The sequence below is a fragment of the Neopelma chrysocephalum genome, unplaced genomic scaffold (genome assembly GCF_003984885.1).
Source record: "Neopelma chrysocephalum unplaced genomic scaffold, ASM398488v2 Primary Assembly neopelma1_121, whole genome shotgun sequence".
Taxonomy (NCBI): domain Eukaryota; kingdom Metazoa; phylum Chordata; class Aves; order Passeriformes; family Pipridae; genus Neopelma; species Neopelma chrysocephalum.
In genome coordinates, this window is record NW_020897783.1 from 1,212,947 (window position 1) to 1,285,035 (window position 72,089).

A 72,089-nucleotide genomic window follows, 5' to 3' on the forward strand; every position below is an offset into this window, starting at 1 on the left:
AGTTACAAAATCTTCCCTGGGCAGTGAAAGGACAAAACAAGATTTCTGGCAATGAGTAGTTCTGCTGGTTTCTGAAGCTGGGGCTTTAAAATCTTTCTTAGTCTGATGGTCGAGTGTCTGAATCAGAATAAGCAAGTTTCAGATGTTTCTCCCTGCCTGTCCACTGATAGCTCAGGGTGAAAGAGTGAAAAACACTTCGCTTTAATCCACAGAACAACTTGCCTGACTCCAAACATTTCAGTCACGAGGGCTCTAACTGTAGAAATAGGTCTGTAGGTCTACAAATACCTAAGATTTCAAGATCAATCTAATTGTTTGTATGTTAATTTACACCAAGTTGCTTATATGTGAGTGTTGTCAGAGTTTGCTCCCTCTCCTTGGAGAAAGGAGCAGTACTAAAGTTTCCTCCCCGTGACGCTGACAGTGATGTGATCCTCCCCTCCATGTGGCTGCTTAATAACTCTCTTGCTACGTTGTGTGTTGGATGCTAACAGCAGGAAGCATTATTTTAGAAGATTTAAATTAGCAGATTTTATTTACCACACCAGTATTCTCACGAGGCATCTCACTTCTATCTAAAAGGGTTTTAAATTATCAGCTTTTATTTATCACAATGGTATGCTCCTGATTTATCACACTTTCCTGTGTCTTATTTACTCAGACCAATATGGCATAAAAATAGCTGTGTACTATGGAGAACTCAGAAACACTTGTGAATTTTCTGAAAGCAGGGGAAAATTGAAAACAGTTGAAAATATCAAAGAAACATTAACTGATACAACTTTTGAGTCTACTTTTGACTGTATATGCTATTGACAGCAATCAGGACAAGAGGACTAATTTAACATCTTTGGCAGTGCTGAGGAAAGCAGGGTTTGAATAAAAGTCTAAAATTTAAGGCACTTCAGCTGTAGTTAAGGCTCTATATTAAAGCTATACCAGTTGCAAGACAAACTGGTGGGAGCCTTTGGGCTTTGTGCCATTCAGTGGGCTGCTGTCTGGTTTCAGATGTCATTTCAGTTAAATCCCTGCGTAAAAAACCTTTAAGAGTATCTCATTTTACTTTTTTCATCTCTGTAACTGCTTCACTTTTTTTCTACTTATGGAAACATCAAAAGGAATTCAGGCTCCCTTGGTCATAGTCTGGACATCACGTTTTTATAGGAACAAAGAAAGACGTGGTGTGCCCTTCACACATGCTCATATTAAAAATTTATTAGGGAAGTCTCAACATCTTTCAATTATTAGGCAGATTTTAAGGCTCTGTAAGTAGTACAGTAGTAGTAAATGCCAGCTGATATTTTACAGAAATATTCTAAATAAAAATACTCTTTGATTGCAAGGGGGAGCAGAACCTCCAGGAACATATCTTCATTTTTGGTAGTTTAGTCCACAGTAACAAAAACCACATTGTACCAATCAGATATTTAATGAGCCTCTAACTCCATTTCTACCTTATCCCAAAGGTATAGCAAATAGTGCTGCTTTTTTAAAATATCAAGAAAACATCATTTGCTCTAAAATGTCCCTAAAAGCAGGTCTAAATTGCCAATAAAGGCTAGGTAATTGTATCAGCATGGATCAGAAAGCATTTCTCAGAACTGATGAAATAGTTTGCGGTATTGCAGAACCTGAATGATGCTCTCTGTACATTACACTGGAAATATCAGAGACTGGTCTCAGTTTAATTTGCTCACTACTGTGTATTTTGGATTCTCAGGAAATATTTCTCGCTAATGTCATTCTGTTTTTCTTTAAATGTAATTTGTTTGGGGAAAGTCAGACGATTTCTGCAATCATGGGTTCACTTGGAAGAACTTTTTGTTTGTTTTTTTTGATTACAGAATACTATTTTTCCAAGAAAATTGCATGTTTGAAAGTTCTGAAGTCCTGTATTCCTTATTGTGTTCAAGATTTTAAACATTTCAAATTTGAAGAATAATGATTTGCAAGATTGTTGCCCAGCTTATCAGCTCTGTCTCAGTAGTTATACAATCATTTGACAACCAAACACACATACAGTATAAATATTTAAGAAAAAGTAAATTCCATTAAGCTGCAGTGTGATAGATGCAGTAGTAGGTACTTATCTTTGAAATATTAAACTCTAGACATTTATATCCGTACAAAAAAGAGTTTCCTGCCATTTGATGAGAATTATGTGCCTGGCACTAATAAAATATTAAACTCCAATTTAAAAGATAAGTATCTTACCCACTTTTTTCATAATAAAACATTTTACAGTGCATATGAGAGCTAATATGCATCAGAATTTCCATACAATACTGTATTTACAAACTTTCATAAAAGTTTTGTGTCTGCATTTATTAGTTGCTGGCTCTATTTAAGCACTTATTATTTCATATAATGACATTGTGTGTTTCAATAATGCATGATAGAAGGTGTACAAACAGGCTTTGTTTTTTGTAGTGGAGTTTTCTTTTGTTACAGGCGACTGCTGCTAGTTAATTAAATGTAGATAGCCCCTGAAAATTGCATTATCCTTTTCTGTCCCTATTATATAAATTAATGTCAAACTGATGCAATGTTTCATGCTTAAAATAATAGATACATGTGTTAAAAATTATAGCCTGCAGTTTTCTTGTTTGACAATGTATTATTTTCTACTGGAAATGTCAGTTTCTAACCTTCTGTCAAGAATATTTTGCAAAGGGCAGTAAGCATTAAGTGTTAGTTATCAAATATAGTGTCTTTTGAAACTTGAACAATACTATCTGTGGAGGAAAAGTCATAATATAGAGTGTTTCTATTTTGAAAATAATTTCATAAAATGAAATGATCAACAGATGGTTACCACTAAAAAGAGAAGTTCTTTTATATGAAGAAAAGTCACCTTTTCCTGAATTTCAGTGTCACCTGCTCTGTTTTCAGCAAGTGGCTCATTTTACCTTTTCTTTTCCAACTCTTTATATAAAAGGGTGTGTTAAATTCAATTTTATTTTTTTTACTGTCAGATGTCATCCCATGAAGTCACCTGAAAGCTGCAAAAGCATTAATATGTTCTTCAGTGTCCTATCAAACTCCACGATCTCCCAGCTTTGCTTCACTACCTTAATTGAGCGATATCATATCGATGTCATTAAAAGAAGCTGTACAGTTAGGTTGCTTTTTCCTGTTCTCATAATTATCCTCTTTTACAATTTACAAAAATATTTCATTAGAGTCTTTGTACTACAGCTTTTTGTATTGTGATCAATGTCAGTAGACAACTGCCTTTTTTTAATTACTGAACTGGGTGATTAGAATTAATAAGCTATGAGATGTAAATACTGCCATTTCAAATAAACAAGAAAGCACTTAGAAACCAAAACAAAGCCTTTCACTGAACTCAGGCACAACATACTCTGAGAGATATGTGGTACAAGTGGTTCAGTATATTACTTGCTGTAAAGAAGGATGCACCTTGTTATTTTAAACAGCAAGATCCAGCAGCAGGTTTTCAGGCTTTGAGATATTCTTTTAAAAGGTGCAGCTTAAAAACTACCATATTTTCAGATCACAAAGGTCTTGTATATAAATTTTCTACTTTCCAACTGAAGAGACAGTTTTGTTCTCATAGAAATACTTTATAAACGACAGCTTTTTTTTCACTTTTCTTCTGTAAAGGACACTCTCCTACTCTCAAAGGCAGCAGGTTTCCACAGGGCCATCAACTGTTGCTGTTATAAAGCAGGGTTTTTTACCTTTCTTTGTATATGCAGCCTATAACATTCAAGATATGCAATAGAAATTCGGGGTTTGGGTTAAGAACTAAAAAATACTGGGTTTTTAAGAGCAGCAGGTACATGTAGGTATAACAAGGAAATTTCCTTCCACCTCATGGATCCTTATCTTTTTTCCTGCAAATTCTGCTCGTACAGATGGCAAGGTGCATATACACGTGCACTTGTGCATCACTAATAACTTCACTGGCTTGTTTTTAAATAGGTTATAAATATTATTTTGAGTAAGATCTACTTGTAAGAAGGATGCATTTTTGTAGTTTCACATGAACTTTTCAATAATTTCCTTACATGCCTATTTTTACTCTTTTCAGAAGATATCTATTAGCATTGCAGTGTTTTGTAAACTCTTTAATAATAAAAAAACCTGTTACGATCACAAAGCTGGGGAAATGGTGCCTAATTGCGGACAGGATAAACTGCACTTAATATCTGTTGTCAACAAAGCAATTTGCCAGATGATATCTTTAAATCCTCTCCTTAAATTGTTTCTAGTACAAATTACTGTAAATTGTTATATTCAAGAGTCTATTCCAAAGAGCTGCCTTTAAAAAAAAAACAAACGTAAAAGATTACAAAAACCCGCAGCAATTAGCTAAATCTGTGTTAGCAGGATCAGGATTTATTTAGCTTTCTTTCGTGGAGGTCTCTGTGATCCCTTTCAGAGCAGTCTCCAGCAGCTCAGTGTTTTGAGAGCAGCGTGTGCTGTCTCCGTGATTCCATTAGCGCGGCTGCCCAGCGCTCTTACGAGGTTACATGTCTGTTGCCCCCAGGCACTGCTCACACCCAGTGCAGTGGGACCAGGACCTTCTCCTTCCCCACGGCCTCCCGATGGGATGTGGGGGACCCCTGGAGCTGGGACCACCCTCCCTCTGCCCCCTGTGCTGTGGCAGTGCTGCCCCAGGTGGTCACTCGGGTCCCTCCGTGGTCTGTGGCTCCAGATCTCAAGGCTCTTCACCTTCACTCTTGCAACTGGGGATTTTTCATTTCTCCCCTTCTTAAATCTTTTTGCAGTGAGAGGTTTCAAGTCAAATGTGTTTCTGCACACTTTTCCTGAGAAGGCAGATTTACATATGCATTAGGTTCACTTTATCGGAATGCACACACAGCAATGACACATCTCATTGACAATGTGCTGTCTGATGGATAACTCCATACAAAACACATATTTGAAAGGAAAATAGGAGGAGGAATAGGATTAAGAGTCTGTACATAAGTGACATCATGTTTTGTGAAGATGAACTGCAGGAATGTCTTGCCCTACTTCATATTTTTGGATTATTCAAAGATCCAACAAGTGTTTTGCAAGGGTAAGAAGCTCATTGCTGTACACTATCATCAGACAGAAATTGCTAGGACCGAGTTTGTCTGTACATGAAATCATTATATGCTTATTTGATAATGAAAATACTTTAAAAAAAAAAAGCAGCTTGGATTTTGCCTGCTCCTGCAAACTTTGATTTTCACTGCCACACCACCACGTAAGACTAATTCCATGTCCAGGCAGTGCAGCACTGTGTTTTTGTCTTTCAAAGGTGAGCAGCAGGGGTTAAATATTGTGGGTTAATTGTGTTCTGAGACATGGGTAACAGAAGCATTGCATTTCCATCCGGGTGGCTGCTGTGGTCTGTCTGCAGGTCTCTCCTGCCAGGCTGGTGTCGGGCACTTTGCTTGGCTGGAAGGAAGTGGGATGAGAGCCGGCAGAGTGACCACTTGTCAGCTTTATAGGATGTCAGTGATTAAGAGGTCTGGAGGATTTTAGATGCCAAAGTGTATATTCCAACATTCCTGCAAGGGGAATGTCCATGCACTGCCAGCCATCCTTCTTACTGCACTGTACAGGCTTCTTCTTGCTTCTTTTCTCCCTTTCTGTTTCTTGATTTCAAGCGGTTTTAATAATTTAAAATATATACAGCTCTGACCCAAGTTAGTTCCTTCTCTAGGTGCATGGAAAAAAAAATAATATTTGGTTGAACAGGAAAAGTATAAATATAATTCAGTGGTGTTTCTAGGGGCAGATGAATTGCTTCTGGGGTTTACTACCATCACCAAGGATGGATGGGGCAGCAACACCTCCAAAGCACAGAGCTGCAACCCTGAAAAGTTGTGGCATTGAGCTCAGTAACCTTTGCAGGTTTTTCTCTCTGTTTTACCAGGGTGACTGGTCACTCAGGACGGTCTCTTGTTTATTTTTCCACTGAAGGGAGATGCTACCCATCCTTGCCAAGTCTACAGAATAAAAATTTCTGATTAATTTCATGTAGACCCCCCCTTCGTGATAACAGTGTTTTCTGTGGGGATAATATTGGTCACACTCAGGTCTCTGAGCTACACCTTTGTTCCTCATTCCTGCTGGCCATCAGGGAAAGCTTGCACAGAAGTGCACTCCAGTGCAATTTTACCTTGGGAGTGAAAAATGCTTGGATTCTGCCTTGGCTTGTTCATTTAGTGTCTCGGTGAGATAGTACATATCTTTGAATTCCTACCTCAGATTTCCCCTCTATAAAATGGGACAATAATACTGTCTCTGTGCCTTTCAAGGAGAGTCTTCTAAGGGTCTGTTAATAAATGTCAGTGATGTACTTTAGAGATCCTCTAAGGAGTATCCTGTGGAAGTATACAATGAATTATTGACTCTCTCTTTCTGACCCACTCTCTAACACACATTCACACCCTGAAATCCCTTAGAAATAAGGTGCACTACAGTTTTAAATTACACTGGTTTCTGAAAATATAAGCATTTAGGCACCCAGCTACTTTTATATATATATATACAGGTGTTACTTTTAATCTCTCTCTATATATATATATTTATATGGGGTAACCTGTCTTAATGGGAAAGTTGACTATTTGTATACTAAGCAGGCAGATTTTGTCAATTATAAACCCAACTTTTACAAAAATAGGAATCTTCATTCCCACCCCCCCTAAAAAAAATAACTTCTAAAATGAGGCAGGAGTGTTGGCTGTGATTTAAAATATATCTAATTCTTGGGTGAATCACAAAGCCCCTTTAGTCCACTAGGGATCTGAGGGACTTCCAGGACTAGGAAGGATCATGGGAGAAAAATGCTCCAACTTCTTCATCCCCTGGGGAATGAGGGAGAGTAAATAGAGATGACAGATGTTGTTCATGTCAACCAGCACATCCTGGTACGGCTACAGCCCAATGGCTACGAGCACCTAAGAAACTACATAGCTTTGATTAGGGCTTACTATTTCTGGTTTGGGGGGCTGGCCATTCACATAGCAGACACCTCAGAGACTGGCTTCAGGATGGGGCTCAGCATTGTCTTAAACCCATCTCCAAAGATGAGCTCTGATTTCATATTTGTCATCAATGATTGAGAGTGTTTAGAACATCTGCAGATCAGCTGTGTAAGTGCCTATGTGTTGGTTTACATGAAGAAGAGAGCAAAAGTTTTCATTTGAATACTTTTTAAAATGTTTGTGCGTGAAAAAAGAGGATCAGCAATGCTAAAATATTGTTAAATTCTTCTTGGCTGAACTAGATTGTTCACACAGAGGAAGAAAGGTAACAAAAACATCCACAAAATTTCTTACTGTTTCACCCCCATATTTTCCAACAATGTCATTTCACTGTCTTCGTTTAGTGTTTCATCCAGACATTTTCAAAACAGATAATGTTGTTTTATTTCACTTGACTTTATTCTGTATTTTCTTTCTATTTTTGTTGGTTATTTATTTTTTTCATTTACTTTTAATCTAAATGAAAAAATGATTTGAAATAAATACAATGTCTTTATCCTCTAAGGATTTTTTTTTTCTATTCTTGCAGTTTACCAACAGGTTTGGGGAAAAAAAGATTGTCTTCACTCAACTGAAGTTTATTTTGTTGTTCTAGGCCTGTCATGGAGTAAAAAAATCTCATTTACAAGCATGGTTCTGTATAGACCTGACCTGTGACATCAAGGCTTCTCAGCCATATATGCAAAACTAAATGTTGCTGGGTAAGGATGCCAGCTCAGGGCAAAACCTGGGCCAAAACAGTCCCTTGGAATGGAGGGAATTGGGAAGGAGAGATCCTTAAGGAAGGAGGTCAGCAGTATGGGCTACCCTCCCAGCATTTGGGGATGGAAAAGGAAAGGCCGATGGTGGGACCATAAAACCTGAGGTGCTGTAACCAGCAGCAGCCTTCATTGACACCTGTACTTTTGTTCTAAAATTGGGATGGGAAAAAGAAATGATCGCTGTGTCTCTTGTAAGATACAGCCTTGATTTATAAGTGGTGTTATTATCCATCTTCATTTGGTACACATTTTTAAGAGCCTATGTATGACTTCACCTTGGTCTCTCAGCAGCTTGTGGGCAGTACTCTGGGGAGAGCTTCCTCCTCCTTATTGTGTGAGTTGATTCTGGAAAACAGAAATGGTTCATAGGAGAAATCACAATCTCATGAGCTATAGGAGGGTTTAAGGGTAGATATTTAATTTTTGCTTGTTTGAGATACTTGCACGTGACAGGTTGGCCTTGCTGGCCTGGCTTACATGGGAAATCAGTGAGGCATTTATGGATGCTCTTGCCTTGGAGAAGATGTCAAAATGATTGTAGACCATTAAAGACAGTCTAATATACCTTGAGGTTAACTTACACACTGGTGATGAGTATCAGGATTTCCATAATTGTTTGGCAAGTATCCTCTCTATTTATGTAGCCAACCATTGATATTCATAGCATAAAAACTGGTTATTCAGCTAAAACCCCTGTGCAATCAATCAGTGATACAGTCTATCAAATGTCTCAGTCAGCCTGTATTCATTACTATGTTGGCTTTTTTTTCATTTGGAGACGTTTGGGATGACTCAATTTCTCTAATCTTCTAGCATTCCCTCTGTCTTTAGAGGGGAATTTGTAATTGTTGAATTATTCTTGGCCATCCTTCATTCGGAATTTATGTTGTAATTTCAGCAAAAGCCAGACCTTGTACGGCAGTTTTCATCTTTTTCAAGGCTGCTTCTATTTCTTGAAATGCTGGAGGGTTTCCAATTATTCCTTCTGGTCGCTTTGGATGTGAATTGTAACAGATCATCCCAGAGTCGTGGTTCAACATTGTTAAGCTTATCAATATAAATATAATGTTAAACCCTTTTTAGATAATTGGGGGCTAGGTGTGAAAATGTGACCAATTTATGCATAAATTGGTCCTACACTTCTCTTTTTTCCCTTATCAGAAAAAATATCATCATGAACAGGTTTCAGCCTGTTCCTTGTCAGGGCTTCTTCTATACCTGTTAACGGTTGATTAGGTTGTTATATCACATTTCAATACCTGCTTAACCTGATGCCAGTCAACTATGCAAACAAAATTCATTAAGGCAAACAGAAGACTCTGAGCTGGAATTGTAAGGCAAAAAAGAGGAAAAAAAAAAGGGTTGACACATCAGCTCCTACTGTACGAAACAATGAAACCTTATAAATCTGTATATTGGAAGAGCACTGGATCATAAGTAAAACTGAAAATGAGGAATGAGGTAACAAGCAGAGGAGCCTCTATACCCAGCCTTTCATACCTGCCGGTGTGTGTCTCTCTGCCAGGCACATGGGGGGCAGTTTCAGGGGGGCAGCTGAATATGTGACCTCACTGGTTTGTGCCCCGGTTCCAGTTGGTGTTTGCCATTGCATTTCTCAGAGTAGTTTGTCTTTTTCACCGTGCTTATTATGTTCATAGGAGGCTCGTTTGTAGCCTATCATTATGATGAAGTGAAGTTTAAAATTACATTGGGAGCCTGCTTAAGGACCATCACGTAGGTCCAGGGAGAGGGCTTATCCAGCCTGCTCAGCCCCAGCTCAGCCCTGGCGGTCCATTATTCATGCTGACCAAAGCAGGAGAGCTTGGATGGGCAAGGGAAGGACTGCAGTGCCCACTGTGGGCAGCAAGGCTTTGGGCAGGGACACAAAATGCACCAGAGGGAATGTTCATTGGTCAATTATTCTTTCAGAAATATCAAGAATAAGAGGGTTGAAGCAGGACAAGTTTTGCATTCAAACACATTATTTCTGGAATTCTTTGGAGAATTCTAGAGCAAGGCAAGAGCTTTGGAAAACTTTTCATACTTATCCAGTGCCAGCTTTGGATTTGTGGCTTGAGGTGTGTGAATGCCTGCAAAAGAAAAAGTGTGGTTTATTTTGGTAGTGTCTAGTCTTTTAATTTAATATATAAAAAGAATGCCATCTTAGTACTAAATATAACAAATAGAAACTGGATTGTGAAAGAGAGGCTGTCCCTACTTACTAAATATGCAAATTCACATGAAAAGACTAAAATACCTCTTACAACAGAATCATGACAGTAATTTGTCCCTTGTTGGAATACATCAATTTTACCCCCTCCCTTTCTACCTTTGGAGAAGAGGGAGCTGGAATTAAATTTGTCTTGATTCTAAAACATCTATAGAAAAATATGAAATAGGCCATATCCTCAAACAGTTCCTGTTCTTTCAGAATTTTTCTGTTAAGAGCTTAGAGTGTTTTAATGAATTGTGCTGAAGGGCATCATTACCTTCTCCCTAATACTAGTTCTTTTGGGTCAAGAAGGGGAATTGTTTGGAAGAATGATTTCTACCAAGTATGTTTTGGTGGTTAAGGTAAAATTCAAGAACACTAAGTTTGTTTGCATAGCTTTATTTATATAAATGATCCCACACCTAAGCAATTTCAGCATCACCATTGTGCATGTTCCACACACACCTGAGCCCAGGGGCACAGTTTCAGCATCAGAATTTCATACTGAGTTGGATATTTGGCCCACATAGTTTAAGAAAACAGAAAATCTGGTGATATGCATTTAATAGCAATATAAAAATAAAACCCAATAAAAATAATGAGAATTATATATCTATTGGGAGAACATTAAAGTCATAATGGTGCAAATGGGCTTTGGATAATTGATAATACCGATGGAGAAAATTGTTTTCAGTTCCCCCTCCTTTGCAGTAAAATACAGCTGCATTTAAAGAGAAGGAAAAAGAACTTTATTCTTTTTTTTCTGTTGGCAAACAATAACAGGGCTTTGACCAGCATCTCTTAGTAAACCTCAAAGCCACATTGAAAATGAGTGTGAAAGTGAGTTTGCTTCGTTGGCATCTAGAGCAGCAGCAGGTTCCACCTTGGGAACTGTGGAATGGTGGAAGGATGTCGCCTCTTGGCTACAACCTTGCTGATCACTGCAAACCCGAGTAAAGGTTAATCATTCTTAATCTGTGGTTTTACTGAACCAGTGTCTTCCTGCTGCTGCTGCAGTTCTGTTGCAGCTGTGGAGCAGGAGGCAGCTCCCTCAGCTGATTTGCATCGAGCCTTAATGCAGTTACCTTCCTTTGGCAACTGGAGATGGGGGCAAGAGAAGAAGGAGGCTGTCCTGTTTCTCTCCTGCCACCACCACAGGTAATGGGGTTTTGTCTGTATAGTGCTGGGGCAACTTGTAAAGGCTCTGTGGGAGGGCGGAGTAAAGGATGCTCTGGTCCTCTGTGTTATTTGAAGTCACTGGTCTTACTCCATCACTTGCTGAGTTTATTAACCCACCTACATCCAGTCACACCCCAAATTAATGAGGAATTGCTATCTTGAGGTATCTTCATTGAAAATGCAAAAAGCCTCTATTTGGGCTCATGGATGGTGAGGTAGATGTCCATGATTTTGTCCCAGTTAGGTTTACATGAGACCCATCCTGTTACAAAGCTTCCCTGTGATCTGTTTTCATCTTAAAGCACAAAAATGCAAAAAACCGAATTTGACTAGTGAAAGAAGGTTTTGAGGTTTATTTTTTGAGAAAAGACTATTTTAGCATTCTCAGGGTAAGTGTAGACTGAAGTGGGCAAGCTCTTACGCAGCCATGGAGTAATGGAAAACAGGAGCAGGTGGCAGAAGTGCCAAAGCGAAATATATTCTATAAACAAAATGATCAAGAAAGAAATTCCATCCAGGCCAGCTGGACTGGCCAGCTAGTCAGTCTGTAAGGGACAATGCTCTTCTGTTCAAGAGCTTGCCAGGCTATATTTAATGCAGTGGATTTTTAGATGAAGTCTCTAAATATTCTGTTTTCTCCTGCAAAGCAAAGGGAAGCAATAAGTCAGCATAGCTGAAATTTAAAACATAGATTTTGACTCGCAAAAAAAAAAATGTTTCTTTCTAGTATTGGAACAGAAATCTTGTAATTTCTTTTAATATTTGTTTAGTCTTTCTGTGCTTTGGATTCTTCAACTTATAAAAAGGATACCTCTATTTAGTTGCCTGGATTGTTGCATGAATGATTGTTGCACTGAAACTTAGATAATATAATATTTATGAAGTATTTTCAGATCATTGAGTAGTAGACAATTTGGAAAACTTCTATTGTACAGAATCTTAACTAAATCTCTATTTTCTGTCAAAGTATGTCTCTTCAGATTTTGAACAAGAAAGTGTTTGTGGCTTTGTGCTTATGAATTAGTCTGTATTAGGTTGGTTTTACAATTGAACAAGTTAAGAAAAGATTGGAAATATGTTACTGAGGCCCAGCCAGCAGCCAATAAAATAGGATAACCAACGGTGTCCCTGAAGTCTCACTGTCATGGAGACTAGAGACACTTTTCTGGGGCTTTGTTGATGATTTTGACAGTGTAGATGGGTGTAGATTAAGTTCTATCTACTTCTTTTACCTATAATGTGCCCGTTGTGCTAATCACTTCACCCGTGCTTTGACAACTAATTGCCATGGTAGTTAAAAAGTTGCAAGAAGAGTGGCCAAGCATTCCAGGATGCCAGCTCGTCAGTGCTGGGGCCCACCCATGGAATTTAGTAGGTATTTGTAAAGGAATACCATCAGATAAGCAAAGGTGACTTTAGTTTTAAGATGTATATCCTTTTTAGAGCAAGCTTCCTATTGGTCATACTGTGGTAAGATGAGTTTTTTTGCAATGTCTACTGCTATCCCCTCTGTTATTGCTGCAAATACACCTTTCATGGCTGAAACTGAAAAACATACAGCACAAAAAGAACTGTACATACATGGCAGCTCTTCATCCTGGAGTGCATTTAGGGTGATGGTTCAAACAAGTAATAAAGGATAAAAGGAAAATAGATGTCTCATGCAAATATGCTCCCATTTACTTGTAATGGAAGGCAGGATCTGACTTTGCCTTACAGCTTCTGGGTAATCCAGTGCTGCTGGAAATGCCATTAGTACCCACCCATGAAATGTGACCTGAGCTGTTCAGGGCAGGGACACTCTGGAGGGTGAGTCCTGTGATATCCCACCAGGTCCCTGCTGTGTTCAGAGCCACTGCTGCAGGCTCTGGTGCCACGTTATGGACTCACAAGTGATGGCAAGTGTGGGCCGACAGAGAAAACACAGAATTTAGCACGAGGAGAAATCTATGCTTGAATCTTATTGCAGCATGTTATCTGACTCCTCTGACTGCAGCATGTGACTGAATTAAAGTGAATGATGAAATTAGGTACAGTCGTTTTCATAAGCAGAAGTCAGTTACAAAGTGCTTCCAGATGTATGTTTAATGTATTTCTGTTTTATTATGGTGTCTATTTGATGTACGTGGTACTGACTAAATGGTTAAAAACACTGCAATGTGTACAGAAGTATATTGTACTCAATTCTTTCCAAAAGTGTCAGTGTTGATAACTAAAAACTGAAATACTGCAATCTAATCAACAGTGCTTTTATGGGCCTATGAGCATAGGCTTTTAACATTTGGGTAACTCTACTGTTTGTAGACATAAAAAAAAATGGCCCTAAAATTATTTTAGGATTGTAGGTTTAATATAGGGAACTAGATAAAGCTACAAAAAATAAATCAGAGTCGAATTATTTCTGGCATCACATCTGCCAGGCCCATCAAGAAACAGATATTTTACATGCCTGCTTCATGGGATTCAGGAAACCAGCACTCTGCTCAGCTGGATTGATCAGGTGGACTCACAAAATTTATCTCCTTGGCTCTCTATTTTCTGATATCTTATTTTATGGCCTACAGCCATACCATTCTGGTTTCAGATCCTATCAGGTGTCACAAACCACACTGTATCCAGAACAATGCTTACACCCGTCAAGTCCAAGTGTAGGAAATATTGCTGGAGAATAGGTGGGTATCACTTCTTTTAGAGTTTGTAATGGGCAGATGCTCCATCACACTCTTATCAGACGCTGTATGTTGCAGGCACTTGGTTACAGCTAATACGTAAAACTGGCATTTTGACTTGTAAAGATACATGACCAGTCTTATAAAAGAAGATGGTTAATCTAAAAATCTTACCTTTTTCTTTTGTTGTTGTTGTTGTGTTTTTGGAGGTTTTAGTTGTTTGTTTGCCACCTAAAATTCTACATTTAGTGCAGTTACATGTGGTGCACTTTCTGTGTTCAACGCTGTGACAGAGGGTCATGCTGAAAGTTACTTGGCTCTATGTCACAGTCTTCTGGAGTTGACAGAGTGGATTCTGTGATTGTCAGGAGAGGCAAATTTGTCATGTCCAGAGAGCCAGATCCTGATAACTGTGGCTGACCGTGGTCCAGGCAATACACTCAACCCACAGCAGTACTGCCCAAAGCATATGGGACTAAACTTCTGATCATCAGCACAACGTATCCCTGGAGCATGTGATCATTACACCTCTTATCACTCTGTGGGACAATATTGCTTTTTTGTTTTCTTCTTTAACCATATCTTTTTCTTGTTCCTTTTTTTCAGTCTTTTTCCCTTCTACATTTCCCTCGGGGAGCAAAATTCTGATTTCTCTCAGGAGAGCCAACTTTTCAGTTCTCCTTATCTGCTAAGATTATTAGCAATTAAGTAGGTAATGTTAACATGTACCGAGTGATAATTGACCCTAATTAGATGAAAGGGGCTACACACAAGGGTGAAAAATTCAGTTTCTCACAGGTGGTATTATAAGTATTTGGTTTTTCAGACAGAAAAGCCCAACAAATACTCATCTATAGCAAGATGATGTATAGAGGTTTCTCTGCCACATGGGTGAGGACTTTGACATTTTAAAACGAGAATTCAATTTCTATAGAGTCTGAAATGTGAATATATTGGATGGGCTTAATTTGATACAATGCCATAATGGTTTAGGTTGCTGCCATGTACAGATTAGGGTGTATTTAAAAAACATCTGTTTTAAATTACACATTTAAATTTCTGAGTTCAGGGGTGGTCACCATGAAAAGGACAAATGGGCTATTTACTGTGATGTAATAACTCTTGGAGTGATTGAGGCCTAATTCTTCAGTTTGTAAGATCCCAAAGTTTGCAATGCTGGACAAAGCTGTAGGTAGGGGTGTGTTTGAGAAGCACATACAATGCTGTGCAAATAATCCTGTTTCTCAGAGTCATGAATAAACCCCATGATTCTCATAATTATTTTTTTTCCTTAGAGGAGATCACAAGTTCAGTGAATTTGCTTGAGAAATTTAATTCATTTTCACCAGGACACTATTTTTGGTAAGTTTTTTTCCCCTCTACTGTGCAGTTTACCAGATGTATTCCATGCCATTTTTTTTTTCTATGACTTTTGAGGATGGGAAGAAGGGGAAGCTGGAAGCAATAATCCCCTTGGATAACTCACAGCCTGAGACGGGACACCAGAGCAATGTACCAAACCCTAGAGCTGGGATGGAGAATCTGCTTTCTCAGAGCCATGTTTGGTCCTTAAAACCCCCAAAGCTGATGGCTTGAGAGTGAGGTGGAAAACTCTGTTGCAGGGCAGAGCAGTTGGGTCTGGTTTGTTGTCCCTTCATGGTGCAGAAAGGCTGCAGGAGCAGTTGGGGGAATAGGATCAGGACAACTGAGGAGCTCAGCCTGTGAGATTTGTGCTCCCAAAACCCCTCTGCCTTTCCAGAGGCTTTTCTCCTTTGCTTGAGAGGGTCAAAGCTTACCCCCCTTGAATTCAGTGGACTACCAGGATGAGCAGAGGGAATCAATACACAGTGCAGTATGAATTTAATATATGTAAGCTGCACAGCATTTTTAATCAGCTATATATTTATTGTAGTGAAGAGTAACAAATTACAGTACCACTAGCACACAAAAGCTTATGGCATTCCATTATTCTTAATTAATAGGTAAGTGCAAGCCTTTTTTATTTATACTGGAGGAGATCTTGTGACTAATTTGGTTGCAAATGTATCTGTAAGAAGGGAAAAAATGTATATCTATTTATTTTGCTAGTTTAATAATAGAGCACTCATTCTTCCCTTTTAGCTTTTTGATTGTTACTTGGTTTGCCATCAAATATTAGCATTTGGTTTTGCATATATTTCAAAGACATCCACTCTTATAAGGAAAACAAACTTGTTTGTAACAAACAAACTAATAAAATGCATCTGGAATCTAAAGTGAACTCTGGAAGCAACACTTGAGTCCTTTTACCTGAAATCTCGTCCAAAAATGTGCCACTGGAATGATCAGAAGATCATTAAAAGAAGAGCCTAAGAGCAGGTGACATATTTTGTTGATCCATTCAGTGGTCTCCCTTTCCTTCCATGTAGGAAAGCAGATGGACACAGGTCTCAACAAAACCTATGAGTCTTCTTTTGGAGCTTCATTGTTAATTCTGGGGAGGTGAAATCAACTGTGTCAAGTAATTTTTATCCTTTAACAGAATTTAACTATTCCATAATTAGTAATTAGAGTCTTTGCATACTTTCCATATTAAGATCAAAAAGCTCTTGGGGAAATTTAAATGGAGTCTTAAAAAACAGAAATTTATATTTAATGTCTTCAGTTTTGGTTTAGCTTCCTAAACAGAAAGAGCCATTCCTATGTGGTATCAGTTGGAATTGGGGAAGCTGACTTCTGAATATTAACCTGCTTTACTGTATGTGATATGATTTGGAAGATGGTCTTTAAGATGCTATTGAAAAAAAAAAAGAAAGAAATATGAAAGGTTTAAGCTATTTAAATAAATAAGAAATTAATAGAAATCTCTTAATATTCAATTTTACTTTTATTTGTTGCAGGTATTTTTACAGATTTTGATCAGTACCATGAGAATGTGTTCTTAATATAAACGTGATGGAGTTCTGATGTTTTAACAGAACAGCAGGAGATATGGGACCTTCTCAAGGTAAGCAGTGGAATTTTTTCAGTTCTCAGAGCAACAAAATAAGAAGTTTTCTTTGGAGGGAAGTTGTGTGTACACAGTTTTTCTGAATATCTTTTGAAATGAGTATTCAAGTCTGGAAGTGGGTGACTAACTTAGGTTACTATTATGTGAAAATTTGGTCGAGAATCTGTGCTTGTTATATGTCTTGGAAAATGTTTTTTAATATTACTCACCACAACTTAGATCTAGATCTTGAAATTCTTATAGTCTCCAAGTTTGAAACATTTGAATTTTTATGCACTGAGCTATAATGATTCTCCACAGGGTGCTGTTGTTGGTGGCCTGGGTTGTGGTAGATACCTGAAATTGCCCATTTCCTTCTAATCATTCTCAAAACCCGATGTGGTTTTTTTTCAGAGTATCTTTCTGGGCTGCTTTGTTTAGTACAGAAGTTCATTTGCTTGAGAGGAAGAATGTGCTGCCAGAGATGGTCAGAGAAGGTAATTTTTTTAATGAAGTGTGGTGCAATTACTAATTTCAGAAGTAATCCTTACATATGCTAATGTGTCTTGCCTCCTCTGTGAGGAATAGATGGATTGCAGTCCCAGCAGGGCAGAGCATCACTGTTTGGTGAGCAAAGGCCTGTCAAGCCATTTTTGTCTGCGTGGTGATGGTGAAACTTTGCTTAAAGTAACATCACATACAGCAAAAAATATAAGCAGCCCACTCCTGCTGAGCTTTCCAGGACTTACTGCTGGGAGTAAATGTTCAAAAACAATGCAGAACTTGATCAAGAACTGATAATTGAAAAGATGACACGACCTAATTTGAGAAGGGTTATATCTTCACGTGCCCCACACTTGTGTAGTTCAAAATAGTACACATCTTGTCCCTTTAACTTCAGGTGTATGTGTCTTGTCTGGTTCTTGGAAGTGACTGTGTACAGGCAGAGCATAATTGGCAGCCTGTGACATCCCTGTCTGCAAGTGTCTCTCTAAATGCAGCGTATTTCAGCCTTTATCTAGTGATGGCTGTTACCTGAGAGAAGCCCAGGGCCATCTCAAAGGGCTTGTAGCAGCTAATTGTGCCTGTTAGGACTAGCAATTAGCTGGGGATCTCTCCACTAGGCAGCTCCGACACCCACTGGCTTTCAGCTCTCTTCACGTCCTTCCAGTTAACTAGCTGTGCCAGGCAGAGGAGACAGGGACAGGTAGGGAAGCGTCGTGCTGGGAAAGGAAGAGGAGGGATGTGTGCGGGACCTCTGGGGAAAAAATAGACACTGGGTTGTAATGACACACCAAACCACGGCCCGATTCCTGCAGAAGCAAAGCACCTCGTTTGTAGGTGTGGGAAGCTACAGCCCAGGCAGCACTTCGGCTTTAAGAAAATAATAAAATCTAATTACGTACAGGTCATAAAAAAGATCACGTACATATGGTGGTTACTGGTTACCATGGTGCAAACAATGGTTTCAATGGAAACATGAAGCAGAACATCGGAGAATTAAGATAATAAATCAGTTTCATTGAATAATAAAGCTTTGCACTTACCCATTAATTAAGGATAATCGTATGCCATAAGCTTTTGTGTGCTAGAAGTAATGTGTTACTCTTTACCATAAATATATAGATGATTAAAAATTCAATACACCTTACAGGTAGCAAATTCATACCTTCCTCTCTCTGTATGTATTACAAATGAAAGATGTAAGCGTTCTTTTTACACTTATTATTTTTTGGATTGGGATAGAGCGTTTCAATTACCCGACAGAATTTGAGGTTTCAATAGTGATTGGAAGACTTAGGAAAATCAACTTCTTGAAATCTTTGTGGAAATCTTTAAGCATTGATGACATAATTCAAAGATATCTACAAATGTTCAAAAAATAGGCTGGGCTTGTCTGCCACATCTGGTTTCCAATAGCGAATTGAGACATACAGCATAATGCAACACGCTGTAACACAATACAGCCTGATCTTGTATTGACCCTTCCACTTGATACATCTTTAGGTGCTTTATAATCCCTAACAAATGTACCTTAAAATCCTATTGAACTGTGTAGGCAATTGAGAACAAATGTCTTCAAACCAGAAATAGCATCTGAATCTCGGACCAAACAAGAGAGACCATGCCAGATCCACAGGGTGTGCAGACTAAAGGACATGAAGGCTCCACTCCTGTGAATCAAGGGCAGAGAAAATCTTGGGAGCCAGCACAGAGCATCAGACCGGTGGGGTTTATTCCCTTTCTCAAATGAACAGAAATGAAACATAAAACATTTTTAAAAACTGCATCATTAAATCCTTACTCCTCTCAGGACTTTTTTTTCTCTTTATCTCTAAAGTGGCATTTGAAGGATGAATTTTCAGATGAAGAAGATAGTTTCAGGCTGAAGGGGTGGTGGATTCAGCCTGCATGGACCCCAAGTCTTGTTCTCTGGCTCTTGCCCAGTGCTCTCTGGAGCAGCCCAGTTCCTTGGCACAGAAAAATTGTTCAGCAACATGCACAGACCATCTTTCTTAAAGTTAGAAAGGGAACAATGAAGATCTTGGCCTCTCTTTTCTTTCTGCCTGTGTAGAAAGTTATGTATTTGCCTGTGATTCCCTGCCTTCCTCTCTAAAATTATGCCTCAGCATTTCTCAGTGAATCCATTCAGCTGACAAAAAATGCACTTTTAAAAATTATATTTTAGGGGAAATACTGAATAAACAGAGGCCCACAATATATCACTGATCAAACCATCTCAGCCTGCCTGCTGTAAAATGCAGAATGACAGTTCTGCCAGTGGACAGAATACTGGCATTTTAGCTCTGGGATCCCAGTCTGAGTCCAAATTGAAGCAATAAGAAAAATTTTTAATTTGGTGGTCTGGGTTCAGCTCCTCTTGCACAAAACCATTATACATAACTCAGTAGAATTTTGGCTCTTTAACCACCTCTGCTTAGAAGAAGTGTGGCTTTGTTTACATGCAGCTTGAGTTTTTGTAGATCTGATGGAGGGAATTCCTATACACTTCAGACTGATCGTACAGTGAAGGCAGTGTGAGAGGAGCTTGTGCTGCTAACAGCATGTTGAACCTCACCAGAAGGCAAAGAAACAGCAATCCTTTAATGCTTATCAATACATGAATGGATATTTCCCAGAGTATTAACCTGAATTGCAGAGATGTATGCAGGAGTTTGTAAAACACACACAATGCAAAGAGGGGGTGGAAGCCTTTTGTCAACTCTGAAAGCAGAGCTGGGAAAAAAAAATAAGATAAACAAATCCAAATCCTTCCAAACTGAACTTAAGTGTTAAACATGACCTTTGGATTTAAGAACCACAAATTTTCACAGGAAGTTGAAAACACGCTGGATGGGGGAACTAAAGAACAGCAGGAACAGATGCCATTATTTGGCACACAGTGGGGAGAGCAGCACAGAAAAGGCAGTCTCTGCAGAAGACATTTGCCTTTAACTCTCTTTGTTTTCTCTTGGGGAGATAAGGGTAGGCACTGTGTGAGATTTTTGTCCTTACATCAAAAGGCTTGGGGCAGGGAGGAAGGAGAAGTTTAAAAATATTTTAAGAACCTGGCCATAAAAATTTTCAGTTATCTGTTTTACAGCACAAGAGGGTTTGTGAGCAGAGAGCCTAGGAGGAATCTCTTTAGATTAACTGCAACAGCCACTTGCTATCAGAGAAGGAAAGGCCTGGGAAAGGGAACAAATAGTGTGCAGTCTCTGTTAAATAGAGGTGTATGTTCCTGAAGAAAGTGCATGTGAAATTCACTGTGTTGCCAGTCAGGGGTCAGAGGGATGAGCTCAGCCTCTCTGTGGCTGCTGGGGATGTGGGGAACCACTGTGGAGGGCAGACAGAGGCAAATGCTATTTTCTTACCCACCTGGGATGCAGTCTTGAACTGATGTAGAAGAATCACCCATTGTAGTTTCTTTCAGCTTCTGCATTGTTAGGAGGATGAGCTAAAAACAAAAACCACCCCTGTGATTGCTGCATCCTTTCAATCAAGCTCTGACTGCGGGAACAGAGCAGGCACATTGCACTGCCACATGCCCACTGAATCCAAAGAATTATTGATTGATCTTTACTTCTGATTCTGAGCTAGTAGAGAATTGCCGAATTGACACCAGATTTAATAAACTGTAGGGTTTGGGTACCCAAGATGGGTACAGCAACCATTCAAATAAATTATTCAAAGAAATGACACAATATTTTGTAAAACCTCGTCCACTTACATGTAAGAGGTTGAATACTTCTGCCAGGGGCCTGATGACCTTTCTTGTAGTAGTCTCTGCTCAGAGATGGTGGAATCAAAGAATCGCTAATTAGTGATATCTCTTTGGGAGGGAGGAGAGAGAGATTATAACTATGCTTTCGCTTCTGAAGATAACACAAACAGTGGTAGCCTATCTTTGCCAACACTTTCAGAACACAAGTTATAGATTTAATGACCCTATAAGAATTCCTAGTTCAAAACAAAGCACTGGGAAGCAAAGTTGCAGGAATGGGAGCAAGAAAAATATTTTTTAAAAAGGATTATTGTGAAAATCAACAAAGCAACAATCAGGTTGTATCATTAAGACTGCAAACTCCTGCAGCTTCAGAGGTGAGGCCAGTGACCTTACTGACAAGGACTCAAATGTCTAACATTGGAGTTTCTGGTTGGTTTTTTGTACCCACAAATTCCAATTGGCACAGGGTGTTCTGAACATCACGGTGAAATCAAACAATAGGACAAATCTATACGACAGTGAAGGATCAAACAAACCCTTGATTAGAAAGGAACAAGCAAAGAGACACATCATTTTCTGAGTGCATTTCCTTTATCATATTTGTTTAGGATCATAATCTTTACTAAAATTAAATTTTATATTCTCCTAAATTTTGCTCTGAACAAAACTCTCTTCCATGGGTGCAGGAGCAAAGATGTAAGTCTTTGCAGGTGACCCTGCCAAAGGTATGCACACAAAGCAGCTTTGAGTATGTAAATTAGGTAAAGACATTTTTCCCTATCCCTCTATGGAGCTCACTGGCAAATGCACATGTATGCTTCGTGCTTTGAAGCTGTGAAACATTTTAAGTGCAGGCACAGCCCTATTGAAATTTATGGTGTTCCTTACTTGCTTAAAGTTTTAAAATGTCACTAAAGGGATCGGCAGGATCCGGAATGCAAAGAAAGTCTATGTAGTCTTTGTGTGGCATGCCCCATAGCACTTATTTCCCTCCTCATAAGGTGTTAAACCCTATAAATATTTATTCATACAGAGCTATTTTTAACATGGTGTTTCAAATGCAGCTCGGATTTTAGTGGAGTTTAAGGATTCTAACTTAGGAAAGGGTCAGTTGTGGTAGCAGCCTAAGTGGTTTGCATCTCTAGGGAACAATGCCTAACATGAGATGATGAAGGTTAGGTAACATAGGTATAATCCATGCTGAAAGCTTTAAAGTTAATTTTTACATGTCCTCTTACTGTAAGTATATGCGTAGTCCATTGGGTGCGATTTGCATGACAGTCTTTTCATGTCTTTGGCAATGTGAAAAAGTGGTAATATGTGCTTTAGTGTCACAGACCAGGCAGTTTTAAGTTGCTTTAAATGTAAATAACAATTAGTTCTATAAATCCATTGGTATAGTGATATATTGTTACTGAAAAATGGTCAGAGATAAGCAAAAATGTAGAGAATAAAAGACTCATATGCCTAACAATTTGCAGAAGTGGACCTACAGTGAGCATTCTCTTTTGCAGGCAAAACTTACTCTGCAAATCAAACTGTTAAGTGAAAGAAGTTAAACCTTTTTTTTAAGTAAAAATATTGTTTTGTCAGTAGATTCACATTTTCTAGATTTGCTCCAAGTCAAAACTGTTTGAGAATCAGAAACATTGGAGGCCTCTTGTGTTTAATAAGGGCTGGTGCCTTTTGTCATTTGAGGGGGAAAAAATGAAATGGCAATGGAAGCTATTTTGCTAATGTTTTTATCTATTCTGTGACTGACATCAATAATACATAACAGTTCCATTGACATTGCATCCTGTCCAATGGACCCACTGACCTGATTCAATGTCAGCTGAAATGCCTCGTACATCATAAACATACATGAATTCTCATAGATCCATTATCCTCCCGCCCGGTCCGGGAGTGCCAGGGATCCAATACTAAGCCTACGGGAGTTTGAATTCTTTTTCTTCGGTTTATATTTGCTTTTTCACTAAGAAGGAGCAACTCTATACTTTGTAGAATGTAACTGGGAGACCCTTACACATTTTATGAATACATGAATGATAATGATGTCAATAGTCGTTCAGATACTCGGCTGATAAGCCTGTGGTATACAAACCCAGATAAATACCTCATACCTTGTCAGGAGAGCCTGCAAACCTGATATGTCATTCTGCCTTATTGTGCAAGAATATATGAATCATAATATTCCCATTAACATTGTACAAAGTCTGCAGTAGTTGGAGACTTCACCCAATGACAATACAACTTTTATAAAAATATGGATAGTTAGCATGTGCCCCTGCTGTGATTTCATTGCCACTAAAAGCAAAGGGAACAGGAATGAAAAGTATTCCAAGGTTTTCCATTGGTCCCCCTGAACAGTGCACTGCAGCAGTATATATTTGTTTTACCACTGAGCCTGTTTAGCAGTCAAACTGTAGGAAATTGAATATACACTTACTGTATAAAAATGATATGCTTGGTTAGTGATACTTTAGAAGAAATAAGTGCATCAATCATAGAATAGCAGGTTGTCAAGGCTTTATGTGTAGGAAAAACACAGAACAAAGAATGTAATGCATGTTGGGCACCTTTTTACAAAAGTTTCGTGCCAAAGTTGATTTACAATGAACATTTCCCTCCCTCTCTCCTCCCAAATTCTTCTAAAGAAACGTTCAAAGAAATCTGAGCAAACTATCATGCTCTCTGTTCTGACGTGTGTGTAATTACAAGATCATTCTCATTGTGAATTTTCTGTTTGGTTGATTTAAGAAAAAAAAAGAAGGTGCATACTCTTAATGCTGTTCTGTCATTCAAACTCAGAAGGGTAATTTTCCTCACAAGTTAATGGGAAGAAGACGACTTAATAATTAGCCTGGTTTAGATAGGGCCAGATCCTTGACAAGGAGCAGTGCTTGCACCTAGGACGTGCCTTGGAGGCTGAGCAGTTCTCAGGGCAAGCCTGTCCACAGAGTTTCATTGTGAGTACTCTGCCCCAAAAGGAGGGCTCTGAGATGTGCACTGCAGCTGTCCCGGCCACCATTTTTGTCCAGTGGCACATTGGTCATGCTCAATTTCCCATCAGAGCCCTCTGAGATGTGAGGCCCTGACACACAGTCTGTACAAGGCACAAGCTCTCCTGACAGCATGTGAAAACCTGCGGATTAAAACTGCCACGGACTGGTCTATTGCTGTGGACTGTTGCATCACTCTGCATGATCCAGGCCCAAAAGCATGACACCGAGCCTGCCTCTGCCCAAATGCAAACTCACATTCTCTGTTATCAAACACTGTGATACTTCAGCTGGTAAAAAGATTCCTGGATTTCCAGCTCAGCAGCTATTTTCTCACTCTGTTTCTTCTTTGGGGCACCCATCCACCCCTCCCATGTACATGACTGCCTCCATAATACAGATTTGTGCTGCATACATATGGCTCTACTTAATCTGGCAATAGCTCTTGCTCCCTTCTAAGAGATCTGCTATGGAGAGGTAATCATACATTATAATGAAATATAACACAAAGACAAGAAAGACCATTTTATTTCAGCAAAAGACAAAGCTACCTTTTGAAGTTCACCTTAAATATTGTTGTTACCAATGCAACCATCCCAAATATCAAAATAATTGTAGTTCATTTCTGCTGTTGGCCAGTATAAAGTCACAAATCATCAAAATTCTATGCCTAAATCCATATTTAATTGTTTCATTGGTCTGCCCATGTAACCTCTGCTCACTACTAGGGAGAACCAAAGCAAATAAACATTGATTAGGCTATCTCAAAACTACTGAAATGCACAAGTGGCCACTTGTGCCTCATCACCCTTCTAGTTACCGTGGGTAAAACTCCCCGATTGCCATTTGTCAGCAGTGGTATAAGAGCTAGAAAAGTTCAGTGTTTCTTTCCCTTTCCAAAAGGGGAATGAGAAAAGGGGTGGGTTCAATCAATTTCTTCTACTAGGAAAAGAAAAAAGTCCTATGAGTGTCATCACAGGTTTTCTGGTCAGAGAGGCAACCTGCATGTGATTGCAAACACCTCTGCAACCCCTGGGGCCCACGAGCAAGGACCATGCATTGAGAAGCAATAGTCCATTTTTCATCCCAGTGCCACTTCAACTTTTGGTACTTCTCACTTGTGACTTTCTTCCACCAGATCTATTCCTGGGGAAGGTCCAAGACAGTGCTCCAAGGACAACTCCTCCAAACTCTTCATTTTTGAGGTAATTTAGGTAGGAGTCACAGCAATGACATCCCCATGGCATGTTTTTATTCCTTCACCTTAATCCATCTGGCTATGTTTGTAGAATGGAGTGAAGAGAAAGTAAAAGCTCTCTATCAATTTGACTTCCTAGCATTAAGAAGTTCAGTGGCATGAAGGTTTACAAAATCTGTGTTATTTAATGCATCATTGTCTGGAAAAAGTCATATTCTTAGCTGAAACATAGAGACATCTTTTTGTGTCTTTTGGCAGAGTAATTTCTAATTGGTCTCCACCTTAATCTCATTTTAGTTGATTTCATTGTTTGTAGAGCCCTTTAATTTCCCTTTAAATTAAACAAACAAAACCCAAAACTTATTTTTCCAGGACCAAACAGGTACATATAAACAGATAAGCTCATGCTGAACAAGAATGTAATGAAGATACTACTAAAACCAGAAAGCATCATCTCTATGTGCAACTAGGAACTGAACCCTGTATCTGGAAGTATTCCCTTATCTCCAAGTTCAGGGTGCAAGTAAGTGCAGTTGAGATATCTTCTTCAGCTCAGCTTTTTAGTGGAGTTTTCACATAATCTTAAAATAAATTGATTTGTTGAATTACCCATTGACTCTCCTCTCCCCCTTACTTCTCAGAAGGTGTATGTTTTTGTGGTTTTTCTATTTCATTATTATCAATTGTGTGGCCCTCATGGATTTCTTTTGGGGTTATTGCAAAACAGTTGATCAACACTTGTGCAAACTGATGCAGAAAAGGAGTGTGTGGGGTGTGTGTGTGTGTATCTATATCTGTATCTATCTTTAACACCAGCTTGGACTCTAACTGAGGATTTTTGTGACACAAACCCAACATTTCTATCCACTGTGAAAGGGTGTTACATCTTTATAACTCTGCTAAAAGTGTGTCTAGATGAAGACCTTCAAGTTTTTATGGCGAGGCTAATACTGGCGCTAAATTCTCAAATACTATGCAGCCTACCTACAGCCTGGTGTGATCTCACAATCAGTGAAGGTTTTTTTATGCTGTAGACTGATTTTGCAAAGCTGCAAAACCTTGTGTGCTCAGGAAGTTCTGGACACCAGCCAGTTTCCTTTCAATAATCCTAGCTGAAGCACCAGGAGTTGAAGGCCTTGGAACTTGTTAGCCTTTTCTGAAAATCCTGATAGCCTGGGGAATATAGCTGTTTATGTACAGCTGATGAGTTCTTTCTGGTGTAGTAGATGTTATGAACATACATCACAGATGTATCTACCATACAATGTATGGCTGCACTGGAGGGCAGCCCTGGACAAAGAAAAAAAAAGAATGCCAAGTTGCAATACAAAGAACACAGTGATCATTTGTTGAGTCTCACCAGGACAGTCAAACTCTAGAAGGTGAGAGCTCTGGGCATTTCCATCACATAAAGCACTGCTCTGTCCAAACATAAGGGGATTTTATGAGGAATTTCCATATCTGCATGGAAATCTTATTTCTGAGTGTGCTACAAAGCATGTGCTGGACTTAAATCACTTTCTGTAAGATTTGAATCTATTCATTTTGACTATCTTTTTTTCACAGATAGTGTGCCAAGCTCAATGTCTGGGAAAAGAAGTTCTGCAATACCTTAGAGCCTTAAACCCCAGCTGTGGGGTTTCAGAAAACCTCTCCAGGAAGTACCAGCTGTAGAAAGGAGCTCAGAGAGGGAGACTGTACTCATCAAATGCCCCCGGGGGACTCTGCTGCAGCCTAATTATGTGAGGGGAATCTTAGAGGTATATTTATCTGGGAATGGATCCCAAGACTGCATCCTGATGGATGTTGAGCAAGAGGGAGCACAGCTAAGCTGTGAGACTGGCTCTCAGCTCTCCTGCTACTTGGTGAGCAATTCCCAGGATGAACAATCCTGGTACTGGCGAGCCTGAAACCAGAGAAAAACAGAGGTGTGAGAGGGGAAGTTAAATGGATAATACTCAAAAAGTTGCTAAAAATATGAAGTACTAGCATCAAGTCACGTGACACATAGTGGCTTTTATTCTGGGACAATAGGGGATGATTCAGAAGTGGCATTGAAGCCCCTCTGCAGCACTTGTCAGGTGGCAAGTGGCATTTTTCATGTTACTGGAAGAAGCATATTGTGTGCAAACACTTCTGATTGAACCCTGCTCTTTTAAAAGGGTTTTCTAATAAACACAGATAGAAAATAAGGCTTCAGTCACTGAGAATTCAAAAGATATCAAAAAAAGACAACTCAGCTTATCTACCTAAAAAGTTTGAAAGGTTCAGGTAACTTTGCCTAGATCCAGACGTATTTTTTCTCCTTCTAGCTATTTCTGATGTGACCTGTTACATTGTTTGTTGCTTGTCTTATTGTAGAGATAGGTTGCTATTCAGATACATATTTTTTCTTTTTGTTATCAGGGCTGATGTGATAAAAATGGGAGAAAAACAAGGAGATACAGGAGGAATATCCAGAAAGTATTTCCACACTGCAAAAGGATGAAGAATAAAAGACAAGACAAGTACTGGATCGCTACTAAGGACTAATATAAGATATTATCCACCAAATACTTCACACTAACTGATCCAATCTCTCTTGTCATGAGTTTATTGGCTGCAGTGCTACTTCTGAGTCAGCCCAGGTACCCAACTATGCCATAGAGTTAGTCAAGCAATACAATAATAGTGTAAAAGTTGCAGGAGGTGAATGCAATTGCTGGAAATGCTATTGATGGCATTACTTATTTATTTAGTAGACAGAATTTAGAATGGGAATAAGGATTTGTCTGTCACCATCACATCAGCCATCAGTTCAGTGCTGCCCTAGGCAATGAGTATGCTGTTACTAATTTTAGTTTGTTTTGTTGTCATTCAGTCCAGATAATTTTTGAGGTTCATTTAGTTGCTGTTAATAAAAAAGAAAGACAGAAATACTGTGTACTGGCAAAGCAGGGTACTCAGAAATCCACTTCTCAAATCTCAATCCCCTCAGATTTTGCTAGTGACATGACAGTGAGTTAGTTATTTCCTTCAGAGACAGGAGCGCTGACTTGACTTCTCCTCATGACTTGGTGCTTTCTCTTGGGGGACCAATGTCACAGCCACATCCTGCAGACTGCATGGCATTTGTGCTGCCTTTGGAAAGAGCACTTCCAGTGCTGAGCACTCGAGGGTTCATACTGAAGAGGAAGAGAATGAGAGAAAATGCACTAGAGGTACTCAAAATAATCATTGAAGATGAATGAGTTGCTTCTCTGCACGTAGTCACAAAATGCTGTCATTAGAGCTAACTGGGTAGTGCTGGTGAAAGGGGGTATTACCTTTGCTCAGGTTATGATTAAACTGCTCAATTCACATCCATGGGAAAGTGAGGCAGAAATTTCTGAAATTTAAAAATGCTCTACCTGTCATTTGTTTATTTATTCATATGGTATTTAGAGCCCAGTGAACAGAGATAGCTAAGCTGACACAAGAGGTCACTTCCTGCTCTCAATGGCTTTGGGGCACAAATTATTCACCTGCCAAAGTAATACTTTTTTCTTTCCTAGCACCATTCCTGTATTGTCACCACTGTACAGTTATTAAGTGTCTCTAAATCCCTCTGCTGCCCCACATGTTGCCTTTGATGTAAGTGATAACAGATATATCCATTTTACAAGTCTGTAGTGGGTTGACCCTGGAGAGGACACCAGGTACCCACCAAAGCCGGTCTGTCACTGCCCTCCTCAGCTGGACAGGGGAGGGAAAATATAAAGCAAGTCTCATGATTCAAGATAAGGAGAGATCACTCACCCATTACCCTCAACTGCAAAGCAGATTCAACTTGGAAAAAATAAATTGATTTATTACCAATCAAATCAGAGTAGGATCATGAGAAATAAAGACATCTTAAAAACACCTTCCCCCACCCCTCCCTTCTTCCCAGCTGAACTTTATTCCCAATTTTCTCTATCTCCTCCTCCACAGCAGCCCAAGGGGACAGGGAATGGAGGCTGTGGTGGCTGTGGCAGTTCATCACACATTGTCTCTGCCGCTCCTTCCTCCTCAGGGGGAGGAATCTTCACACTCTTCCTGCTCCAGCATGGGTCCCCTTCCATAAGGTGCAGTCCTTCAGGAACAGGCTGCTGTCACAAGTCCTGCCAACAAACCTTTCCATGGGGCACAGGTCCTGCCACGAACCTGCTCCAGCACGATCTTCCCACAGGGTCACAGCCTCCTTTGGGCATCCACCTGCTCCAGTGGGGTCCTCTGTGGGCTGCAGGTGGATCTCTGCTCCACCGTGGACCTCTGTGGGCTGCAGGGGCACAGCTGCCTCACCATGGGCTGCAGCACCTGGAGCACCTCTTCCCCTTCCTTCCTCCCTGACTTATTGTCTGCAGAGCTGTTTCTCTCACATGTTCTCACTCCTCTCTCCAGCTGCAGCTGCTGTTGCACTACCACCACTGCTGATGGGCTCAGCCTTGGCCACCAGTGGGTCCCTCTTGGAACTGGCTGGCATCAACTCCTTAAGTCACTGATCAAGGGATGCACAATAAGTCAAAAAGGGTAGTAAAATGACAACAGGAATTTGGATTCTGGTGTCTACCTGACATCAGAAGTGTTATTGCAAAATCGAGTTTTCTTGCCATAAAATGTCCAAAAATGACAGTTTGCAAAATACAGTGATTTTGTTAGTGCAAAACACACCTCTACAACCCCTGACAGCATCGGGTGAGGATCCCGGGATGGCTTCGAACAAGCAGGATCTGCAAGTGAGGCATAGCAGTATCTGCAGCGTCAGTGCAGCATCCAGGAAGCCAGCCAAAGTGGATTGCCCTGCTGAGATTGCTGTGCTGCTTACAGGGCTTCAGGGAGACAATGCCAGGGTTTCATGGCACTGCATCATGCTCCGTGTATGCACCCAAATCTCTGCTGGTCCGCAGCCAGGAGCTCCCAGAAGTGGCAGCACAACATGTTCACAGAAAGGGCAACGCTTCCTTTGTGCTGGGGCAGCTACAGGTTTAATTGCATGAGGAGTCTTGCCTTCGTTCCATGCCAATGACTCATGGCAAACTCAGAGGCTTTGGGAGGAGGGAGGCCCAGCTGACAGTGCAGTCTGCAGAGGAGTTTCTCTTTGCCCTCTGAATGAGGAGCAAGTCTCTCCTCATCAGGTCCCCAATCAGGACTATCACAAAATCATAGTGCACGTGGGGGCAGCAGGAGAATGAAAACCAACCAGGCTGGAACTGTTGAGACCACTTAATCTATGCAATGTTTTTGCACCTAAGAGCTACCATGCTCTAATTTGAAAGCCAGGTGAAGGACAGAATCTGAACGGCCCAGGTCCCAGCATCTGACAGGGTTCATTTCCTCTCGCCCATTGAATGGTGGTGGGAACCACCGGAGGTGCTGCCTTGTGTAGCAATAAGTCATTTGTCACAGTCTGAGATGGAAATCCTATCTGGTATAATTATTTTATATTAAAATAGATGAAATTTTGATATGGAAATGTAGAATGTTGTACATTACATTAGCCAGAGAACAGGATATTCATCTTTACTTTAATTTGTAGACTTCATAACTTTGTTTGCATTCACTACAAGATAACTACTGTACATTCCTGAAAAATGACATCTTGCATGAAAAGACTTAACAAAAGCCACAGTGCTGATAATTTTCCTGTGGATCAGGGAGGACAGATCTCTCTGTGGTTTCACAGACATGGACCAAGGCTCGCCTTTATCATTTTCAAATAATTGTAATGCTGTCATGGCCGCACATTAAAGGAAGTTTCTCTCGATGAACTATTTTACTCAGTCATGTGAAACTTGATTTATTTTCCTGGAAGAAACATAAAAAGGGCAAAAACTTCATTTGGGGAGCTTGTTTGATCAGTAAAATGCAGACATAGTGAATGTTTTAGAAATAGGTATATGACTTTATTAATTTTTTATCTGCTGTTGCTCAACACATCTCAAATTTTTGGAAGCTGTTTGTGGGATTTTGCTTTGAGACCTGAGAAACTGAAGGCAGGGCAGCACTGAGTAATACATGTGGAGGAAGGTAGTAATATACTGTCATTGATTATTTTGAACCGTGAGGAGTAAATTACTTTTTGGAGAATTTTGGCAGAAGAGAATTTTGGAGAATTTTGCATATGGTGCATATGCAGCTGGCTGCATTCTGGAGGGTGCTAAAGCATTAGTTTTAAATAATAAAATAATATAAATAAAATAAAATCTTTTTTTTTCATTCAAAGACCAGGTCAGTGCTTCTGAACCTCTCTCTCAAGAACTGACACTTAAAGTGCAAATGAAGCTAATGACAAGAGACAATATTTTAATGTTAATTAGATATTTCATGTGTCTTAGTCCATCAGAGCGCTTTTAGGTATTACATAGCATTAGTTCTAAATAATAAAATCTGGATCAGGATACATCTGTATTTTGGAAAGCTCTCTGGTGCTGTGCTGGCTGAAGTTACCTGAGGTGACCACCTTTGTAAGCACCTACCTACACAAGGAATGTGATCTTGTTTTAAAGGCACCTTTGGTCCTTCACACAAAAACGTAGCAAAATCCCTGTGGCAGAGAGCTGAATCTTCACATATTTGGAGCAGTAATAACATAGACTTTTAAGATCAAGAGTCTTTCCAAGCTCATGATCTGCTCTTGCAGTTGTTCTCAGTCTGCTTCTGTTCTGTGGTTGAGGCAGATTTTCAGCTATGCTATACCCAAAAATAAATGCAATTTCCTGTTCAGCTTACATGTTTGCACTTATAGACTTGCAATCAGGACTTCAAGAGAAATGGACTTTTCAGTTTAAAAAAATGTAAAAATGCCTAATTTTAATTATTTGTAACCAAAGAAATCCCTTAAATATTCAACTTGCACCTTAGATATGCCATCATCATTGATTTAGGAGTCTGTGTTCCACAAATTTAATATATTTCAACAGATTAAAAAAAAAAAGAAACAAAGCTCAACAACCTTTAACTCATGTTATAATAGTTTAAAAGAGCATTAACTGAACCACCAGGGAAAATGAAAACCTATAATCAGATGGAGTCATTACTCTATATTATGTTCTGCAAGATTTAAATCCCTGTATTAAAAAAAAAAAGTAGTAGATATTTATATTTTTGTTGTTGTTTTTCTTCCTTACCCTGGACATATGGCACTTAAAATTGTGCACAGACCCTTTGTAAAAACAGTGTGAGTTAAGCACAGAGTAATGCCCAGACATGTAGCTTTAACTGTGAATTTCTTTGCTTTGGTACCAGAGGGTGAAAGTCAAATTTTAGGTGTTAACCAAACATAGGGTGTGTGTGGTTGTTTTGCCATCAGTTTTTAACATGCGAAAAACTTGATGTCTCTTAAATAATTAACTGTTTTTAATAAGCGTCAGAACTGTCTCCTGGTTTCCATTTGTCCTTGTGGCTCAGGCAGAGCCCTGCTCTGGAGTTGTCTCTCCTGGCTGGCTCGGAGGTGGGAGCTCCCCCCGCCAAAACTTTTCAGTGACGACAAATCATAACCGGTTTGGAAATGAATCGATTCGCGAGGCCTGTTGCCAGAGGTCAAATTTGCAATTGCATGGAAATGTTAAGGTGCAATTGCTTCAGGCTTTAATGAACTCCAAAAAGAAATATGCAGGCCGGTGAAGCTCATCCATTAGATCCTGACCTACAAATGGCAAGGAATAACAGCAATGCAACCAATAGGTGTGCTGACTAAGGGAATTACCTTGATACAATTAGTTTTACATGTTTTGGCATTTAATCGTGGTGTCCAGGCAAAAGGGAGAGCACGCAGAAATTACAAATTATAGTAAGAGATGATGTGCAGATTTTCTCCTGCTTTCCCTTGCCCTCAGCAGCAGCAGTGACAGCTCTCCTCCAGCTTTGGGAAGGAAAGGGTGGCAGTACTTGGCAGGTGCAGGGGGGCTGCACACCCCTAAAGGCAGCTCACCCTGCCCCCAAGGATGAGCAGCAGATGGGAACTCTCCTGGTTAAGGAAATGGGGACAGGGCAGTGTTTCTTCTCAGAACTCCTGCCTTCCCAAGAACGGGGAAGACCAAAAATAGGAGTAATTTGAAGAACTATTCATAGATTGCACGAACCAAACTGAGAACAAAAAGAAAAGTAATCACAGTCCAAAAGAATTAGCAGATCTTTCTAAGGAGATGACAGAAGGAAAGTTTATTTTGTTTATGGTGTTGGTGTTGTATTGTAGAAATTACATTCACCCTTCTATTCACAGTAAAAATTCCCTGTTTGCCCAAGACCCCTGAGATTTTAATTTAAAAAGTTGTTACCAGACAGGGACCAGAGATAAACACCCCTGTCTGAGTGCATGTTAATTGCTGGCGGCTGGAGGCGAGTGTCTGCTCCAAGTATCTCAGTTAAGCTCTCCCCTCTAATGAGACAAACTTCCCACAGTCCAGGAGAGCCAAAAAATCCAGCCCTGAACATGCAGCTCCACCTGACCTCGAGTTGTCAGGCTGGAAACTGTCCACGTCCACTTCCATGCTGTTTTGTGAGGCTTGTGCCCTGATGTTGCGATGAAGGAATGCTGTGAAGGGATCTGGCATGTTTTGGTGCCAGGTACAAAACAAACACACAAACAAGCAAATAAATAAATAAATAAACACAGTTCTCATTTGGCACGAACCTCCTGGCAACATAAATAATCAAAACCTGATTAACAAACTGGTCAGTTTAAAATGAAAGTAATGATCTTCCTTTGCCTTCCTGCTCCCATCAGGATGATCACAAAAGGTTATCTGTTTGAATAAATTAATTAGAGTCATCAAGCTGGCTTGTTTGCCAAGGGGAAGGTTTGGTTTGTGTGACCGAAGGGCAGCTTCCCATGATGTCTTCCCCTCAAAGGTGCCACCCAGCCAGTGGCTTGGCTAGGGCACTTCCAGAGGGGTGAGTGCAGGGCTCAGGGCCAGCTCTCAGCCAGAACAGCAAAGCCCTGGCAGGGCTGGCTGGGCCACACAGGCCAGTGCTGGGCAAGTGGGTGCACAGGGAAAGGGATGGGATGGGATGAGATGGTTGTCACCCCATCAGCCTCTGCCCCCTCTCGTGGCCAAAAGTCATTCCTCTGTAGCACTTTAGAGGAGGTCAATCAGTCAGGAAACAAAAAGAAGAAGAGAGAAAAGAGTTTCTCTTATTTATGGAGAGCCTTCCTTTGAGCCCGGATACTACGGAAAGCAGCTCTGCTTGTATGTAACTACAGTGTATTTTTTCCTCTTTTCTGTCTTGCCTTTTTTTTTTTTTCATTCAAGGGCCAGGTCATTGCTTCTGAACCTCTCTCTCAAGAACTGACACTTAAAGTGCAAATGAAGCTAATGACAAGAGACAATATTTTAATGTTAATTAGATATTTCATGTGTCTTAGTTCATCAGAGCAATATTGCTCTTTTATGTATTACATGAAAGCAGAGCTTTAGCTTGGAGGAAAACAGGGAACACAGTTGGCCATAGAAGTAGTATTCTTGGGTTTGTAATTATTAAAATTATTGTTACATTTAGGAAATCCAGAAAACTTTGAAAGGAAGATACTTAATAATAATAATGGAGCTACTGCACTATAGGAAGCCCTGGCAAAGGCTTTACATCTTTCTTTTTCCTCCTACATGAGCTGGCATTGTAAAAGCTGTACTCTCCCAAGCTCTTGCTAGGAGAGCAGATTTGGCTTTTCTGCAGGATTATATTCATATATAATGCAGATACTGTGACTCTCTTTAGCTGGATTCCCCCCTACTTCCCTTCCTATGACATATTACCTTTATAATTGTAGTGTTAAAACACCAACGTGAGCTGCTAAGGCTGTGCATCCCAGTGAAATGCCCTGATGATGATGTTCACCAGAACTAGGTACATAATGTACAATATTTTCTGTGAGTGTTTGCATTCCTTGTGGCCTGGTTTCTGCTCCTTTTGCGTTCCTTCACTGGCTATTTGAGAAGTTGCATTTCACTGCCAGGAAGTATTTATACAAAGCAAATTTCAAAGTTGTGCACATATTTGAAGAAAATGAAATTTAAGGCCTTGTCACAGCAATGAGCTCCTTCCAGAGAGACCTCATGCGTGGACCCTGAATGCAGAAAACGCCTGGAGAAGGTCAGTGCCTCGGTGAGAGCTGCATTCATCCCCCTCCACCATGTCCTGGCTGTGGACACTCACTAGTGCAGTCAATTTATGATGAGTTTTTAGGAGGTAAAAAAACCCCACAATAATCATGTTATGATTTCCTGACCATTTGTGTTTCAGCTGGACTTGCTTTTGAGATCGCTCTGGGCAGAAGAAATACGTGAAAAGCAATATTTGTAAGGAACAACAGGGAATTTCAAACTGAATTTATATATATTCTGGAATAAGAAACATTTTTTATTTAGCAGTTGGTGTGGGTGCCCACACCTAACAGGAACAGCAGTGTAAAAATGTAGTTAAGCCTTCTATTTTTGTCCACAGCTAGTATTTAAAAAAAAAAAAAAGAAGTGTTAGGTCTGTGGTTTCTTTATATGTTGTAGAGAGCAAAGACACAACAGAGAGTGAATTCATTGAATAAAGTAGTAGTGCAAATGATTTGCTTGGCTTGGAACATCCTTGCCACCCTGCTTAATTACACTTTTTTTTTTTTTCAACATCATACATCCCAAAGGAGGATCAAATTTTCAGATTAGACTTTCATGTAAAACACTGAAATTTAGTTGGGGAGTTTTCTTAATGATGCTTGCTCAAAAATAACACTACATCAGAGGTGAGTATTTCACCTAAAAGGGTGAAATGAGGAGCTCAGGGTCACGGGGGCCGTTTGCAGATCATTTCACAGAGGTTTGGGTTCCCATCAGACTGGGGAGCTCAGCCATGGCCAGACGTGAAGCGGGTTTGACACTTCAGTTGACAAGGAGCTGGGGAGCAAAAAGGATTGTGCAGCACATCATTAGCCCATCCTGGTTGGGGATCAATGGCAGCACCAGCATCAGCTCCAGAACACCCCAGGTCTCATTGCTGCCCATCTCTCAGTGTATGCTAGCATTGGAGACGACATGCCGGAAGGATGCCAGAAGGAGGATTTATTTTTTAATGAGAGGGGAAAATAATTTCATAACCCAATATTAAACACGTGCACACACATAAGATAGACATATGTGCTCACACACCCCAGCAACAGCAACCTTGGCCCTGTAACTGCTTGCAGAAAGGAATAAAACTTGTGTGTTTGGGGTTCATTAATATACATTAACAATTGTAAACGTTCTGCCTGAATAAAAGCTGTTTGCTTTACTACTTCAGGGTTTCTGCCCTTTTGGGACATACAATGGGCAAATCCAATACACTGATAGAGGGCTATAAGTGCTGTAAGTTATATTTAACTAAAATAAACAGGCAGATACAGACACTTCTGCTCTGCTATAAAAAGACTGCATATGCTCAATGCAGGTTTTCTTAAGGTAAGGGACAGAGCTTAGGAAGCTCTAAGGCAGCTAGATTTGCCCATATGGGAAGGCGGTCTTTCACTGATGATTTTGCAGACAGAAATTGCCCATCTGCACTGTTTGCAGGTGTTTTGAATGATTATATTATTAGCTCTGTCTGTTCAACTTTGCTTTTTTATGGTGGCTTTAGTATTGCAGTAAATAAAAAAAAAAAGAAATATATAAGCAGCCATCTGGTTCCCAATTTTTGACTAGCGCTCTTTGTCAAGAAAGAAAAAAGAATTCTCAGATATTATTTCCTAGTTCTGAAACACTGGCAAATGAGGAGAACAAATCCCAAAATTCTGACCTGAATATAAAATGGGGACAGAATTTTCTGCTTTTTATTTAACTTGCTCTGATTAATTCATTTAAAAGCAATTGTTTCTGTTCTGTTCTCATTTACACCTCTGTGAAGTCAGCAGAGTAGTTCTGGGTTTACACCACCCTTTTAGGAGCAGAATCTCCTCCTGATGAAATTGAGGGGGGGGGTGAATTAAAGTGAAAGCAATCATTGTGAAACCATTTTCTTTTTTTCTAAATGGGCAACAAAGACAGCTGGGAAGTGGTCCTTTGCTGCTGGATTTTCCAGGGAGGATTCACATTGCTCTCAGATATTTTTGAAAAGCAATGACAAAACTTTGCAAGACCTTTAGAAACAAAGAACAATCTATTTGCTATCTCAGCAGTAAGTTCCAAATTCTTGGACTGCATTTAGGTTTCTCCGAGCATAATATTTGATTATTGGCAATATGTTTCCAGTTAAATATTTCATGTAGTGCATAAAGGCCTCTTCTGCTCTCGAGCATTCTCTAGGTATTAATGAAAGCAGTGGATTTGTAGATTTATCTGGTGCCTGAATACCTTTTGCTGCAAATTGTTTCAGAGCTGGATTGCGGCTTTACACGGTCATTTAATGTTGCCTCTGTATTCATGAAATCGGAATTATGTATCTAAATGTAGGTAGATTGACAGCAAATCTTCTTTGGAGAGATGATGCCAAGCCTCACAAATATGACCCAAATCCAAATATTCTCCAAGACCACAAAAACCCACGTGGACTTCCTTCTGTTCTCCATGAGCAGCAGCGTCACACTTGGAACTCGTGGGGGAGAGGATGGTGTGGAACTGGCTGACAGGGCAGCTGGGAGGGGCTCAGCACCAGCATTTGCAGAAGAAAACCAGGTATGCAGATATAATTGTGTTCCTTGAGATATAGACACATATGAGGGATGTGCTTAACCTGCAGTTGGAGACTGCATTTACCTGCCTGCCCCCGGGCTGCTTCTTCCTGAGGGTGAAGGCCTTTGGAAAGACAGCAGCCTGTAATGGATTGCAAATTAATCCAGGAATGCCTCAAGTCCACCTTAGCGAGGAGCAAGAAGAGAAGTGTGTGGATCAGACATTGGGTGAACACGGTGACGTTGATGGGCAGGAGGAGTCCCTGGGTCTACTGGCCATCAGGTGCACAGCCCTGGTGTGGTGTGATGGCACCACAGAGCTGCTGTGTGGACAATCATAACAGGAACTTGGCACAACCCTGCTGGCTTTAAGGTTGCTCGTCATCATAAAATTTCCTTAAATATGCCTTTACCCACCACTTGCCTTGCTAGTTTAGAAACTACCTCATTTCTTTAGATCTTTCTGTCCTGTGCAAACAATTAACTGTACTCTACTCATCACTCCTGAGTCTGGGCAAAATATACACATCCTGTTTGTGGGGCAAGGATGTAGCACATGGCAGGTAATTGCTTGGGGTTTGTTTACTCGGGGTTTTATGCGTGCACGCTGTATTTCTGCTTGTTTTCCATCAGTCCAGCTACTAAACTAAAACCACACTCATCTAGTTCATTAATCTTCTATGCATCTATGCCATTAATATTCTAGTAATCTGATCATTGCATCCTTAAATTAATAGAAGTCAGCATTCCTAAAAAGATTATACACTTTTGCATCAGCCATGTGACTAATAGTAGCATAGATCCTAATTCTTCCTCGTGCAGGTAATGCTAGTGTGGCTGGGATCTCGCTTTAATCCTTAAGAGCACTCTTAATTCCCCAGGCACGGGAGCTAAGGCTGAGACATCATGTTTTTCAGCAGACATTGTAATCCATGCACCGTTACCAGACTGTAGCAGCTGAATGGTGATGTCAGGAAAGGGGAAGGCAAACAGCTCTGAGTCAGCTGTGCCCTGTTGTGGGACCTTCTCAGTGAGCTAAGAAAAGAAAATGCTTCAAGAAAGCATCCAGTTCCTCATGTCCCTGCGATAGGTGCGTGGCAGGCAATGCTAGGCAAAACAAACAAAAAAAAACCAGCAGAAAAACCCAAGCAGCTCCATTGATTTGTTCTTGGCAGTCAGCACTCTGTGGCTGTGTCTTGAAGGCCGTCGGGACACCTTCATGGAAGCAAGGGTTTATTTTGCGTAGTAAGGTCAGCCCTCATGGAAGGAAGCTCACCAAGAAAAGGCATCAGAGGTTCATCAGCTTTTGTTTGCACTTCCAGTTTAATAATACTGCCAGGTTTCCCAGGAAGTTTGTGGATGCTCCAACCCTGGTCCAAGGTCAGGTTGGATAAGGCCTTGAGCAACCTGGTCTAGTGGGAGGTCCCTGCCCATGGCAGGGGGTTTTGCGACTAGATAATCTTTAAGGTCCCTTCCAACCCTTAACATTCTATGATTCTATGATATCAGCCAGGCAGGTTTCCATCACACATTCCTGTACCAGACAGTGTGCAGAGAAGATCCTGTTCCCAAAACCAGAAAAACCGTAAGGTTTAGGATTTTGCTGGTGATGCTCCACTCTTTCTAATTTCAGTGCTGTTTGGCAGTTTCTGCTCTACTGGATTTGTCTCTGACACATCAGCACGGCAGAGCACAAGGCACAGGCGTCTTTCTATGGTGAGGAACAGGCTTGGACATGAAATCCCCTCTTTCGTATTTCCCTCTGCCAGCTATGACTTGGGTATGTTGTTTATTTTCCTAGAAGTAAGTTATTCTAACACTTGTGAAGAACACTAGAAAAGCCTAGAAAATCACTATTTTTTTATGATTCATTGGCAGATTTGGGGAAAGTTTTGAATTCCTATGGGATTTTCCAGGGCAAAATGTATTTTGTGGCTGCAGATCCACATCTCCAGGGACAGTTGCGAGATGTGAATTCCTATCCTCTGGATCCTGGGATCGGGTGTGCTTTAGTTGCAGATTTTGTCTCACTGTTTTCATATCCTAGTTGATCAGTACAAAATGACTAAAACCTGAGAGATGGATTTATTTTTTAACTAATGCAAATAATCATGTTGGTTATAATTGTTATTAGGGCTCCTTTGGGAATCTGTTGTTACAAGCACTCAACCCGTTTGTATCTCCTTTGGGTCTCCAGGCTATGTTGCAATTTATAAAGATACCAGACCTTAGGCTAAATCAATGTCCTTAGGGTTATGAGATGTTGCTAAATATCAAAACAAAATCCCAGTGTTCCAGTTCTTTAACTTCACTATGTTTAATTAGCCATTCCAATTAACCTTCCCTTTGTGCTCCCTCATGTTTAAAGGGTTATATTAAAAGTACTGTAGAATTAAAGCCATTTAAAATATGCTGAGTATATTTCAAGGCATTCAGAAAGCCTCTTCCATGGAGCTGTCCTCATTTCAGTTTCACTCATGACTGGTCACTGGGGGCATATTTTCAAACCTCTGCACCTAGGTTGCAGAAATTGTAACAATATACCTCCATGTGCATCCAGGTCACAGCGTGCTCAAATGGGAAATCACTTCTGCAGGTCTCACACTGTATTGCTGTATGTGCCTGTGGGCACAAAGGACGTGTGAGGGAAGACATACACATTCTTGCTCTGTGAATTTAGACATCGCCAAGCATTTAGTCAACGTTTTTTGCTCAGAGGCCTGACAGAAAGACAAACATCTTTGTATCAGTATTGCTGAATTCTGCTTTCTGAGGTACTCCAGATAATTCCCAGACTTAGAAAAAACAGCAGTGTGAGAAACAAGGGAAAAGTCGTGGGGAAACACTAAGCTTCTCATCCCAACTAGTTCATAAGATCGTATTCCTGCATTCTTACAGACAGAAGAAAAGTACTGACTTTTTTCAGTTCAAACAATAACTTGCAAGAACAATAAACTGCCAGCACTTTCTGTGGCCTGTGCCCCCGCCCACACTTTGTGCCAGGGACAGGCAATGTCTTGTTGAGAGTGATGAGAAAGGAGGGTCTCCCAAACTATTTCTATGGTCTTTGCGAACCTATGCATTTGGAAATGGATGCTGAGAGCACTCGGTGAGGTAGGAGAATACTATTATGCCCATTTTATTATGCCCAAGGGTGAGTACGTTTTTTAGATTTATGTTATATTAGGCAGCTTTTCACTTATTATTCTCTGTGCCTAACTCTCTGGATGCATTTTATAAGTCATCAGGATTTAACTCCTGGCTATGGATTTTGTTTTGGAAGAGCAGGTACCTAAAAAATCTCTGACCTGTCCAGTGTCATTCTGCATGTCTGGTGGCAGAACTAGAAAAAAAAAAATCCAGTCCATATATCTAATCCCTGACTCTTCCCTAGGTAACTTTCTCCAGCAGTGGTATTGAAAGATCATTTTAATTCATAGTTTTGTTTGTTGGAGGATATGAATTTCTCTGGGGTGAAATATGATGACAAAACAGCATTTATTTTTCTATTTTCTATATTTGGAAGGAGCTGAGATAATTCTAAGACCAGACTACACTGTTATTTTAGTTAAATTTGTTCCCTCAAAGAATTTGTCTTTAGATCTTCCTTTAGTCTTTATAAAGGATAGGGAGGAAAAACAAAAGAGATGTTTATTTTATTGACGCTGTGATATTAGAGGCTTTCACTTAAGAAAACTGTTGGAGTCTGTCTTTGTTTTCTAAGACAAGGTCAGTTAAAAATATATCAAGTTTTGTGTTAAATAGTTTGATGGCATAAATTCAATAAAGACATTGTCTGGTGTCCTCACTGTATGAGTCGTATGAGATACAAAGGACACTAAGAAAAGCAAAGATTCATTTCCCTTTCCTTCTTCCTCTCCTCTGCTTTTCATTGGCAACAGTAAAGTTCAACTGCAAGACATGTGATTGTAATATAATCAAATAACCTGCTGGTGTCTCATAAAGAAGTACTGGTTGTTTAAACGACTATTCATAACAGACTTAGATGTTTCATAGCTGGTGATGGTTTAAGATTCAGATAACATCAAATCAGTTGGAGTATGGGCTTCAGCTCCTTTGAAAATATACAAAGAACAAAGCCAACAGCACTACTGATGACTGACTAGTTAGGGGAGAAGAAAACAACGAATATATTTAGGATTTTTATCGAGCCTGCCGAAGAATCTCAATGTGAGGCATGTGATAAGCATCACAGAAACTAGAGATAGTGAAAGCTGAAGAATATGGGACATTTAGTATGTCTAGCTCCACAGTAAAATAGTTTATATAGAGAAGAGAGACGGCTAAATATAAATCATTCTCTAACAGTTCTTCAGGGCACATTGCTGGGAAATACTTGCTAACAATGTGATCAGTTTATTTTGTATATTGACTTTGAAGCCAGTGCAGGGAAAGAAAGAGCTGTGATTCTGTCCATGTGCTGAAACACTACCAGTCCTCCCTGGCAGGGAAGGCTCAACCTTGTGCCTTTTGCACAACCCTTCCTTAAGGGTGTTTCCACAGCAGATGCCGAGGCTTGAGCTCACTCCAGGAGTAACTCTTTCATGGCAAGACATGCCTACAGTAGCACAGCTCTGCAGGGAAGCTCATGTTAGGGAACAAAAGCACTCTAGGAGAACTTAGATGTAGAGAAGTATTTTTTGAGATTCATTTATTAGCCACTGTATTGCTAATTGCTGATCTCCTGTTGAGCTAACCTCAAGTTCGATGGGCACAGTGTTTATGAATCTGGTACTTAAAAAGGGGAAATTTGGGGTAAAACAAAAAGTAAGTGTAACACTGATCTTTGAAGATGCACCGTTTTGCCTTATCAGCAAAGGTGCATTCAAAAATCAGGCAGTTGCCACTAAGAGAGAAATAAAACAACAACAAAAAAAATCCCTCCCTTTGCTTCAGGCTTTTGGATGCACTGGATTAAGTTCACTGCTAATTAGACACAATTGTGAAGCACAATTATTTATGAACCTTCAATGGGCCGAATTCATGAAAGGAATAACGAGTATGTATTTCCCTTTTGTAGAATTTTAATGAAGAAATGGCATTACTATTCATTATTTATCCACTTTCAAATTGTAATGAATAGTTCTACTGGCAAACACCAAATTTCTGTATTTACAGAAAGGCGGAACATGTGTAGATAATAACACAGTTCAGTATGTATGAAATTCTGTAATTCTATAAATATAGAAATAAAGAAATTATCGCCAGGACTATTCATTAAATTTTGAAAGTTGTAAATAATAAATAGGAATAACATTTATTCATTAAAATCCTCCAAACAGAAAATATTGAGTCTTTCTTTCTTAAATAAATTTAGCGAAAGCTGGGATTTATGATGATTTTCATTTTTTTTTTCCTTTTGACATTGTTTCATATGCAGCCTTTATCCTAAATGCATTTTAAATAACATTAACCCATGTGTTTTCATTAAAAGTTGAAATAATACATTATGCTGTGAAACAAAGACAATTTAGGGAGCCTGTCTTCCCTGGCTGAACAAACATTTTAGCATCATTCTGACCATGGATACCTGCCTCTTAAAGAAAATATGTTTATGCCCACCTCCCTGAATATTATCAGGGGCATTCACACATACTGGACCCCAGCATGTGAAGATGAAGGTGCAAATGGGACATTTTTATTGCTTAGGCCCCCAGACAGCTCAACTGAATTGCAGACCCTTCAGTACCCAATTTCTATGTGGATTTTACAGTCAGATGACTCAGTGAGTGGAAACCAAAGCTCCTCACTCCCAGCAGTGGCAGGACCTAGCACAGGAAGGACTGAACTGCTCAGTAGCACAGGCAGGACTGCATGGGTCGCCTCTGATGGTTTTTAACCTAATAAGTGCCAATATATGAACAAAAATCCAAAGAAAGATTTTCCCATAATTTAGTTTAATATGACTGGGAACTGAGCCTATGTCTCTCCTGTATCCAGTGTCAATCCTGTCCTCCACCCAGTGCTTTCCAGTTTCTCCAGCAGACCCTTGCTGTCCTCTGTCCACGGGGCCACAAGATTGGTGCCAAAGGTTGAATTCATGTAACTTAAGCAATGTCTTCCCTTAAAAATACACCTAAAGTTTAATTATGTATTGGATTAATTAATCTTCTGAAAGCTAAAACTTCAATACTATTTTAATTCCTTATACAGTAATTAAAACTCTTTGAAGCTAATAAGAACATAGAGATTGACTTTTTAAACTTCATCAGAGTACAGGATATTAGAAAAAAACTTGCAGATGAGTTAATTATGGGCTTTGATAGACGATACTTAATATTTCAGCCCAGTGTAGCCAAACCTTAGGGCCTGACCGGGTGGTCCAAATTTCTTGCAGTTTAGGGCATCTCTCACACTGCTCAGCAGCAACAGCTCTGTTATTAAAAGTTTATTCCCAAGTAAGAAAATACCTTTTCTCTTTATAAATAAGAATCCAAGATCCTGATGAATCTTACCAAGTCTCACCATAGTATCACAGACTGGTTTGGGTTGGAAGGGACCTTGAAGACCATCTCATTCCAACCCCCTGCCATGGGCAGGGACACCTTTCACTGGACCACGTTGCTCAAAGTCTGATTTATAGAGAGACTTGTTTACATGGTGAGATGTTTCTTTGCCATGATGCTATAAATAACATTTAAAGTTGAATATGCACATATGTCTACACAAGTGTAGCCCACCCCAGTCACTTTCAAGAATGATAACAGAAAAAAACAGTCCAGAAAAATATAGAACTGGTCACAGGGTGTTTCCCTTTTAATGCTCTATCTCTAAAATTTGGTTTATTTTGAAAGAAGAAATTTAGTAAGCAAATACACTACTTTACACCATTTAATTAGGTGTAGTGCTCAGCTCCTTTGAGACGCTAAGAGGCATGACCTCAGTATTTTAAAGAAAACCCTTTCCATTTTCAGGAAGTTACATCCTGGCATGTATTGGGTGCAATGTGGGTTGAAAACCTCTTCTGGAAAGCAGCAGAAGGAGTTGCAGTTTGCCTGGAAATAGGGTGGATTTTCCCATGTCTGGGGACACAGCAGCACTGGGGGAAGGCCACGGTGCCCTCCCCAGCCAGCAGCAGAGCGAGTGCTGGCACAGCAAAGAGGGTCAGGGCTCTCCTGTGGTTGCACTCAAATGTTTTCTGGTTTGTGTCCTGTTTCTGTGTAACGTGGAGAGGAAAAACCAAAGGCTGGTGGGCTGGGCAGGAGGCTGTGGGGGTCCCCAAGCCACAGCAACCTCGGGCCTCTCAGCAGCTCAGGATCTTGAGCAGCTCAAAGCGGGATGGAAACTGCATCTGCATTTTTCACTTTACTTTCAAGGATCTCCACGTGGTTCTCAATAGGCAAACCAGGACTTATAACCTCCAGTAATCCTGGCCTCCCTCCATAAGGGCTCACTTACAGATGATGGCATGTGGCCCTTGCCATCAGATTAGCTTAAAAACATCTGTTTGGCTTTGGTGCTTTGGATCTTTCTGCAGCAAGCTGGTTTTCCTTGCTTTTCAGGTTTGCTTTCTTGTATGTAACATTTACATTGTGATCTAAAAACAATTTTACACATAATAAAGTTTAACTATTTGATATTTTTCATTTCAAAACTAAATAACAGACATTTAAGGGAATATTCTTCTTTTTTAATGACACACATGATAGTATTTTAAAGCATCAAATGACATCCACCATAAATTTTTTGATCTTCCTTTAGCAAATCCTCTATGAGTAGGGTTTGCCCATATTTATGGGGTTTTTTCTCAAGATGTTTTACTGCTTTTGGTAGAACTAACATCTACTTCTCCAGGGACTCTCCTATTTATGACAATTGGAGATGTTTTTGAAAATTCTTTGAATTAAACTTAGCCTGCTCAGAAGTGTTTCCACAGGAGCTGACTGTACATAGAGAGTTTTTACTGATGACATTTGACAGAGCTGTTAATCCCTCTTGACTCTGATGTATGATATCACATTACAGGAGCTGGAGCAATCCAGTGATATACGCACATGCAAAATAACATTTACCGATTAGTTGCTGTTTGTTCTGTTCAAAAACAAAATCCCTCGAACAAGCTGTTTCATCGACAAAGAAGGAAGGAGGTGACTTTGCCCATTAATATTGCTCTTCAGCCTGCTTCTGGTATTTCCATGGCACTTCCTCCTGGCACAGGGTGGCAGTGACCAGAGAGCAGGTCCCTCTGCCCTGAGCAGGTCCAACACAGCCCTTCCGACAGCAGCCACTTTTCCACTTTTCTTCTCCTGTTAGATCATAGAAATTTTGCCAAGACTTCTGTTTCAGCCTTCTGCAGAATGAAATCCAAGAGGATGATTGTGAAAAGAAAAACATTTTTGCCAGCTGAGTCTCAATCTTCACATCAGCAGCCATATTCTTGTGTGTAAACTGTTTTAAAAAGAATGCTCCAAAGTGCAAGAATCTTTGGGGATTGTTACTGATAAAATCTTCTGCTTTCTCTAAAGAGTGAGGGTCTCTAGGGAATTGTCATGAGTTGTGAGAAAAGCAAGGTGTTGCAATGTAATGCAACATTATGATTTAAATGTGGTACTGTCTGATTATCATTTCTCTTAAGTGCTGAATTTGCAGAATCTTTTTCTGCACACTCTTATGAAATCAAATGCAAGGAAAAAGAGACACTTCAGAAAAATAGAAGTGATGCTTCTGCATTAAAGTGATATCTGTGCACTTCATAAATTTGATTGCTAATCTAATTCTAAGCCTTACACTATTTATGTTGAAATAGAAAAATAAATATTTTCAGTTGTTTTCAAGTCTCTAAATCAAAGTACTAAATGGAATCTTCCCCAGTAGCCTTTCTGGTCTTTTTACTCATATCTGAATCTTTGCATTTTGGTCAGAATGAAATGTCTGTGACAACATGAAAGAGAAAAAAAGAAAAAAAAATTCTTCTTTTGGTGAAGTAAAACCATTTAAATTTGGATGACTTAAATGAATATGGACAATAGGAAACTTCTTTAACTAAAGAAAAATTTATTGATTCCTGAATATGCAATGTCTTTGACTTTGTGTGGAAGGGCGTTTCCTTGGTCAAGAGGACCAGGTCCTTTCACTGATTACATATTATCCCTTCTCCTCTTCCATACGCCTAATTATTTCTACAATTAAAATAGATTGCATGATCTTTCATCTAAATCTTTCTCTTTAAGAAAAAGAGAATTTAAAACTTAATTTATGAACTCTGATCTTATTAACCTTTCATTCGATTTGCTTCTGGGCCTTGATCTTGTAAACAGGCTATTATACTTTCTGCTGTTTTATTTAGTATAGGCTATTTCAAGACACTCCAAAAACTAAAACTCACCTGCACAGCCTAAACTAAACCTTTTCTCTCTTCTGCTTCTTTGTTTAGTGTTCTGAGTCCTATAGTTTGCTTCAAATGTTAGGAAAAAAATCATTAGCAGCCTGCATTAATGCATAGGAACTTTGTTGTCTTTTGCCAGTGGTTTCTCAAGCAATCCCCTGTCTGTCCAGAGCACACAGCTATTCTCACTTTTACCTCCTCCTGAAGGAATTTGTGCTCTCCATTCCTGCTACTGTTTCTTCAGACACACTTTGTTTACTTCATTTTCTATGTCTCTGCTACTTCTATCAGCCCAGACTGTCTTTATTTCCTTTTTTTTCCTCTCCTCTGTCTTCATTCCTTTCCTCCTCCTATAGACATCAGGACCTTAGCTTCTAAAAATCAGTCAAACTGCTCCTTTTCCTCCCTAGTTTTTACCACCTTATTTGTTCATCTGCCTTCCATTCTTCATTCCTTTTATTACAGTCTTGCATCTTCTTCCTTCTCTTTAATTTTCCAGGATTCTACCTGGTTCTCTATCTTAGATCTTATTATTGCCCTGGATTCCCCTTCCTCTGAAGTGCCACATCTGCCTGTGGCTGCTGACGGGCACTTCTGCTTCCATTCTTCTGCCAGTACTCAAGATGAGGGAAGGCGTTTTCCAAGGCTGCACAGCCACTTCTCTCAGGAGCAAGAGCTGCCTGCAATTTAGACTTTTTTTCCCTTCTCATTGAGCACATCCTACCCATGAATTTCAGAGGAGGCCAAGTTCCTTCTTCTGGGCATTAGAGACCCACAGCCTGGGCAGGGTTTGGTGCTGTGAGGCAGCACCACGTAATTCCTCATTGCTGTCCCAAAGTTTGCTGATCCGTGTGCTCTCTGAAGCTCAAGGATTGGTGGGACTGTCTCAGCTGATGCTCAGTGGGCACCCTGCATTAACTGCTGTTTACCACTTTTATTTTAACTTGTTTGTTTGTTTTGTTTTCCTTAGAAATCTGGAGACTAGTTCCATTTGCTGGGAGAAAGGAAGTAGCATTGCTGAGTTTGTTGAAGGCTGTGAGATTTTTGTGGAGGTCAAAGAATGGTGGGACAGAGAGCTGGGTGTCTCCAAAACAAGTTCAGGATCACACAAATATAAAAAATGTTCTGTATTTAAGATTGGACTTTTGTAATTTCTCTGTTTACAGAGCTTATTTTGTTTAACTTAAATTATGCAAAGGAAAAGTGAAGGGATAGTGGTTTGGGGTTTTAATATTTATTTTTAAATAAATACCAGAAGGTAGATTTAAATAAAATCAGAGGTTTGATTTCAGGACTAATAAGAAGGCAAAGAAAAAAAGGGTTTGTTTTTTTTTTTTGCAAGAAAAAGAAACAACCAACAGTCCAAAGCACTGTTCAATAATATGAGAGCTTTAGGGGAAGCCACCATCAAACTGCCCAGGCAACAGAATTAGTTTGGTTTGACTCTATGGTTACTGAATTCACCACTAGTAGTTCAGACTTTACCCTGGTCTTAGTCTCAGCTATGAGAATAAAGAGCCCATGTTCCACCGTGAGCAAAGAGCTGGAAGGATGGAGAGAACTGCTATGATTTCTCTCTGTACAATATTGTAAGGCTGCAGTTCTGCAGGATGTGCTAAGATTGGACTGAAATACAAAATCAAATATATATGCAGGAGACAAAGCCATGCTGGATTGCAGAATTTTTCAACTATTGGTTCATTTAAAATATGTCACCAAAAAAGAAGTAATTAATGACTTTTTTTGTCATTAATGTCACAATGAGGCAATACCTTTTTTCCTCTTCTATTTTTTTCTTTCTTTGTTTTCTTTCTTGCTTTAATTCTCTATTCACTTTTCATAGTTGCTAATTACAAATTTTTTCCTACCAATCTCTGGGTACAAACCAACCTGCTCAAATAGGGCTGGTTTGGGGATCAATATTTATCTTTCATGAATCATCATTTTATTAGCATGCTGTAAATTTTATTGCTTTGGGTTTTGTTTTATTTCCGATGGCTGTGCATGGCCTTTTCACACAGTTTTGGTTGCACCATTGAAAATCCAGGATAACCAGAGCATTAGAGAGTGACCTGACACACACACATAAAAACATATGCACATGTGTGTGGATGGCTATAACTTTTTACAGGAAGCAAAGCTGGATGCCACCCATATTTCTTGTACAGAGGAAACAGAAGTTAATTTGTAGGTTGGTGAGAGAGGGCTTGTGACACTGCACTCCATTTCACATCAAGAGACATTAACTTGAAATTACTGTTTCCAAGGGAAACACTTATGACTCAAAGCATTAATTTGCATTAGCCCACGATAAGGCTAGCCTGTAAATTGAGTTATTGAAAATAACTCGCAACCATAGCACCAAGGAAGGAATTAACTAGGAATGTTGTTCTGTAAACACAAGCTGATTTTTTTTTCCCAGGTAGTTAAAATATTAAAAGTGTGCAAAATGTAATCAATTCAGTTTTCTAGTAAAGTCATTCTTTAACAAATTGTCACTATGGAAGTAATCAGTTTGGATAAATTTGTGTTGGCTGGGTTTTATCTCCTCACTTTTTAGTTTCATGTGCACAGCCTATTAAAACCCATGGTTTGGGACAAGCTCTACATTTTTCTCTTACAGCTGTGAGGACAATGGTCATTCTTTACAAATTTAGTTCAAGGTAATGTGATGTTCTACCCAATCTGGCAGAAAGATTTATAACTTAGCAACTGGGGGCTAAATTTCTGTGTTGTAAGCAAGTCTGGTCTCAGGCAAATTTCACCTCTTTTGAACGTCATAAAGTTTATTTAGAAAAATCTCCATAAAAGATTCTCTTTACCCTTTGTGTGCTCCTACAATAACCACTCAGACAGAGTTAACAATCAGCAGTATTAATTACTGACATTTGCACCAGCAAAATTATTCAGAATACTTACTGATTACCAGCTGCACATGTACCACCACTGTTTTAAATCTGGGTCAGCCAACATTCCCCAAGTAAATATAGTCAAGCAGGTCCAGTTTTTTCAGTTCTCACTCAGGTTTCCATCCTCACCCAGCATCATAGTTTTGATACAGGAATGGAAATGCGTGCAAAATTTCATGTCTCTATTAAAGCTGGTCCTTCTTTTCAGTAGCAACCCAGACTGGTAAACCAGAGGGGAAGTGCAGATGCCCCTGCCTGCCAGGTAGGCATGCCCCATCTCTGCATATGCATAGGCAAAAGGCACACAGATTACCTTTTGGCCCTCTCCAAACACCCTTCCAGTTTATTAGACCCAAAGTTACAATGGAAGAGGAAAGAGGAAAACAGTAAGGACTAATTTTCCAGACTAAGAATCTAAATCCAGGTGTTCTCTCCTTGTACTACATTACCATCTCCACCTATGTTTGTAGTGTAGCAAAAAGCCTTTTGCTTTCCTTCCTTTCTCTTTAGTTCAAACTCAACAACAAACTTCCAGACCCAGCAGCTTAGTCATAGCCCAGTGGGGCACTGAAACACTGATGAGTTTGTACAAAAGCCATAGCCTGGAAGGAGACTGATATACCAGTATAAGAAATTGTTTCCCCTTCCCCAGGTAATGTGGTGCCCAGGGAAGTGAAGTTTCACCTTTTGGGCTGGAAAGGGTGAAGCAAATCTTGAGCCACTCCAGCAGATGAAGGATCAATGCATGTCTGACTTACAGGCATGGTTTTTCTAGGTTAGACACAGGATGTCTGGTTTTCCACTTGCACACCCATATGGTAAATAATACGATGTCTATAAAGGGCAGGTGACAACGTTACATGTGTAGGCAAAAACCATTAATAAAGGAGCAGGCTCAAGTCCTGTCGTTTCCCATACAGGCTGTGTGTTTTCCATGGAGTGTCTCCCTGCAGTGCTTTACCCCTGCCCTCTCACATCCCCTATTCCAGCTGCCTGACATGCCCGACAGGGCACCCCGCCGTGTATCTCTCAATTGCTTCTCATGAGTAAGGACATTATTTTTGATCCAAACTAATATGTAATTATCTATTTCAGAATGTTTTATTAGGAATTAGGACCCTTTTTATATTTTAACCAAACATATTCATTTCACAGCATGTTAAAAATCATTTTCTCTCTCCTAACTGTGTTTATCCTTTCTCTGTAATATTTCACAGCTGAAGTCCTTTTCTAAGAGAGCTTGAAAAATATTATCTGGGTGTTTTTTTTTAAATTGAGCATATATGGACAAAATCTGCCCTCTCCTTTCTTGTCCTTAGCATTCTAAAATGTACCTGTGTTCAAATATTAAGAAATAAAACAAATATAAATTATGCATTTTCCAAGTTAATTTAAAATGCATTATGCACTGCTTTGTTCTCTGGAATTAGTATTATTAAGGGGACAGATCTGTATGGATTAATTTTGAGTCAGTTTATTCACTTCTTTGTAATTCAGTGGCAAGAATTTCTGTCCCCAGGCATCAAATTAAAATTTTTACTGTAAGTAACACATACACAATATAGACCTTTTTGTATTGTTTCTTTGTTTTTCTATCAGACAACGTATTTACATATTGCATTATTTCACAAAATCACCTCTTTCAAAGTAAACAAAACTTCCCCCCTTCTTGAAGATTATTTTAATGTTCCCATTGTCATTGTACCCAACAGGAACCTGGTTCTAGTTTCAAGGGTTTTTTTCTCCTTTCCATCAATAATCACATAATATTTAGCTGTGTCTTCCCTGAGAGCTATCACAAACTGAATAATCATCCAACATCTCTTTCCTTCCAAATATTTTTGGTGGTGTTTGAGCTGCTGCTTCACGATTATTTTTTTTTAAAAAGCAAGCTATTCAATAATCTTTTTAAAATAATGTTTTATTGCAATAATTCTTTGCACTTACATGTTTTAAATCTTTATTTTTCCCTAAACTGAGCAAGAAAATAGAGTCTGCTTTCTTAATTAGTCTTCTTTAAACAAAATATCCTTTCATATGCACTAATAAAGACTAAGGATCATTTCTCTCTTGTTTAAATAACTGCTTGCTGTAGTATAAAATTGTAAGAGACATGATGCAGATCAAGATGCTGGCTTGAAGTGGAGAAGAGGAACAAGCAGTGCAATAATAAGCAGATTTTAATGATTTACTATAAATCAGCATTTTTGCTCTGTCAGTGAGATTGAAGAGGCAGACAGCTCCTCACATGTCTGCCTAGCAAATGTCTTCCTGATGAATCATGTGCTCTGAATCACTGATCACAACATTCAAACAGCACATCCAAATAATGAGGAAAACATATACACAGCATTCTTACGGCTAGTCTAAAACTGCAGGAATATGTGTTTTTAGTGGTGTGGTAGTTAAACCCCTACATTGATACTGTGTCTGTTCAGCAGAGGGTAATATAAGGTTAACTATTGATGCCCTAGCTTTGCTTCTCCTCGTTAAATCAACGGGGAAAATCTAATCTTTACATACTCTGCAGGAAAAAAAGGAGGCAAAAGTGGATAAAAATGTATCTTTTTAAATACTTCTCAACAGAGAAATGCGTCAGCTACTCATCGAGGGAAACATTACTGCGATTAATTAGGACGCTACCGAGGCTATTGTTTTATGCTGGGTAGTTCAGATGACCACTGTTAATAATTTCAGTTGGTCACTAAGGTAATAGTGGTTATAAAATGTTGTGCATTGCATGCCCTAATGTACATCGATCCTCCTCGCACTCCTGCCAATGGTTTCAGGTAACCAAATAATTGTCATCAAAATCCTCTGCAATGGGGGCGTCTCACAGGTTCTCCATAGCAAAACAGAGGTTTTTAAGGATGACTTGGATACAGTGAGGAGTTCACGGAGGTGAATGGGATGAGGTGCAGCCCCAACAGCTCTGGGAGAACTAAGGAATGAGCTGCAGAGTGTGGTCTGGTTTCAGCCTTTGCAGGCAACACTCCCACGAGCAGTAGTGGGACTTAAAAGCATTAGACAAAACCTGCCTGAGCAAATATGGAAGCTGACTCACCTCTCCTCTTGGGTTCAAGAAGGCTGATAATGTGCCCAGTAGTAGAAAGTGTGACAATTGTTGTCCCCACTTGCAGGAGATGCTCTGGAGAGGCTCTCACACCACCACAGCTGAGGGAGGGAAGGCCCGTTTACAGGTCAGCCTGGAAGACCTTGTCCTGCAGCTCACTAGGTTGGCTGTTGGTGGGTAAAATAAGGACTTCAGCTTCCAGCAGTTTCTGTCCTTTAGCCTGTTATTAACATCATCATTTATCCAGAAAACAGTTATGAAAGAAATAATTCTGTGTTAGTGGGAAACTTGGATTTAGAGACTTGGAAAAAAAACATTCAAAGTTTGGTTGTGGTGATCCTTTGAAAGATAGTAACTTGTCATTCTGAGTTTTGTAGACTGTAACTTTTGCATTTATTACTAATTTTCTGCACTGGTCTAAGTGCACTGTGCACATTTACTTTAAAATATGTTAGTACCATTCACATCCATAGTATTTGCAGTTCAAGTCATCCTTGTGCAGACTTAGTAAAAGGTTTCTTCTGGAGATCCTGCAGATGAACTTGCACTGGAAATCCACTGATGTTTTTTCCTCCATGTCCCTGTGTCCTGCCACCCATTTTATGCAGAGTCACAATATGTGTTTCTGCAAGAAGCTGCTGTCCATTGTTTGAAGATGTGAAATTCAAAGTCTCGCCTTTTCCGGTTTGCACTCAAGGGAAAAAAATAATAATGGGCTTTTAAAACAATAAAATATCAATGTATTTTAAACATGACCATGTCAGGCTCAAAAATGTTTTTGAAAAGCATATCCATTTGTTTAATTTGAATAAGAACATACTTAATTTCATGGTCATTTGGTTAAAGCAGTTATTTTTATTAATGTGTTATTGAGCTAGAGGCTGAGGGCACTGGTCAGTTTGCTACTGTATAACTCACTCGCTTGGAGAATGAAGTCTTGCAGTACAAAGGGGAAAACTCATATGTGCTATTTAGGCATCACAATGGTATATTTGATCTGTGTTCTTATTTTATTCAAAGTAAGGAGAAGAAAAAAACAAACGCTCAGACTGCTGATTTCTGCAGAAAAAATCTGCAAATGAACTGTTCTATTAGCACAAATGTACAAAAGTCTTTAGAACCTCTCTCTTCAAAAGCATAATTAGGTATTTATTTCAGACATACTAACATCTTTGCAGTAGCTAATAAGATGCAGCCCATTTGAATATTAATATAATAAATGATTAAATTAAACAGCAAGATTCAGACTCAGAAATAGCCTTTATAGGTCCCAGGGGGTCACTAAAACTGTATTCCATTTCTTCCTACAGTTAACATAGTACAAGGGACATGAATGCGTAAAGCAATATTTGTCTTATGAAACATGGAGTTTTATATTGTGCTATTCAGTTTTATTACTCCACAGTTTGAAGCTGAGGCCTGTGATGAAGTCACCATGCTGGGACCCAACAGCAACTCTTCCTGTTTCAGTGCTTTTTGGCATCAAAGTGACGCATCGTTGCTTTGGCAGAGGCAAACCTCATGGCAGGCTACATATAAATAGGTTAACAATGTTGACGTGTGATAAACTAATAACAACACACACACAAAAAAAGTTGCTGTAAAGTAAATGGCTGAGGAATTTTTCATCTGTACATTATTATGTATTTATTATTAATATTATGTACACAATAATGTGCAGAATTAATATCAACGGCACAGGGATGATAGGTTAGGCTTATTTTTTTCCCCCTGTACACCGGATAAAAGAAAAATAGGCAAAGTAGGCAATTATAATTGGCCATTATTCCAATAAAGGTGTTTCCCTTCTCAAATTAGTCCATGAAAACTGCACACTATCCAAATCCCAGGAACCTGAGAGGTGTTAATAAACATCTGGTCATGGTTTTTGCTTAATTAGCAATCCTTAGTTTGGACTGAAGTCTGTTTATGTAAAACAAAACACACGTACACACACAGAGGCACACGCACATTCTCTCTCTGTTGCTCCCCCCTCATAACAATAACAAAAAAAGGGGTTTTTGTTTTGTGAGCCACAGCCCTTCAGCAGTCCAAACCAGCTTCTTGTAAGTGCTCGGTGGGAGAATTGGATTTTTAAGTCTTATCATTTGTCAACACAGCAGAATAAAATGAAAGCTATTTGGATTTGTCTGTTTCTGTTCATTTTACCCGAATAATGTCACCTCAATCAGCCCTACAAAATCCTGGTATTTTATTGGAAACTAAATTACCATTTTTAAATGCAAAAAGAAATTGCGTACTTACTACAGGTTACTGAAAAATGCCATTTTATTATTCTTAGCATCCAAAATCTTACAGCACCATCTCTCTAAGGAGCAGCATTGGCAGGGAGGTAATGGATAAACATGCAACTGTGCTTGCAAGACTATACTGTCTAAATTAGATAAAAGAAAAGTAGGAAGAAAACTCCAAGATAAGTGGTACAAAGTAAATCAAAACAAATCATCTTACCAAACTTTATTCGCATCTGATACCATTTTTAGAAATTAAGGTCAGTTTTGTGGAACTAATAGGGAGTTACACCTATATATCTTGGGCACCATGACAATGCTTGAGAGGAAGATTTATACACTATGGTTGCAGATGCAGAAGAAAGATATGAGAGATCAAATGGAAGTGCATGATAACAAATGAAAAATGGTCCCCACAGCCCATAAATTAATTGAGAAAAGAAGGTTGTCATTATTTGAACATGCTTTAAAATAAGGTATGGGGTCCATATGGCAGAGAATAGATAGGCCAACAAAGTTTGAGTAATTGATGACTTAAAAATAAAACAAGATCTTAAAGAAATGAATCACGTTGGGAGAGTTAGAGGAGGAATATTAGATGAAAAAGCACAAAAACTCCTCGAAACTTCAGAGCAAAAATCAAAGTATAGGAAAACAGACACATTTTTCGTGAAGGATCTAAATAAATGTAAGTAATAAATATTTCAGGCAGCAATTGTATCCCCATTAAGGACACTTTTCTATTGTCGTTTCATTAACCTATTCAGCTTTGTTTTCAGGATTTTATTTCTCCTTTTTTTTGTGTGTGGTCTAAGTTTTTTTTAGGAATGAACTGAGAGAAATTAACAAAGACTGTGCTATAAAAATCACAATTACCATTTCTGCTCCCAACACTGTCGTTAGCTCACAGGGTCACTGCAGAGAGCCCTTTGGTAAACAGTGACACGCTTCCAGAGCTTATTGTCTGCATTTACAGTGCCCCATAGCCAGAATCAAACAGCCTGTGCTGCTTAAACCTAAACCTTGCCTCAGTTTCAGGTTAGTGGGGTCAGGCAGGTCGGGGAGGAAGTGACAACACTTGCATGGGTCCTATTCCATGGGGTTTTATTCCCCTTAGCCTTCCCTTCCCTTTCTCCATGCTTATTCTTTGGCCCCACGCTGAAGGGGTGGGAGCACATCCCTTTGAGCAGTACATCAGTATTATGCAATGCCAGGTAATAAATAAATAAGCTGTGTCCAATTTTATTATTTTTGCCTTCGAAATGTGCCCCATCTATCCACAGAGGTGGTGCAAACATCTGCATGGGGGCAGGTGAGTGTGCCTGCAAGGAGGTGTGTATATGTGTTCGCATATGTATCTGCACTTTGTGTGTGTGTATGCATGTGTGCATTTTCCATATTTATCGCTTTTCAGTACATTAGAGCATTTAGTACTTTGGAAGGCACTCATCCAAACAGAGCTCCATGTAAATGCACAGTGTACAAGCCAAGAAAGAACGGCTCCAGGCTGATAGAAACCTCAGAAGTATGTTAAATCATAGTACTCAACTGTTCCTCATTAGAACACTCCTCATTTCTTTTTTTTTTCCCTTCCACTTAAAAAAAAAATAATTTTTCCTCAAAGCCACTTACTTCGATGCTGCACTCTAGGAGCATATTATGAATATTCAGATTGGAAATAGAGCACCATCTAATAACGTGGAACACAAAGGAACCCTGAAATGTATTCAGCCTCTTATTTACATTGTTATGAGAGATATTGCATTATCAAACAATGGCTCCGTTCCACACTGCATCCGTTACCCCTTGCATTAGGCTCCTTGGGAACTTATTATTGATGACAAAAATGCATCTAATGAGAGGCTGCAGAGTTGCTAAATGTATAGGTAAGCTATATTGCCTATAAGAAAGATAGCCCTAAAGGAAAAAACATCAAAGCCTGAGAGCTGATTTGTTCAGAAGTGCAACTGAGATGGGAAGAAAAGCAAACTTGGGGACCTTCCCATCATCGCACACAATGATGTCATTAAGGTACATTAATCTCAAGAAAAATATATACAGGGAAACTAAAACATGACCCTCAGTGGGGAAGGCAAGCAGAAAGGCTTGAAAATATTCAGAAGGCAGAAATAGAAGGCAACAAACATTTCAAGGGAAAGATAGTTGCCAGCAGGATTGATTTGAATACTCAAAGTGGTGATTTATTTTTCATGCTTCTCATAAAAAGAAGAGATCCTTTCTTTCCCCTCCTCTCCCCCTCGCTCTCCTGCTCGTTCCCAGGCAGGATGAGGCTCTCCGTGCCCATTGAGCAATGGCTGCCCTTTCACAGACACCACAAATGAATGCAGGATGGTGGATGGACCAATTCAAACTCTTTACCAGGAGTATATAAAAAAATGGGATAATCCACGTTCTTTGCATTTGTAACAGAAGAAAGGGAAAAAGGACAATTTCATTAAAAGTCCAGCCTCTGTAAAGAGAATGTTAAATAGTTTCATACCCAAAACCCAAACTGCTTTGAATGCAAGTCCTGCTTTGCCCTTAACTGAAATGAATTTTCACAAATCCGGCTGTACATAGAGAAAGAAAATGAAAGACAAAATATTTACTCATGGACTCAATAGTCCCCTTTTTGAAAGGGAGGTGTTTAACTATTGATTTTTTAACAATATAAATTTAGCATATTTCACATGATCCATTACATTCCTTAGAACCATTAAGATGCAGTTTACATGATTTATTCAGAATAAGGTCCACTTTTAGCTATATTTAAGTCTCCTATTTGTTATTTAACATGTGTTTAATGTTTTCTGTCCCTGCTGTGCACAGCTGCAAGCTGCTATTTTTTGGCAATTTTTGTGACTGTGAAGTGATTTGTGTCTTTGAATCTCACCTTTCTATTCTATGGCCTGCTGTTTTGATTTTTTTCTAAACTTTAAGAAATAAGTTGCACTGTGTTATGACCTTTACTTCACTTCATGGAAGTAAACAAGAAGTCTAAAAGTGCCATTAAAAAATCATGGCAGGTATCCTTATGGGGTAGCTACAAGGACACATGTGTAATTGATTTAGCATTTTGTGACACTGTAATTCAAAGCAGTTTAAGGAAAACCCTCTAAAAATCCAGTAATGACATAGAAACTACTAATTGAGTGCTGGCAAACACTTCACTCACCACTTACAGTCTAGGCATATAAATCCTCCATAGCAGGGAATCTTCCATATTGTACAACTTTAAGATTTTTTCAGCTGCTCTCCATTAGAGAAAATCTGACCAGAAAATAAGTTGTTATTGTTGTACAGTATATTTAAAATATCCTACTTATTTTTACAGTCATAAAGCAGACAGAGCACGATGTTGAAGCGCATCAGATAGATACAAATGATTGTGGGGAATTTTGTAGCAAAAGAACTGTCACGGCATAAGGACCCTGGTATTTCAATTGGTTTCCCAGGCACAAAACTTTTGAAAAGCAATAATAATGAATGATGGCAAAGCATGACAGCTAGAGCAGTGTAATTGTCTTTTTTTTTTCTTTTTTTTTGTATTAGATGGGACTTTCCAAAACATGGCTATGAGCAATTGTGAAAGTTTGCTGAAATGCAATGAATTCATCTCCAGTCACAGTAATCCTGTGCCATGACTGTGAACCCCCCAGCCTGTGCAGGGACACCCCTACCTGCATTCTGCAGACACCCCAGGCCCTGCCATTGCCTACCAAAGCCTGTGCCCACTTCAGTGTGCCTACTGCACTTGGGGGTCCCAGACATGGTGCAGAACCTGACCCCAAGCCTGGCAGACATGAGCCCCTGTCCCTTTCCCCACGGAGATGGAGCTGCTCAGGGTGGGAGCGCCAGGGCCAAATATCAGCGTGGGAATAAGAAGCACCACAAAAGGACTTAAATGCTTAATACTCATCTGTCCCAAACACCTTCAGACTGATGAGGGGCTCCTACAATCACGCACATAGTGCTGCCTTCTCCACTTATGGCTTTCCGTGCAGAGGTCAGTGCACCTACAGCCTCCCTGGCATCCCTCGCCTCTTCACCCACTCTTTTTCCTTTGGCCACCTCTTGATTTCGAGGAAATGAATCAGTATCTCTCTTGCAAATTAGAATCTGCGTATAATTCATGGGCAATGAATGTGCAATGTTCATATAATGATCTAAAAAGGCAGTTAGCAGTGCATAATGCATATGCTGGTACATATTCCTTTTTTATGTGGAGTAAAATGTGGGAATGCTTTGTGGTGTGCTGAAATCTCAGAAATGTGTGCAGGTGAGACACACTCCTATTTGGAAGGTTCATATTCCACGTCACCAGTAAATATAATGAAAGTGAAACACTGTTGGGTGTATTGAGGGTATTTGTTGTTGCTCTTTATGATATCTCTGGATAATTTCAGTGTCTATCAAACTGCTACCTTAATTGATAGGAGAGCATTTCCCCTTAACAATTTGAAGCAAATATAGTAGGTAAAAATTCCTGTATCAATTTGAATACATTTACCTGTAAGTGGCAAACTTAGTAACTTCATTTATCTGATTTTAATGAAAATGGAAAATGCACTGCTATATGACTTTAAAAAAAAGTTAAATATAAGTTATTACTGTTTGATATATGTTCCCCATCCTTTTCTAGGATCTATAAGAGAAAGCCATGTTGAAACAGTTTAATGCAATGCCTTTAACTTATCTAAACCACATTCAACTGACTGCACTGGGAAAATTGAATCTTTTCCTCACAATCTTAGTGACATGAAAAATATATAATACGGTAAATGATTAATGCAGTTATAAACTATACCTGAGATAAGATTTAAGTATTCATATTTCTATCATGTTAATACAACACGATAAACCCATGAAGCAAACTTGACCATAGCATTTGTTATTCTGTCCAGTGTTCAATTATTCTTTGTCCAAATACAATTTAGGAGCTTGCTGGAATACATTCTCCGGGTACAAAGCATTATGTGCTACAGTGAGATAATCAAAGCAGTGGTCAGCAACTGTAGACCTCGATCCAGTACACACAGAGCTGCAAAATAAAAGGGAGCCCAGAACATAACCACATGCAGGTTTTTTTATTTTGGTTGTCCAGCATATGTCATTTACACATAAAAGCCTTATTTTTCCTTGATTTTCTAATATTTCACTCAAAGCTTTCTGTTTTCAGGTAAACCTTAGTTGATGTAATCACAGATGTGCTTAGCAACTACCAAGGCAATTTCAAACCACATTGCTTTAATAACTAAGCTCTTCTAATTTCTGCAGCAAGGGTCAACATGGGAAACACTTGTATACAACTCTGAATGATACCAAGAGAAAAAATGAGCCCACGCTGATGACTGTTTTGGTGCTTTGATGGACATTTTATTACAAGGTTCTCCGTGTAAATAATAACCAATTGTCCTGTAGACAGGCAGCATTCCTAGCAGGAAAGTACAAAGCTGTGAGACAGGGTGGGAAATCTGTGGATCAGTGGATCTGGCCAGCAGCTTTGCAGTGGGTTACCTCAGCTTGCCCTTTTGCAAACCCACTACAAAACTTCATTTTCAAAGGTGCACTTATACCCTTGAATAAAAGGTGAGATGATTTTGAAATTAGATCAGACAATAAATAAAGCGATGCAGGTATTTTACAATTTTAACACAGCTTTGTGCAAGCAGTTGGAGTAGGTGATATCCAGAGGTCCCCCTAAATTATTCCATGATTTAATGACTGCAACCCTTGGCAGCATTGGTTTTAAAGTGCCTGCAGCTCCAAGCCCTTGTCCCACAACTCCAGCCACTGACTCGCCATCCCTATGTATGGACATCCCAGAGGTATCTCATGCTGTGATGACCCACCATGGTGGACTGGAGTGTCCTCAGGGACAGCTAAGAATTCCTTTGAGCTCTCTGAAAGGTTGATGATTTCGGAGCTTGAATTGGTAATAAAAGCTAGAGGTTCCTTTAAAAGCTACTCAGAAAAAACGCTGAAGATGAGCAGGATTTAACAATGAACTTTTTTTTTTTGTCAAAGCTTTCATTGAAAAATTAAATTGCCAGGAGTTTTACTGTTTTATTTGCCCCCAACTCAGCTGTCAGCTGAAGAGCTTTTGATGAAAACATATTTTTGAAATGAGTATAGAAGCCAGCTGGGACAGCCAGGCAAGGTCCTTTGCTAAGCTAATCTGTCACTGCTAAGGTTTGGATGGGAAAACATTCAGGATGATCTGAGGTTTGCCTAGCTTTCAGAATGGTAGGTAAGCTTAATAGCCATATTTTAAATAATACTGCTACACTACATCACATTGCAAATATGCCCTGTAATCAAAAGGAAAAAAAAACAAACCAAGGAGCTGACAGAACTACAATAGAATATAATACACCTCTCTGGGTGGAGTTATTTTGTTTTCCCAAAAGGAGACGCAAGCTCTCTTTAATTAAATAGGCCTTAAGAATACAAACAGCATCAGAAATGATAAGTAGAAATTAAATACTTCCCATTACTTGTTTAAAATTTGAGTACTCTGTAATAATTCTTTATTTCCATGACATTAATTTTATGGGCTCTTTCACTTTCTATTTGATCAGAACTTCTGCATGTAATAGTTATCAGAATTTCAAACAAGAAATCATACATGACTATATATATACCAGGATACTGATGGTAATGATGGTAGTGGGACATTTTTACTTGACAATTAAAAAATGACATAATTTTTGGAATGGCAACAGGACAAGAGAACATAGACTCATGTTGCACCAGGGGAGGATTAGGTTGGACATCAGGAAGAATTTCTTCATGGAAAAGGTGTTTAAAGATTGGAACAGGCTGCTCAGGGAGGTGGTGGAGTCACCTTCCCTGGAGGAGTTCAGGAAACAACTGGAGGTGGCACTCAGTGCTCTGGTCTGGTTGACAAGGCAGGTATTAGTCAAAGGCTGGACTAAATGATCTTGGAGGCCTTTTCCAACCTAAATTATTCTGTTATTCCAATTGGCCAGCCCCAGCAGACAGACACCATTATTGCTCTGATGAAACACGGTGCCACATGCAGCTGTTTAAGTAGGTATTGATATCAGCATTCGCTTCTATAGACACTGATAGTAACTCCATTTGCATTTCTGTGTATGTATTTTCATGTGTATATGTAAATCTGACCTGTAATAAATATTTAATTTCTATCACATATTCCTCATTTACTTTTATGCCTGTTGCAAAACTTCTAGAAACACAAATGGCTTCTTGTCATGAGCAAGATGTGTCAAGTGTATTCCTTCTGTAACACATTTACATTTCTCAGGTTTTCTAGCTTGGTTTGTGCTACTCTTAGCGAGGCAAACTCTTGCACGCGGACTTAACATCCTCACAGCAATCTTAGAACAATTTCAAAACATGCCTATGGTAATCCCATTATCACACAAGCTTGCAGTAACAAAATGATCTCAGTGCAACTCTGCAGTGACCCTCTGGAAGGCAATACCATTCTAATGAGAGATTATACAGGTAAAATGAATTCAGCGAAAACACACATCATGTTTAAATTTCAGTGTAGAGCCCTGATGAAATGATAAAATCAAGTTCACCTTTATGCCAAATTACGTTTATGTTAAATGCAAGGGTAGGATGTGAGGAGCTGTGCTCAAATGACTTGTAGCAAAAGTGATGTAAAATACAAAGGGGCTCAAATAGGTCCAGAATGAAAGTCCAACCAGTTTACAGAAAAAAAAGCTCAACAGAATTGTTCAAGTGTGGCCAGTCTAGGGGGGGGGTGCAATGATAAAACCAGAAGCTGCCCAGAAGGCCAGGGATGCACCCAGCAATGGAGCCCAACACTTCTGCTCTGCTACCCAGTTGTGTCACCTCCCACCTGTGGGCACCTTCCTCATCATCTGTGAATCCTAAGCCACTTTCAGCCTTCCACCAACACATTCATGATTACTGTTTAGCATGCCTTCTCAAAAGGGCAGTGCAAAATCAACATTGAATTCATTAATTTATTCATTAAAAGAGAGGAGAGGAATACATGAGCAACTTCCAGAAACTCTCCATAAAACTCTTTGGCTCTCACCTCCTCCTGCAGGAGCAGAGCAGACCCAAAGGTTGGGACCCCATTTGGGCCAAGGATGCAGCGATCTTTCCTCAGGGAAACAGAGATGCTTCCCTACACCTGATTTAGATTATTATCCACCTTACCAGAGTTGTCATTGCCCCCCCAGCACACAGTACATCATCAGGGACACCAGGCACTGCTGAGGTGAAAGGAGGTTTTACTGGGCTGGTTTGCAATATAACCAGGGGAGGTGGGACCCCGGCCAGCACCCCCAGAGAGCCACATCAGCTTCTGCAGGCTCTTTGCCAGATGTGTAGGAAACACAAGTGCAAGGAGCAATATTTTGGCCAGTGATGGGTGGAATCATTCTCAACCAGCATTAAATATGTAATGTCAGGTATGGAGTCTGCACTAGTCACTAAGCTACACCCTTTTTTATAATCAGTGGAGACTATAAATCCAACTCATTTGACCAATACTAAGACTCTGTCTTAGCACAAACTGCCCTGTTTCACTCCACTGACTTTAAAGGGTAACTAGCTCAGACTTAATTGTCTAACTTTTAGACATCAAAGTCAAGGAAGATTAATATTATGTACCCAATATTCCATGGATGTCAAACTGAAATGAGCAAAAAATAAGGAGAGACTAGTCAAACTATTTCCCCTTTTGATAATTAGGAACTGCAAGATGTTTACTTACAGAATATGCCTTTCAGAAATAACTTCAATAAATCTGTGAAGCTGTCAACTATTGCAGATGTTTTGTATCTACATCTGTAGGGATTTCATAAAACTTATTAAAAACCTTCACACATGTAGCTTGGGAAAGCCCTTCTGGATGAAAAGATGGTTTCCAGGGATAGCCTGCTCTCAAGCTTTTTGAATACTGTTGGGTTAGAAAGTATGATTTTTCTGCTTTGAACCTGAGCTGCCTATGTAGTCTTGAAGTAAACAGTAGGGAAAGTCCATAAATCTTAATGCTAAAATTAAGAATTATCAGGCATCAGTGGTCATATCTGGGATGAACCACTGGAAGTCCCCCACAACCTGTCTTACAGGTAACACCTCTCTGAAAGTCTCCAGGAGAGTTCTCTGTGTGTCATTTGATCTCTCTGAAGGAAAGATCAATTGGACATATTCAAGGAGAGTGGTCTGAGACCTGACAGATCCAAGTTTAAGAACAGGCCAAATAAAGTCCCAGTTCCTTACATCCCAATGATTTTTCCAGCCAACCAACACAGGGCAGTAGGAAAAAAATCAAGGAAAGCTTTCCTGTGTTACTGCTTTTACAAGTGTCTCAAAGTGATTGACAGCGTTCATATTCTCATTATGGCATCTGCAGATAATGAGGTACCGAGGCACAGGAATATCCACTGCAAGAGCATGCCAGGAATATTATCACTGACGTTTGAGCAAAAACATTGCAATTCCACACAATACCTCTACATCTTCGAAACGTCAAAACACAGCCAGATGCTGGAGCCATGGCTGCTGAAATCACATGGGTTAGCTGGTGTATCTTGAAAGAATTATTAGAGATGTAAGGTATCCATTAAGCCAGTCAGGACTGTGGGTTTTAATTCTGCAGATAAGAGTAGGCTCCCCCCAGAATTTGAAGACTTTCTCCATTCCTCCTTTAGAAATCTTTGTAATTTTCTATAAACAAGGCTCAAAAACTGTCTCAAGTGTTGTCAGAAAGACTTTTCTGAGTCGAGGAAGGAGCCTTATGTTTCTAAGCTAAATGGCAGCTAAAACAACTCTCTCGAGGGACGGCTGCAGATGACATTCAGTCTCAGACAGCTGGGATGGTCCTGAAACGGATGGCTCAGGGCTAACTCTGCCACCAACCTACCAGAGTGTGACCTTTGGCAGGATACTGTGCCACAGCAATCCTCTCCTGGCACTGGTACGCATCACCTGGTCAGCTGCCAGGCTCTGAGCCAAGTGTCCTTCACCCTGAAGATGGAAGGGAAAGACAGGCAGACAGAATAACCACACACAAGTGCACATGCCCATGACTGACCTGCAGGACACGCCTACAGCTTCAGTTCTAAGCACAGTGAGGTGCAGAACAACTTTTCAAATCTGGAAATTAGGCACAGAAACTCCTTTAAAATTCTGTTCCTGGAAGGTGTGGAGGTCACATCTAGGAAATACAGTGCTGCCAGTGTCAACAGGGTTGCTCCAGCTGTGCTGGGCAGAGCACAGGGCACCAAGTGAGGAAGCAGCTCCTCCCTGCCTCAGGGAAAATGCTCTGAATGCATAACAGAGCAATGCTGGAAATGCACACCTTCTTTGCTCCTGTCCTCCTTCTCTCAGGAGCTGACTGTAGAGGTGGAGAGGGAACTGCCAACACCTACTGCTGCCTCACCCTTGAGACGTGAGAGATGCCGAAGCTGGGGCACCTCCCAACTACATCTTCCCTATTGTCACTGAGTGTTTTTATTGCGTTAGCAGGACCCCCATGACTTTTTTCTTGTCTTTGAACACAGGTCTGGCATAGGTGGCCTTAGAATGGGAAGGTTTCCCTAGGAGGAACAGATGTCCTTAGCCTGAAAGCAAGCAAGCAGGCCTTCACAAATATAACAGAAAGAAAGGATGTCTCGATACATCTTTGTAATGTCTTTGGATGTTACAGTTGCCTTTTTCCCCTACCGTGCCTCTGCTGTTTGACCCTTGTCCCAGCTAAAAGCACAAAACATGTTAGGTACAAACTAATACTCTCAGTCCTGCTGCTGCAATAGCCAGTGATCCACAACAGCCTTGTAGTCATGGAGCCTGTGTGAGGACGTGTGTGAGCAAACACAGGGAGATTTGCAGAAGGCCTTCATTCAAAACTAGACAGCTCTGCATAGGGTCAATATACAGCATTCTTTCTTCTAAAGAAATTGTTTCTCCAGATGGATATCAAAACTTCAGTCAAACATTCTGTAGAAATGAAGTGCTTAGAAAAAATCACCGTGGCTAAAGAGAAGTTAGTAAAAGAGCTGAAACTGCTTCTATTCCTTTACATCACCCATAAGCTAAACTGCAGCAGGTGTACTGAAATGAAAATGTACACTAGTACATTCATTGGATTAGGGTTTGCACTCATTTAAAAGGCTTCTTTCAGAAAAGTCCATATTAAAAAACACTAAACGTTTCCTAGATAACAATCCAAAAGAATCTCACAGCAATAGGTTATTAAATCCCCATAATATTGCATGCCAATATTTCTAAGTTGTTTTTGTGCCAAAAATCTGAAAAAAAAAAATCACAGAGTGTCTTAAATGAAAATTACAGAAGGATTTATAATGTTTAGGAAAACAAAGCAATGTGCTCTGGCGGGTCAAACAACATCCTGACATGTAATATTTTGCTAAATACTAAATAAACCTTTTTTAATTGTGACCAGAAGAAGGTCTGATGGTTGAAATGTGACAAGTTTCCATTCACTGTGTTGTTCCACCTCAGCATCCAAGTGTGACTTTGGTCATACCATTGACCCTCTGTTTCCCATCTGCAAACTGGAAAGGTGACTCCCTTCACACTCTCCTGGCCCAGCTGCTCTAATGAGGCAGCAGCTCTGCTCCTGCTCAAAGCACAGATGTTGGTGAGGTCTCCATGTCTGGCTGTAACACAGGCAATAACTGATAAAATGAGGGAGTCTTTTTTTTCAGAATTATAGGAGAATTCAGTAAAAAAAAAAATACCAGAAGCCTTAATCAAGTAAATTCCTAGCATGCTAGCATGAACCTGGAAACATACTATACTTCTGTTAGAACTGGTCTACCTTATGAAAATAATAAATCCTACCTTTTGATGGGGACTTTCTTTTTTTTTCTCTATGTGCTTAGAGATTTCCTATGCTTTGCCATCAAGTGCCACACTAAATGTTGAGCCCTTTCTTCAGCTAGTAGCTAAGAGGGAAGAAAATAATGATGTCTCCTAATGACAGCTGTCGAAGGGATTTGTGGGAATGAAAAAGCTTTCTGGAAAACCCGGTGTACAGAATGCTTGACCCAGTTGTCATTACTTCTGCCTGGCCCAGCCACTACCTCCTGCACCAGGAGCCCACTCCTGTGCTGGCTGAGGCGAAGGCAGTGTGGGACAGGCAGCGAGAGAGAGCAGGGCAGCTGCAAACGAAAATCACCCTGGGGAGGGTTACAACTAGATAAAGTTTTCAACAATAAGATTCCAGAGACTGCTGACTGGAGAAAAGCTCAATATTTTAGTCTCAGTACAAATTTGCTTCAATCTTATACAACTCCCATGCAGCAGCATCCACAGCTGCATGCTGTAAACAACAAACAAATCTATTTCCATCAGCCCTGCTGATGCTATGAGAAAAGTGCCTGAGCATAAGACATGCACAGATGTAGAGTCTCACCTGAGCCTAGTGCTGCCCTCCATTTGGCCCCTCTAACTTAATATCGTTGTTACAAAGCTATTGGTCTCCTGGTAGCGAGCTGGCTCAATGCAGAGCCTCTTCTTCCAGCTAATCTGACAACTCCGATCCAAGAAGCATCAAGGGCCCAATTAAGAAGACACATCTTATCAAGGAGCTTATTTTGCATAACAGAATACAAATGACGAATAAAAATTTAATGTTTAATAACTTAGTACAAAGAGGGCTGTTGATATAGAATGCCTGGAATTTTTATGGCGGCTGTCAGACTTGTGATAAAACTGTTATATAGGAACACTTGGCAAAAAACAGCGTAGAATTTTTCAGTAATGGTGTGTGCATGATATTGCATTAATTCTTGATAGGAAAGTAACTGTAAGCCTGGGAATCAGCCAGTTTGAGTTTCACTGTAAGATGATTTTTTTTCTTTTGAAGGACATCTAAATACATTTTAATGAAGAGTTAGCTGAAAGGATAGTCAGTACTTCATAAATGCATTTGTGTGTTTGCTGAAGTCCAGAAATTACAAGCAAATCACCATAATCCCTCTGGGTTCAGCATAACTTTGTCAGATTCAGTGATGTGGCTGCAGTTTGCAGTACCCATCACTAATGGATGGAAGGCAGTAGGCTTAAAGAGGAAGGAGAGGTTATCTGTAAGACTTTGCCCTTGCTGAATAGGGGCATTTCTTCGATTTACTTGCGCCGTATGGAAGAGTTGAACACTGATGTAGCTCTTCTCTGACTTTGAAGATCATAATCTGGAGAAAAGGTTGACTTGCCTTTGTTCCTACAATTGCAATTTATACATTAGAAGTCCTTCATGCTAATAAGAAAAAAAAATTTTGTGCTTTATGTTCCGATACAAAAATCAGTTCTTCAAACAGCAGGTATGCATTGTATTATCAAAGAATTATTGCAGCCTCTGTAATACCATGTTCTGTAAATACATCAATACCAATCTGGAAAAAAAAGAGGTTCAGAGTTTCTTTTAACCATTTTCAGAAAACTGATGCTCTTGCACAGGTTTGAAATGTTTGCATCATATTCTGATGAATTTGCCGTACACCTTAAGCCTTTCTGCAAAAAAAAAAAAAAAAAAAATTTAAAGAAATCTAAATATCTTAGTGTAGCAATTAAGTCATCTTTATCAGTACATTTAAAATAAAGTATCCATTAAATAATGCTAGACTAATGCTGAATTAGAGTGGAACTCTTCTAGAAGTCCGTATCACATCTATATGAACTTTAAATGAATTTCTTATTCATTCGATTCTATTGTATTAGTGTTATTGCAATGAATACTAAATGAATTCCTAATGATTGGATACTTAAAATAAAGTGTTACCCCTTTACGATAGTCATCAAACTTTAAGGACAAATTGAAATTAAAAAAAAATTATGTACTGACGGGAAAAAAAGGTTGAACTGTATAGTTCAGAATATTGAACAGTATAATTTATCTGATGATGCTAATATTCAGATGCAGTCTTATATTAGAATTAATACTATAGGAGTGGACCCTTATACAGAGGATTTGTTGCAGAAATAAAATCTATCAGTAACAGTTTCATTGTTCCATCATTACGAACTCATTTGGTATTCACTGTAATAGCACTGATCGTAATGAATTTGTTTGATATTCATGTGGCTCTCACATGCATTAACATAGGCTTTCTGTTGTAATTCAACATCCAACAAGCATTAGTTAATGCAGACTTTGGATTAGGCATGGGCCAGTATTCTGCAACTGGAGTTTCCTTTCAGTTTATAAGCAGTTAAAGGATATTTTCATCTGTCTAATTCCTGAGTCTCTTTTTTTTTTTCTCTGATACATTATTTTTAATCTGGAAAACCTCCTGAAGGATCCCACACTGCCTTTTCACATGAACATAGGTGTGTGCCATCTTCTATCTCAGGCAACAAGCCAGAAAGCCAGAATTTTATCACCCAGGCACATTACCTCATTATCCCCTTGGCAATAGTGGCTTTGGCACAGCCTGGAGCTGGCAAGGTACTGAGGGAGCAAGAAATCCTGACTCCTAGTATTAAATGGATTTTTTTTTTGTGCTTTAGGTTCAGAAATGCCAATACTTCCTTAGTATGGGATAATATTTATTTGGCCAAATGAACTCCTGCCCTTGCAGTATCTTCCTCAGAGAAAAACAACTCCGTGGCAAAAAGCAGGGCAAATCTTTGGAAAGTTTTCATAAAGGAGGGAACTCCGCCAGGTTTTCTGCAGGTTTGACTCACTGGAAATTTTTTGGGCATTCCTCAGGCAAAGCTTGGCTAATGCAAGCTCTGGTGTGATTCAGCCCCAGCCAGGGTGTTAGACTCTGTTTCCCCATTGTGCCTCATGGTAATTATTCCTATTATATCTTCAAGAGATTATAGATGAGCGATAGATGAACTGCAATGACTATTAACAAGAATTACAGCAATCTTTATGCATAAGTGTTCAAAACACCAGGGGCCACACGCTCAGGTAATACACATGGATTTACATCATGTAATCAATTCGATTGCAGTAATTGGTAACATGAAATTACAGTCAGGTGACCTGCTGCTGCTATCAGCACTGCTGCTGCAACCCAAAGTGCTTTCAAAATACTGTCCCCATTTTGTTTCAGTATCTCACAAAGGAGGCTTTCCTTTGGTTTTCTTGATTACTTACACAACAAATCTCTTCTTTCCACACAACTCACTTTTTCCCACCCTTCTCCTCCCAATAGCCTCCAACTAAAAGGATCTCAGGCTGGATCTCAGCCCTCCTTGGCACATGGGGCTCCTTTTCCTCTCCTTGGGGCACTGGGGGTGTGTGGAGTCTGGGAATGCTCCAGAGAGACCCAATGGTTCCCAGCAACCTGACAGGAGAACGGAATACCCTTCTCAAAAACATCCTGTAAGACTGACCTTGGGATTTGGGGAAGGTCATGTCCCCACCTGCTTCCCTTTAGAAGCAGGGGTGGATCTGCAGCAGGCTCCTTGCCCCACTCTCATTTTTGGCGGGACATCAGCAAAGCCCGATGCTTTCCAACCCAGAGGTGGAGCAGATGTTTGGGATGGCTGTGCCAGATGCCCAAAGTGGGCAGGCTCAGTAGAACTGAAACTGGGAGTGCAATTAGGAAAATGAGGGCACTAACTACAGCAAGGGGTGGGTCTGGGTGCTCAGTGCCTGGCAGCAGGACACGGCCCTCTCTGGCTGGGTGAGGGTGGAGGCACAGGGAGCAAGGAGAAGCAACCCTTCACCAGGTGGGAAAGACTAGAAAATAAGGAAGGGCTGCCCTGAGGGAGTTGTTGGAGGAGGTCTCCAGCCTCGTTATTTCAAAAGCAGATCCAACGATGGACTGCTCTGACCAGTAATGACTGTGAGGGGACCTCTGTCCCTGCCATTTAGCTTCCTTTTTGACTTGCAGACGGGGCAGAATTTGTCAGAGCTCGTGGAGGCCCTGATAGATGTAAACTCTGTTTAATTAATTTGATTTATGATATAATTGCACCATTGTGCTTGAGGGTTTAAGGGAATTCCATTTCCAATGTGTCTTCCTAAAAGGGATTTCAGGTAAAACTTTGTCAGGGGAGGCAGTGCTGCCCTGGCCAGTGCAAGAGATGTGTCTGCAAACAATACACCATCCTGCAAACCACCCATCTAACTGCAGACTCATTCTCCATTTGAGCAAAGGTATTTAGGTGCATAATCTTTCCTTTTCTGCCTACAAATTTTTTTTATACAGACAAGTTTGAGGCTCAGCTGCACTAGAAAATGCACATTTGGGGTATTTTTTGTAAAAAGATTGTGTTTAGTCTCACAGGACTAGGGAAAACATGTATTTTTCTATTCTTTCTTGTTATTTACCTCACTGAAAAATTATCCTGTTTAGTTCTTTCTTAGCTAAGACTAAGGGATATGACTTTTTTCCTGAGCTTCTAAGGAAAACACTTTCTGGCTTTTTAATATAAAATATGCTTATAAATAGCTGATATATGTGAATTAATGCCTTGTGGTATAGAAACACAGAGAAGGGTTGTAAGTAACGAGCTCCTTTATACCATGTTTCATGACCAAGCACAAAGTTTGGCTGCATTTAATGGAAAAAATGGTGGGGAGTGTTCCCTGGCCACTGCAGGATACCTGTGATAATGTACTTGCATCACTTCACAGTTAAACTAAAGCAAACGTATGTCATTGCAGCGTGTGCCGCAACACCTGGGCACAATAGAA